At 42.6% G+C, this 71,831-nt stretch overlaps 1 protein-coding gene across 2 annotated transcripts; it reads left to right on the forward strand.

Annotated features, from left to right (window-relative positions):
• The first annotated feature begins 27,912 nt into the window (after positions 1-27,912).
• Positions 27,913-35,795, forward strand: LOC144674821 (fucolectin-1-like). 2 transcript variants are annotated; one of them, XM_078536023.1, is made up of 4 exons: positions 27,913-28,057; positions 32,308-32,375; positions 33,510-33,795; positions 34,550-34,798. In XM_078536023.1, the coding sequence occupies exons 2-4, from the start codon at positions 32,309-32,311 to the stop codon at positions 34,701-34,703; spliced, it is 507 nt and encodes a 168-aa protein (XP_078392149.1). In that variant the 5' UTR covers positions 27,913-28,057; position 32,308; the 3' UTR covers positions 34,704-34,798. The 2 variants fall into 2 exon arrangements, with proteins under 2 accessions (XP_078392149.1, XP_078392148.1); XM_078536022.1 differs by having other exon boundaries at positions 27,919-28,072; positions 34,550-35,795.
• The last annotated feature ends 36,036 nt before the right edge of the window (positions 35,796-71,831 follow it).

Below are 71,831 nucleotides of genomic sequence, written 5' to 3' on the forward strand. Positions count from 1 at the left end.
GATGAGGAGAGATTGGGCCGACTAGGCCGGTATTCACTGGAGTTTAGAAAAAGGAGTGGGGTCTCATTGAAATGTATAAAATTCTGACAGGGATAGACAGACTGGACGCAGGGAGGATGTTTCCTCTGGGTGGGGTGGGGCGGTCTAGAACAAGGGGTCACAGTCTCAGCATATGGGGTAGACCATTTAGGACTGAGATGAGGAGAAACTTCTTCACTCAGAGGGTGGTGAACCTGTGGAATTCTCTACCACAGAGGCTGTGGAGGCCAAGTCACTGAATATATTAAAGAAGGAAATGGATAGATTTCTAGACTATAAAGGCATCAAGGGGTATGGGGGGAGAGTGGGAGTGCGGCGTTGAGATAGAGGATCAGCCATGATCACACTGAACAGCAGAGCAGGCTCGAAGGGCCGAATGACCTGCTCCTGCTCCTATTTGCTATGTTTGGAAGATGGATGAGCAGATTGGCCATGGCACTGGGGTACAGGAAGCTGTTGAAGCAGGGGGAGCACACAGGAATGGAGTGATAGTGAGGTACAGTATAGTGAGGGGGATTGACACTGTTCTCCTCAACAAAGAGCGAGAGTCCAGACGGCTGTGTTGCCTGCCCGATGCCAGGGGTCAGGACATCTGCTCAGGGCTGGAGAGGAACTTGCAGTGGGAAGGGGAGGATTCAGTTGTCGTGGTCCATGTAGGTACCAACGACATAGGCAGGATGAGGAAGGAGGCTCTGCACTGTCAGTATGAGGAGCGAGGTACCAAATTAAGAAGCAGAACTTCATAGGTAATAATCTCTGGATTACCACCTGAGCCACATGCAAATTGGCATAGGGCAAATAAGATTAGAGAGACCAAAGCTTGGCTCAGACTGGTGTGGGAGAAGTGGGTTCCGGTTTGTGGGGCACTGACACCAGTACTGGGGAAAGTGTGGGCTGTACCGTTGGGATGGTTGACACCTGAACCGTGCTGGGATGAGTGTCCTCGCAAATCACATAACGAGGGAAGTAGAGAGGACTTTAAACCAAAGAGGGGTGAGGGATCAAACTTGGGGAGATGTAGCAATTCAAGGGGTAGATTCAAGGTAAACGACCATCATAGTAATATGAAAAATGATGGTCATAGGTTAGCAGGAAGGGACAGAGAGATAAAACCGAAGAATACACCAACAGTCAAGAGCAGATGTTACAAAGGTAACAAAAAGACAAAACTGAAGGCTCTATATCTGAATGTGCGTAGCATTCATAACAAAGTAAATGAATTGATGGCCCACACTGAAGTAAATAAATATGACCTGTTAGCAATTACGGAGACGTGGCTGCAGGATGACAAGGATTGGGTCCTGAATATTGAGGGGTACATGACATTCGAGAAGAATAGGAAGTTAGGTAAAGGTGGAGGGGTAGCACCGCTAATCAAGGATGGCATTGGTGCAATAGTTAGAGATGACCTTGGTTCAGGAGATCAGGATGTAGAATCGGTTTAGGTGGAGATCAGGAATAGTAGGGGAAAGAAGTCACAAGTGGGAGTGGTCTACAGGCCCCCTAACAGTAGCCACAATGTAGGACAAAGTATACAAGAGATATTGGGTGCTTGTGATAAAGGGATGGCAACAATCATGGGTGATTTTAATCTATATGGAAACTGGAAAAATCAGATTGGCAGTCATAGCCTGGATAAGGAGTTCATAGAATGTTTTCGAGAGAGTTTCTTAGAGCAGCACATTCTGGAACCAACCAGAGAGCAGGTTATATTAGACTTGGTATTGTGTAATGTGACAGGATTAATTAATGACCTCAGGGTAAAGGCACCCCTAGGTAGCAGTGACCACAATATGATTGAATTTTACATCCAGTTTGAAAGGGAGAAGAGTGGGTCTAAGACTAGCATTTTAAACTTAAATAAGGGCAACTATGTGGGGATGAAAGCTGAGCCAGCTAAAGTGAACTAGGGTATGAGGCTATGGGATAGATCAATAAAGAAGCAGTGGCAGACATTTAAGGGGATATTTCAGAATACTCAGAATAAGTATATTCCTCCTATAAAGAGAAATTCTAAGGGGTGACCCACCATCCATGGTTAACGAAAGAAATTAAGGAAAGTATCAAACTTAATGAAAAAGCATATAACTGCGCAAAGATGAGTGGCAGGGCAGATGATTGGTCAGAACATAAAGAAGAGAAGAGAATGACTAAGAGTAGCAAGAATTTCTACAGGTATTTAAAAAGGAAAAGAGTGGGTAAAGTGAGTGTTGGTCCTCTAGAGAGTGACAATGGGGAATTAATAGTAGATAATAGGGAAATGGCGAATGAAATGAACAAATATTTTGCTTCTGTCTTCACTATAGAGGATACAAAAAAACGTTCCAGTAATCGCTGCAAATTGGGAGGTGGAGGGGAGAGGGGAACTTGGTCACAGGGAAGCAAACTCTTGGAGCTGTGGGCTGACAAGTCTCTGGGTCCAGATGGACTTCATCCTAGGGTCTTAAAGAGATAGCTAAAGAGGTCTGAGGTGCGTTGGTGTTAATTTTCCAAAATTCCTTAGATTCTATCAGATTGGAAAGTAACAAATATAACCCCTCTATTCAAGAAGGGATGGAGGTAGAAAACAGGAAACTATAGGCCAGTTAGCTTGATGTCTGTCGTAGGGAAGATGTTAGGATCGATCATTCAAGAGGTTATAGCCGGACACTTAGAAAAACTCAAGGTAATCAAGAAGAGTTTAACCAATTTATTGGAGCTCTTTGAAGGAGTAACATGTGCTGTGGATAAAGGGGAGTCTGTAGACGTGCTGTATTTGGATTTCCAGAAGGCATTTGATAAGGTGCCACATCAAAGATTATTTTGGAAAATAAATGCTCATGGTGTAGGGGGTAACATATTAGCATGGATAGAAGATTGGCTGGCAGAAAACAGAGCGTATGTATAAATGGGTCTTTGTCTGATTGGCAGGATGTGACGAGTGGAGTCCCACAGGGGTCTGTACTGGGGCCTCAACTTTTTACAATTTACATCAATGACTTAGATGAGGGGAGTGAAGACATGGTAGGTAAATTTGCAGATGACACAAAGATAGGTAGGAAAGTATGTTGTGAAGAGGACATGGGGAGGTTGCAGATGGATATAGATAGGTTGAGTGAGTGGGCAAAATCCTGGCAGATGGAGTATAATGTGGGAAAATGTGAAGTTGTTCACTTTGGCAGGAAGAATAAAAAAGCAGAGTATTACTTAAATGGAGAACAACTGCATGATTCTGAGGTGCAGAGGGATCTAGGTGTTCTAGTGCATGAGCCACAAAAAGTTAGTATGCAGGTACAGCAAGTAATTAAGAAGGCTAATGGAATGCTATCCTTTATTACGAGAGGGATTGAACATCAAAGTAAGGATGTTACGTTTCAGTTATACAGGGCATTGGTGAGACCGCACCTCGAATACTGTGTGCAGTTTTGGTCTCCTTATTTAAGGAAGGATGTAAATGCATTGGAGGCTGTTCAGAGGAGGTTTACTAGATTGATACCTGGAACGAGTGGGTTGTCTTATGAGGAAAGGTTGGACAGACTGGGCTTGTTTCCACTGGAGTTTAGAAGAGCGAGGGGTGATTTGATTGAAGTTTACAAGATCCTGAACGGCCTTGACAAGGTGGACGTGGAAAGGATGTTTCCTCTTGTGGGTGAGTCCAGAACTAGGGGGCATTGTTTTAAAATTAGGGGTCGCCCTTTTAGGACAGAGATGAGGAGAATTTTTTCTCTCAGAGGGTTGTGCGACTTTGGAACTCTCTGCCTCAGAAGGTGGTGGAGGTGGGGTCATTGAATATTTTTAAGGCAGAGGTAGATAGATTCTTGTTAGGCAAGTGAATTAAAGGCTATCGGGGGTAGATGGGAATGTGGAATTTGAAACACAAACAGATCAGCCATGATCTTATTGAATGGCAGAGTAGGTTTAAGGGGCCGAATGCCCTACTCCTTTCCTAATTTGTATGTTCGTAGGATTCTTCTTCAGAGCCCCAGAGCAATTAGGGATAGGTATGTCTGAATCCTGTGAAAGAATGAAAGTAAATGCTCAGTGTGAGACGCAGTGACAAGACTTGGAAATATCCCAAGATGGAATTCCCATCCTGTGAGGATGGAGCTGATCAGCGTCCTCCCAGTATAGATACATTTAAAGGAGCTGGACAAGTGTATGAGGGAGAAGGGAATCTAGGGTTATGATGGCAGATGAGGAAAGATGGGAAGAGGCTCGAGTGGAGTATAAACACCAGCATGGAGTTGTTGGGCCGAATGTCCTGTGTCATTGTTGTATATCCTCTGTAATCCTATCTGGAAATTAACATGCAAGTACGATAAGCAGTTAGGAAGACCAATAGTCTATTAGCTATTGGTCACAAGGGATTGGAGTATAAGAGTGAAGAAGTCTTTGTGCAACTCATCGGGCATTGGTGAGACCACACCTGGAATATTGTGTACAGTTCTGGACCCCTTGCCCAAGGAAGGGTGCACTTGTCATAAAGGGAATGCCACGAGGGTTCACCAGACCAATTCTTTGGCTGATGGAATTGGCCTATGAGTAAAGATTGAAGAGACTGGACCTGTGTTCCCTAGACTTCAGAACCATGAGAGTTGATCTCATTGAAAAATATAAAATTCTTAAGGGGCTTGGCAGGGCAGTTTTCCCCCTGGCTTGGGGCCTAGAACATGGGGGGACACAGTCCCAGAATAAGGGGTCAGCCAGTTACCACTGAGATGAGGTGAAATGTCTTCACTCAGAGGGTTGTGAATCTTTGGAATTCCCTACCGCAGAGGGCTGGGGATGCTGTATGTGACTTTTTGAGAGGACAGGCAGGAAGTAAAGGGTGGTGGGGCAGCTTTGTTAGCACGTGATGGAATAAACACAATAGCAAGAAATGACCTTGGATTGGAAGATGTAGAATCCATATGGGTGGAGGTAAGGAATAACAAGGGGAAGAAGACACTAGTGGGAGTAGTTTATAGGCCCCATGACAGTAGCTGCACTGTAGGACAGAGAATAAATCAAGAGACAATGAGGGCAGGTAAAAAAGGCAGTGCACTAATGATGGGTGACTTTGGTCTTCGTGTAGACTGGGAAAATCAAATTGGCAGAGGTAGGCATGAGCAAGAATTCATAGAGTATATTCGGGACAGTTTCCTAGAACTATGTTCTGAATCCAAACAGGGATCAGGCTATTTTGGATCTGGTAATGTATAATGAGGCAGGTTTAATCAATGATCTCAGAGTAAAGGATCCCCTAGGAAACAGTGACCATAACATGGTAGAATTTAGCATTCAGTTTGAGAGTGAGAAACTTGGGTCGGAAACAACTGTGCTAAACTTAAATAAGGGTAATTACAAAGGAATGAGGGCAGAGTTGGTTGGAGTGGACTGGGAAAGGAGTTTAGCAGAAAAGACAGTTGATGAACAATGGCAGATGTTTAAGGAAATAGTTCATGACTCTTAACAAAGATATATCCCAGTGAGGAAGGAGGATTCTAGGAAGGGAATAAACCAACTATAGTTAACCAAGGAAGTTAAGGACAGTATCAAATTGAAAAGAAAAACATACAATGTGACCAAGATTAATGGTAAACCAGAGGATTGGGAAAGTTTTAAAAGCCAACAAAAGATTACCAAAAAAAAAGGAGAAAATAAACTTTAAGGGTAAACGAGCAAATAATATAAAAACAAACAGTAAGAGCTTCCTTAGATGTATGAAAAGGAAGAGAGAGGCCAAAGTGAACATAGGCCCTTTAGAGATTGAAGCTGGGGAAATAATAATGGGGAACCAGGAAATGGCAGAGGAGTTGAATAAATACTTTGCATCAGTCTTCACGGTAGAAGATACTAATAGCATTCCAAAAAGACTAAATAGTCAAGGGGCAAAAGGGGGCGGGCAGGAAATAAATACAAAAATGATCACCAGAGAAAAAGTACTATGGAAACTAATGGGGCTAAAGGCCGATAGGTCCCCTGGACCTGATGGGTTGCATCCTAGGATATTAAAGGAAGTAGCTACAGAGATAGTGGATGCACTGGTAGTAATCTTCCAAGAATCCTTAGATTCTGGAAAAGTCCTAGAGGATTGGGGAACGGCCAATGTAACACTCTTATTCAAAAAGGGAGGGAGACAAAAAACAGATAACTATAGACCAGTTAGCTTAACATCTGTCATTGGGAAAATGTTAGAGTCTGTTATAAAGGATGTAATAACAGAGCATTTAGAAATACATAATCTAATCAAGCAGAGTCAGCATGGCTTCATGAAGGGGAAATCGTGCCTGAAAAATTCATTAGAATTCTTTGAGGAGGTAACAGGCAGGATAGATAAAGGGGAACCAGTAGATGTAATATATTTGGATTTCCAAAAGGCGTTCGATAAGGTACTGCACATAAGGTTACGTAATAAGATAAGAGCCCATGGTTTTGGGGGTAGTATGTTAGCATGGATAGAGGATTGGTTCACTAATAGAAGACAGAGTTGGGATAAGGGGGGCATTTTCAGGATGGCAACCTATATCTGTGACGTGCTACAGTGATCAGTGCTGGGGCCTCAATTATTTACAATAAATATTAATGTCTTAGGTGAGGGAAGTGAATGTACTATCAACAAGTTTGTGGATGACACAAAAATAGGTGGGAAGGCAAGTGGTGAGGATGACACAAGGAGACTACAGAGGGATATAGACAGGTTAAGTGAGTGGGCAAAAACTTGGCAGGTGGAATATAATGTGGGAAAATGTGAGGTTATGCACTTTGGCAGGAAGAATAGAGGAGCTGGATATTATTTAAATGGAGAAAGACTGCAGAAAGCTGCAGCACAGAGGGATTTGGGTGTCCTTGTGCATGAATCACACAAAGCTAGCATACAAGTTCAACAGGTTATAGGGAAGGCAAATGGAATGTTGGCCTTTATTTCAAAGGGAATGGAGAATAAAAATAGGGAAGTCTTGCTAAAACTATACAAATCACTAGTTAGACCACACCTAGAATACTGTGAACAGTTTTGGCCCCCTTATACTGAAAGATATACTGGCATTGGAGGAAGTCCAGAGAAGGTTCACTAGGTTGATCCCAGGGATGGAGGGATTTTCTTCTGAGGAGAGGTTGAGTAGGTTGGGCCTGTACTCATTGGAGTTTAGAAGAATGAGAGGCGACCTTATTGAAATATATAAGATTCTTAGGGGGCTTGACAGGGTAGATACTGAGAGGTTGTTTTCCCTTGTGGGAGAGTCTAGGACCAGAGGGCATAATCTCAGGGTAAGGGGTCGCCCAGTTAAGACAGAGATGAGGAGGAACTTCTTCTCTCAGAGGCTAGTGAATTCTTTACCGCAGAGGCTGTAGAGGCTGGGTCATTAAGTATATTCAAGGTGAGATAGACAGATTTTTAAGGGAATCGAGGGTTATGGGGAAAAGGCAGGAAAGTGGAGTTGAGGACTATCAGATTTTTGGACACTAAAGAAGTAAAGGGACAGACGGATAGGGCAGGAAAACCGTGTTGAAGTGGAAGATCTGCCACGATATTATTGTTTGGCTGAATGACTTCGATGAGGCCAGTGGCCCTACTCCCACTCCTATTTCCCATGTTTCTATGTCAGCCTGGGAAAACAGAATCAGACTCATGTGCAGAACTTTTCACAGCCAAAAACTCACCCACGCTCGCCCTGCAGAATGTGGCTTTCGTTGATCGCTAACCCTATTGTGAAAGTCAACAGGAGGTCAACACCATCAGGAGGTGGGAATGGGATCTGGGAGGGAGTGAGATTCCATATCGCTTACTGTGTGATGCAGCTGGGAACAAGAGGAAGTGACTGAGGGTGAGGTGCAGGGGGACAGAGTCAGTCAGGTACCGCGGCCTCTGCATTTCAACATCCACATCTCTCTCTCTCTCTTTTCAGAAGTCTTCCTGACCCAGGATACAGGAAACAACTTCATAAAACGGCTAAAGCGCTCGTTGGAAATACCTGATCTACTGGAAAGGTCAGATACACGAGGAAACGTTCAATCTAAACCTAACTCCGAGGCAGTTACAGAGATATGGAGACAGGCAGATAGCTCCGTTAGTGAACCCATCTGGCTCACTAATGCCCTTTAAGGAAGTAAATCTGCTATCCTTACCCAGTCTGGCCTAGATGCGACTCCAGGCCCACAGCAATGTGGTTACCTCCTAACTGCCCTCTGAAATGGCCTAGCAAACCACTCAACTCCAGGGCAAATAGGAAGGGCAACAAATGCTGGCCTTGCTGATGACATTCACAGTCCATGTGGTGTAGGTACACCCACTGTGCTGTTTGGGAGGGAGTTCCAGGATTTTGACCCAGCGACAGTGAAGGAACGGCCGATATATTTCCATGTCAGGATGGTGAGTGACTTGGAGGGGAACTTCCAGGTGGTGGTGTTCCCATCTATCTGCTGCCCTTGTCCTTCTAGATGGATTGGGTTTGGAAGGTGCTGTCTAAGGAGCCTTGGTGAATTCCTGCAGTGCATCTTGTAGATGGTACACACACTGCTGCTACTGTGCGTCGGTGGTGGAGGGAGTGAATGTTTAAGTGGTGGATGGAGAGCCAATCAAGTGGGCTGCTTTGTCCTGCAAGATGTCCATCCACATCCATCCATCTACAAGGCACAAGCCAGGAGTGTGATGGAATACTCTCGCTTGGCCTGGATGAGTGCAGCTCCCACAACACTCAAGAGGTTTGACACTGTCCATGTACAGAGCAGTGGGTTTAATGTTAATTGTAAGGAAGTCAGGGAACTCTATCAACACAGACTGAGAGGCTGAACCCTCAGACAAGTCTGATCATATTGGAAGAGAATCGGTCTCAGCTTGTGGTGAATCAATGGCAATGAATTTGTGCTTCTTACCATTCCAGTATCACTGAAGGAGTCGGAGGGGCTTGGGAGAGAGTGAAGGAAGTCTTTGAGCAAATAACAGATTCAAAATTTCTCGATTAGGGAAAAGATGGATGATACAGCTCCCGACCAGATTCCTGTCCTCATCTGCTGTTGGTGTCAGCTTCAATCATTAACGAAACCCAGATAATAACCAATAGTTACATTATTTATTTACTGGGCCAGGTACACAATGAATTCAGAATCAGTATATCACATAATGCATACAATATACCTACTGTACCCACTGAATTCAGGATCTGTATATCTCACACTGCGTACAATATACTCACTGTACACACTGAATTCAGAATCTGTATATCACTGTGTCCAATATACCCACTGCACACACTGAATTCAGAATCTGTATATCACACCCTGCGTACAATGTACTGACTGTGCACACGGAATTCAGGAACTGTGTATTGCACATAGTGTCCAATATACTCACTGTGCACACTGGGCTGCAGCAGTTCAAGAAGGCAGCTCACCACCACCTTCTCAAGGGCAACTAGGGATGGGCAATAAATGCTGGGCCAGCCAGCGAAGCCCATATCCCATGTATGAATAAAGAAAAAAAAATCAGAATCTGTATCGCACACTGTGTCCAATAAATTCACTGTGCACACTGAATTCAGAATCTGTATATCAAACTCTGTGCGCAATGTACTCACTGTACACACTGAATTCAGAATCTGTATATCACACTCTGTGTACAATGTACTCACTGTACACACGGAATTCAGAATCTGTATATCACACTCTGTACACAATGTACTCACTGTATACACTGAATTCAGAATCTGTATATCACACTCTGTGTACAATGTACTCACTGTACACACTGAATTCAGAATCTGTATATCACACTCTGTGTACAATGTACTCACTGTATACACTGAATTCAGAATCTGTATATCACACTCTGTGTACAATGTACTCACTGTACACACTGAATTCAGAATCTGTATATCACACTCTGTGTACAATGTACTCACTGTATACACTGAATTCAGAATCTGTATATCACACTCTGTGCGCAATGTACTCACTGTACACACTGAATTCAGAATCTGTATATCACACTCTGTGTACAATGTACTCACTGTATACACTGAATTCAGAATCTGTATATCACACTCTGTACACAATGTACTCACTGTACACACTGAATTCAGAATCTGTATATCTCACTCTGTGTACAATGTACTCACTGTGCACACTGAATTCAGAATCTGTATATCACACTCTGTACACAATGTACTCACTGTATACACTGAATTCAGAATCTGTATATCACACTCTGTACACAATGTACTCACTGTATACACTGAATTCAGAATCTGTATATCACACTCTGTACACAATGTACTCACTGTACACACTGAATTCAGAATCTGTATATCACACTCTGTGTACAATGTACTCACTGTATACACTGAATTCAGAATCTGTATATCACAGTGTCCAATATACTCACTGCACACACTGAATTCAGAATCTGTATATCACACCCTGCGTACAATGTACTCACTGTATACACTGAATTCAGAATCTGTATATCACACTCTGTACACAATGTACTCACTGTACACACTGAATTAAGAATCTGTATATCTCATTCTATGTACAATAATAATTTTAATAAACATTCTGTTTTTCATATGGGGTCACTTTTAATAGCCTGACAAGTGTTAGGTTTACATGAGGCTCAAATCCAATCTTTGTTGGTCTCAATCACCATGCCCAAACACAATCTGACCATTACTGTTTGTAAAGTAAACTGAAGGACATTTATAGATGATCCCTTACTTTAGTACAGTTAATGGAAGTGAGCAATTGCAGACAATGCCTATAGGAAAAATGATTGTTTGTTTGACTATTTAGAGACAGCCCTTTACTGCAATATGATTATTTGTGTTTTGAAATTTAGAGACAGTCCCTTACTGAAGTGTTACGTTTGCAGAGAATCCCTGACTGCAGTCTCGCCATTTATGAATGATTATTTAGAGGCAGTCCCTGACTGCGGTGTCACTATTTGAGTTTTGAGATTTAGGGGCAGTCCCTTAGTGTACTGTCACTCTTTGTGAATGACTATTCATAGACTGTCCCTTGTTGGGTATCAATATTTGTGAGCGACTATTTATAAATTGTCCCTTATTATAGCGTCACTATTTGTGAATGACTACTTAGAGACAGTCCTTTATTGCAGTCACAACTTGTGAATGATTATTTAGAGACAGTCCCTTATTTCCATGCCACTGTTTATGAATGACTATTTAGAGACAGTTCCTTATTACAGTGTCAATATTTGTGAATGATCATTTAGAGACAGTCCTTGAGTGCAGCATCACTATTTAGAGATAGTCCCTTATTGCAGTGTCACTATTTGGGAATAACTGTTTAGAGACAGTCCCTTGTTGAAATGTCTCTGTTTGTGAATGACCATTTAGAGACAGTCCCTGAGTTTGTGCGCCATTGTTTCTGGCAATGCTCTGAAGGACCCCCCCCCCCCGCATGTGCTGCGTGGCTGCCCGGGGCTGTGTTATTGCGATGGTGTAGCGCCGGGTGAGCCTGGCGACGCTATCCTGACGTCAGTGACCCGAGCGAGCTTCTGCCACCCCCAAATCCCAAATGTGGTCAAGACTCTATGTCCTGGCAGCGTCCCTCCAGCCCCCTCGCCCCGAGAAAGGAGTGCCTCGGAGCGAGATGCCCCTTGCTGTGGGGCTGTGGGGATGGACGCTCGAGAAGGTTGAGCTGAGATTTTTTCCCACGCGTGCTTGTGTTGTGGAAGTGCAGTGTGGAGTCACTGGAACAATGTGGGGAGGTTTTTGTACAAAGTGAGGGTGGTGGTGGGGGTGGGGTGTAATATCAGACCCTATGGCCGCTGGGGTCGGGCGTGTTTGGTGGTGTGAGCAGACAATCTGGTGGGAAGGCCCGAGATCGGTTTCACGACGTCGTGAAGCTAGTTTGCGACCGTCTGGCTCCGCCCGCCAATGGCGGACTGCGTCCCTAACACGTCCGCATTTTAGACCAGCTCACCAGAATCGCCCCCTCCCACTGGATCGTCCACCCGCGTCAGCAGCGGTGAAAGCACACCGACCTGTTTCACAACAGCGTATATAAGGCCTGCCCCCGGTCAGCCGCACTCCGCTCGGGGCTTCGAGGTTTGTTTGCCCACCTTGCTTCGGGCAGCACCCACAGTCTCAGCGCCAGGCTTCACAGGCAGCACCACATCACTGTTAGGGGGTCTCACAGGCAGGTCTGTACCTCCCAGACCAACCGTAAGGCAGGGGAGGGCTTTTCACCAGCTGTAGGGTGAGGGTTTGCTTGGGGAAGGGGGTGAAGTGGCCTCAGGCAAGGGAAGAGGCTGCAGGGTGAGGGCTGTACTGGGGAAGGAGGGTATCCCAGGGTGTGTGTGGGGGACACATGTTGATCTTTGTCAAGACGGTGATTCCTGAGGAGGCCAGATGGAGATGTGAGGGTGTGTGTGAGAGAGTGAGTGGTGATGTCCCTTGAGCTGGCAGTGAGTGAGATGCCAGTGAATGTGTGATGGGTTTGTGAGTGTGTGTGTCAGTCTGTATGTGTCCCTCTGTGTGTCAGTCTGTGTGTGTGTGTCAGTCTGTGTGTGTGTGTGTCTGTGTGCCTATCTGTGTGTGTCAGTCTGTGTCTGTGTGTGTGTCTGGGTGTCTATCTGTGTCTGTGTGTCTATCCGTGTGTGTGTCAGTCTGTGTGTGTGTGTCTAACTGAGTGCGTCTGTGTGTCTATCTGTGTCTGTGTGTCTATCTGTGCATGTGTCTGTGTGTCTAACTGTGACTGTGTGTCTATCTGTGTGTGTGTGTGTCTATCTGTGTGTGTCTGTGTCTGTGTGTCTAGCTGTGTGTGCGTCAGTCTGTGTGTGTGTCTATCTGTGTCTGTGTGTCTATATGTGTGTGTGTCTGTCTGTGTGTCTATCTGTCTGTGTGTGTGTGTCTATCTGTCTGTGTGTGTGTGTGTCTATCTGTATCTGTGTGTCTATCTGTGTCTGTGTGTCTCTGTCTGTGTGTGTGTGTCTATCTGTGTGTGTGTGTGTCTATCTGTGTCTGTGTGTCTATCTGTGTGTCTATCTGTGTCTGTGTGTCTATCTGTACGCATGTCTGTGTGTCTATCTGTGACTGTGTGTCTATTGTGTGTGTGTGTGTGCCTATCTGTGTGTGTGTTAGTGTGTCTGTGTGTCTATCTGTGTCTGTGTGCCTATCTGTGTTTGTGTGGGTCTGCCTGTGCATGTGTGTCTATCTGTGTGTGTGTGTGTCTATCCGTGTCTGTGTCTGTGTGTGTGGGTCTGCCTGTGCGTGTGTGTCTATCTGTGTGTGTGTGTGTGTGTGTGTGTGTCTATCTGTCTGTGTGTCTATCTGGGTGTGTGTGTGTGTGTGTGTCTATCCGTGTCTGTGTGTCTATCTGTGTGTGTGTGGGTCTGCCTGTCTGTCTATTTGTGTCGGTGTGTCTATCTGTGTGTGTGTGTGTGTCTATCTGTCTGTGTGTCTATCTGTGTGTGTGTCTGTGCGTCTATCTGTGTGCGGGCGTCTATCTGTGTGTGTGTGTCTGTCTATCTGTGTGTGTGTGTGTCTATCTGTGTGTGTGTGTGTGTGTGTGGGTCTATCTGCCTGTGTGTGTGTGTCTATCTGTGTGTGTGTGTGTGTGTGTGTGTGTGGGTCTATCTGCCTGTGTGTGGGTGTCTATCTGTGTGTGTGTGTGTGTGTGGGTCTTCTGTGCAGCATTGGCACTGACCACCTCTGCCACCACCTCCCAAGCCGGGAGGTGAGATTGCTGGACCTCCTGCGGCCAGAGTCCTGTGAAGAGATGAAGAATGGAACGTGTGGTGGCTCTAGATTCAGTCTGCTGAGGGTTACAAAGAGGGAAGCGTTAGTGACGAGGCTCCCTGACAGGGGAAGGAGGATCCTTAGGGATGCAAACACGGCCAGAGCAAATGTCTACCAGGTGCCTTCTCATCGATCTTCGTTGTAGGTAGTTTATGAGATCACAGATGAAAGTTATGTAATGGTTGCAACTTCACATTTTTGGCAATAGGAGCAGTGGGGCCATTCAGCTCACTGAACCAGCTCCACCATTTAACTAGGTCATGGCTAATCTCCTATCTCAACACCACCTTCCCACACTATCCCTGTACCTGAACTCATGGGTATCTAGAAATCTATCGAACTCTGTCTTGAACAGACTCAATGACTGAGTTTCCACAGCCTCTGGGGTAGAGAATTCCAAAGGTTCACAACCCTCAGAGAGAAGAAATTCCTCCTCATCTCAATCCTAAATGACCTGCCCCTTATTCTGAGACTGTGTCCCCTGGTCCTAGACCCCCCCCCACCCAGGGGAACATCCTTCCTGCATCCACCCTGTCACTCCCATTCAGAATTTTGTGAGTTTCAGTGAGGTCGCCTCTCATTCGTCCAAACTCTAGAGAATACAGGCCCAGTCTCCTCAATCTCCCCCCATAAGACAGTCCCGCCATCCCAGGGATCGGTCTGGTGAACCTCCGCTGCGCTCCCTCTATGGCAAGCGTATCCTTCCTTAGATACGTGGACCAAAACTGCACACAGTGGTCCAGGTGCATTACTTAAATATCTAATCTCTCATCTCTAGAAGGACAAAGTCTGCTTGGACGAAGGGAGCATGAGATGTGCTTTGAAATTGCCAGGTGCACAATGTTCACTTGAAGCTACCGCACAGAATTGTACCAGCAGAGGGAGTGTGGTGGAGCTGTTTGAATTAAGGAGATAATGTTTGCTTCAGCTCTTCCTGAGGTATCCCTGGCTGTTAAAAGCACCAAGAATCTCGCACTGATGATGAGGACAGTGTAAAATAAGAAGGTGTGAGGTTTTTTCTGGTGTAGCGGTATTCTCACTGGATGAGTAATCCCGAGACCCAGGGTGATGCTCTGGGGGGGACCCGGGTTAAATCCCACCAGGGCAGATGGTGAAATTTGGATTCAGTAAAAATCTGGAATTAAAAGGCCGATGATGACCATGAAAACGTTGCCGATTGTCGTAAAACCTACTGCCCTTTAGGGAAGGAAACCTGCTGTCCTTACCCGGTCTGGCCTACACATGACTCCAGACCCACAGCAACGTGGTTGACTCTTAAATGCCCTCTGAAGAAGGGCAATTAAGGGGGGCAATAAATGCTGACCCAGCCTGTGACACCCACATCCCAGGAATGAATTAAAAAAACACAGCGTTTTAAACTATGGAATTTGAGAGACACTCAGGCTGTGTTCAGACCTCACGAGCAGGAAAGTTTTTACAGGGAGGTTCCATTCTGATGATGGATGAAAATGGCATTGTGTATGGTGAACTATTCCCTCTTTGAAGCATGTTTGGAACCATCCTCTGTATCCCCACGTTGGCAAAAATGGTCACAGCATTTTGAAGGGGACGTGGGGAAGTTTTGGCCATTGGAGAACAGAAGGAAAAATCTATTGCTTTTCCTATTTGATGCCAGAGAGGAATACAACTGATGGAACAGTCATCTTCAGACACGCAGGATGCTGGATCCTGGTCACTAGTTTAGAAACATAGAAACTAGGAGCAGGAGTAGGCCATTCGGCCCTTCGAGCCTGCTCCACCATTCACTATGATCATGGCTGATCATCCAACTCAATAACCTGCTCCCGCTTTCTCCCCATATCCTTTGATCCCTTTCGCCCCAAGAGATATATCTAACTCCTTCTTGAAAACATACAATGTTTTGGCCTCAACTACTTTCTGTGGTAGCGAATTCCACAGGCTCACCACTCTCTGGGTGAAGAAATTTCTCCTCATCTCAGTCCTAAATGGTCTACCCCATATCCTCAGACTGTGACCCCTGGTTCTGGACTCCCCCACCATCGGGAACATCCTTCCTGCATCTACCCTGTCTAGTCCTGTTAGAATTTTATAGGTTTCTATGAGATCCCCCGTCATTTTTCTGAACTCCAGCGAATATAACCCTAACCGACTCAATCTCTCCTCATATGTCAGTCCCGCCATCCCAGGAATCAGTCTGGTAAACCTTCGCTACACTCCCTCTATAGCAAGTACATCCTTCCTCAGCTAAGGAGACCAAAACTGCACACAATATTCCAGGTGTGGTCTCACCAAGACCCTGTACAATTGCAGCAAGACATCCCTGTTCCTGTACTCGAATCCTCTGGCTATGAAGGCCATTTGCCTTCTTTACCGCCTGCTGCACCTGCATGCTTACCTTCAGCGACTGGTGTACGAGGACACCCAGGTCTCGTTGCACATTCCCATCTCTCAACTTATAGCCATTCAGATAATAATCTGCCTTCCTGTTTTTGCTACCAAAGTGGATAACCCCACATTTATCCACATTATACTGCATCTGCCATGCATTTGCCCACTCACTCAGCTTGTCCAAATCACACTGAAGCATCTCTGCATCCTCCTCACAGCTCACCCTCCCACCCAGCTTTGTGTCATCTGCAAATTTGGAGATATTACATTTAGTTCCCTCATCTAAATCATTAATATGTATTGTGAATAACTGGGGTCGCAGCACCGATCCCTGCGGTACCCCACTAGTCACTGCCTGCCATTCGGAAAAAGACCCGTTTATTCCTACTCTTTGTTTCCTGTCTGCCAACCAGTTTTCTATCCATCTCAATACACTACCCCCAATCCCATGCGCTTTAATTTTACACACCAATCTCTTATGTGGGACTTTGTCGAAAGCCTTCTGAAAGTCCAAATAAACCACATCCACTGGCTCCCCCTCATCAACTCTACTAGTTACATCCTCAAAAAACTCCAGTAGATTTGTCAAGCATGATTTCCCTTTCGTAAATTCATGCTGACTCTGCCCGAATCTGCCACTGTTTTCCACGTGCTCAGCTATTAAATCTTTTATAATAGACTCTAGAATTTTCCCCACTACCGACGTCAGGCCGACTGGTCTATAATTCCCTGTTTTCTCTCTACCTCCCTTTTTAAATAATGGGGGTTACATTAGCTACCCTCCAATCTGTAGGAACTGTTCCAGAGTCTATAGAATCTCGGAAGATGACCACCAATGCATCCACTATTTCTAGGGCCACTTCCTTAAGTACTCTGGGATGTAGATTATCAGGCCCCGGGGATTTATCGGCCTTCAATCCCATCAATTTCCCCAACACCATTTCACTACTAATACTGATTTCTTTCAGTTCCTCCCTCTCACTAAACCCTGTGTTCCCCAACATTTCTGGTATGTTATTAGTGTCCTCCTTTGTGAAGACAGAACCAAAGTGTGTATTTACTTGGTCAGCCATTTCTTTGTTCCCCATTATAAATTCCCCTGTTTCTGACTGTAAGGGACCTACATTTGTCTTCACCAATCTTTTTCTCTTCACATACCTATAGAAACTTTTACAGTCAGTTTTTATGTTCCCTGCAAGCTTACTCTCGTACTCTATTTTCCCCTTCTTAATCAATCCCTTGGTCCTCCTTTGCTGAATTCTAAACTGCTCCCAATCCTCAGGTCTGTTGTTTTTTCTGGCCAATTTGTATGCCTCTTCCTTGGATCTAATACTATCTCTAATTTCCCTTGTAAGCCATGGATTGGCCACCTTTCCTGTTTTACTTTTGTGCCAGACAGGAATAAACAATTGTTGCAGTTCACCCATGTGCTCTTTGAATGTTTGCCATTGCCTATCCACCGTCATCCCTTTAAGTAACGTTTCCCAATCCATCATAGACAACTCGCGTCTCATAGCATCGTAGTTTCCTTTATTAAGATTCAGGACCCGAGTCTTAGAATCAACTACGTCACTCTGCATCTTGATGAAGAATTCTATCATATTATGGTCGTTCATCCCCAAGGGGCCTCGCACAACTAGATTGCCAATTATTCCTTTCTCATTACACAATACCCAGTCTGGGGTGGCCTGTTTTCTCGTTGGTTCCTCAACGTATTGGTCCAGAAAACCATCCCGTATACACTCCAGGAATTCCTCCTCTCCGGTATTGTTACTAATTTGATTTGCCCAATCTATATGCAGATTAAAGTCACCCATAATTACAGATGTCCCTTTATTGCACGCGTCTCTAATTTCCTGTTTAATGCCATTCCCAACCTCACTAAAGGGGGAGTTGGACTAGTTAGCTGGACTAATGGATCCGGGTTATACGCTTGTTTTGGGATGACCAAGTTGGTACCATAGACAAAGTAGATCAGCAGACAGTTCTTATTGAGAGCACACTATTTATTTACCAAGGAACTCAACAGCTACACTTGTGCGCTTACAACTCAAACCATGTTTCTACATTACAGACTCTAACTGTAGACTACTGACTACTGAGGTCGCCCGCACTACTCTGCTATTGGATAGTAAGATCATGTGATCTTCGATTATAACATTCTTGTTAAAGGTATATTACACATTAGATTACCACATCCCTCCCCCTTTACTCAAAAAATACATTTTACAGTTACAATTCTTCTCAAAATATCAAATTATTTACACAGGAATTAATTTACACCTTCAGTCTTTCTGGGGGTTTCCTGTTGCGTGTAGAAAATCTCACACCCACAGCTTCAGGTGTTTTGTCAGGAACCTGCTTTTTCTGGTGTTGTCCGAACATCAGGTTCTTCGGTGGACACCTGCCAACCTGTTTCCTCAACTCCCGCGGGTACAGCCGACCCTTCAGACACGTCTGTGCTCAGTTGCGTCCTTTCAACAGGAGACATTGACTCAGTCGTGAACACTGGAGGAATCATTTCCTGGTACTTTGTTTCTCTCCTCCTTGTCTGATCTATATGTCTCCGTATGATTTGGTTTTCTACTTTCACATGGTGAGAAAGAGATCCAGTCACTGCACTTATTTCACCCGATAACCACTTGGGTCTTTCACCGAAATTCTTCACATATACCGTCTCTCCTACGTTAAATTTCCTGTCATGACTATGCCAGCCATGTCCAGTTTTCTGTCTTCCCTGACTCCTTTCCACCTTCCCCACCACCCCCACTAAATTTGGCGTTACTAAGCTCAATCTTGCTCTGAGACAGCAATTCATCAACAATTCCACAGGCGAGACGCCTGTTGCTGTGTGAGGGGTGGTTCTATAATGGAAAAGGAAATGTGTTAGCTCGGTCACTATGGAGTCTCTGGTTAATTTCTTCATGCCTGACTTGAATGTTTGAACCTCTATCTCAGCCCCTTTCCTGCCTTTTCCCCATGACCCTTGATTCTCTTACTGATTAAAAATCTGTCTATCTCAGCCTTGAATATATTTAATGACCCAGCCTCTACAGCCCTCTGCGGTAAGTCCCAGTATATCTTTCCTTAGATAAGGGAACCAAAACAGTTCACAGTGTTCTAGGTGTGGTCTAACTAGTGCCTTGTATAGTTTTAGCAAGACTTCCCTATTTTTATACTGCATTCCTTTTGAAATAAAGGCCAACATTCCATTTGCCTTCCCTATTACCTGTTGAACTTGTATGTTAGCTTTTTGGGATTCATGCACCAGGACCCCCAAATCCCTCTGTGCTGCAGCCTCCTGCAGTCTTTCTCCATTTATTTTTTTTTAAGATTCATTCATGGGATGGGGGCGTCGCTGGCTATGCCAGCATTTATTGCCCATCCTTAATTGCCCTTGTTCAAAGGGCAGTTAGGAGTTAACAACATTGCTGTGGGTTTGCAGTCACATGTAGGCCAGACCAGGTAAGGATGGCCAATTTCCTTCCCTGAAGGACATTAGATTATATTCAGCTCCTCTATTCTTCCTGCCAAAGTGCATAACCTCACATTTTCCCACATTATATTCCATCTGCCACTTTTTTTCCCACTCACTTAACCTGTCTGTATCCCTCTGTAGACTCCTTGTGTCATCCTCACCACTTGCCTTCCCACCTATTTTTGTATCATCCGCAAACTTGGCGATAGTACATTCACTTCCCTCATCCACGTCATTAATATATATTGTAAATAATTGTGGCCCCAGCACTGATCCCAGTGGCATCCACTAGTTACAGGTTGCCATCCTGAAAATGCCCCCCATATCCCAACTCTCTGTCTTCTATTAGTGAACCAATCCTCTATCCATGCTAATATACTACCCCCAACACCATGGGCTTTTATCTTATTAAGAAGCCTTTTGTGCGGTACCTTATCAAACGCCTTTTGGAAATCCAAATATATTACATCTACTGGTTCCCCTTTATCTATCCTGCTTGTTACCTCCTCAAAGAATTCTAATAAATTTGTCAGGCATGATTTCCCCTTCATGAAGCCATGCTGACTCTGCTTGATTAGATTATGCATTTCTAAATGCTCTGCTATTACATCCTTTATAATAGACTCTAACATTTTCCCAATGACAGATGTTAAGCTAACTGGCCTATAGTTACCTGTTTTTTTGTCTCCCTCCCTTTTTGAATAAGGGTGTTACATCGGCAGTTTTCCAATCCTCTAGGACTTTTCCAGAATCTAAGGATTCTTGGAAGATTACTACCAGTGCATCCTCTATCTCTGTAACTACTTCCTTTAATATCCTAGGATGTAACCCATCAGGTCCAGGAGACTTATCGGCCTTTAGCCCCATTAGTTTCCATAGTATTTTTTCTCTAGTGAAAGTTATTGTATTTATTTCCTCCACTTCTTTTGCCCCTTGATTATTTAGTATTTTTGGAATGCTATTAGTGTCTTCTACTGTGAAGACTGAAGCAAAGTATTTATTCAACTCCTCTGCCATTTCCTGGTTCCCCATTATTATTTCCCCAGCCTCATTCTCTAATGGGTCTATGTTCACTTTGGTCTCTCTCTTCCTTTTTATATATTTTAAGAAGCTCTTACTGTCCGTTTTTATATTATTTGCTAGTTTACCTTCAAAGTTTATTTTCTCCCTCTTTATTTATTTTTGGTCATCTTTTGTTGGCTTTTAAAACTTTCCCAATCCTTTGGATTACCATTAATCTTTGCCACATTGTATGTTTTTTCTTTCAATTTGATTCTATACTTAACTTACTTGGTTAACCATAGTTGGTTTATCCCCTTTCTAGAATCCTTCTTCCTCACTGGGATGTATCTTTGTTGAGAGTCATGAATTATTTTCTTAAATGTCTTCCATTGTTCATTAACCATTTCTTCTACTAAAATCCTATCCTTTCCCAGTCCACTCCAGCCAACTCTGCCCTCATTCCTTTGTAATGACCCTTATTTATGTTTAGCCCAGTTGTTTCCAACCCAAGTTTCTCACTCTCAAACTGAATGCTAAATTAAACCATGTTATGGTCACTGTTTCCTCGGGGGTCTTTTACTCTGAGATCATTTATTAAACCTACCTCATTATATATTACCAGATCCAAAATAGCCTGACCCCTGGTTGGATTCACAACATATTGTTCTAAGAAACTGTCCCGAATATACTCTATGAATTCTTGTTCATGGCTACCTCTGCCAGGTTGACTTTCCCAGTCTACATGAGGATTAAAGTCACCCATGATTAATGTGCTGTCTTTTTTACATGCCCTCATTATCTCCTGATTTATTCTCTGTCCTACAGTATAGCTACTGTCATGGGGCCTATAGACTACTCCCACCAATGTCTCCTTCCCCTTGTTATTTCTTATCTCCACCCATGCGGATTCTACATGTTCCGATCCAAGATCATTTCTTGTTATCGTACTTATTCCATCTCGTACTTACAAAGCTACCCCACTACCCTTTTCTTCCTGCCTGTCCTCTCAAAAAGTCACATACCCCTGAATATTTAGTTCCCAGCTTTGATCTCCCTGTAACCATGTCTCCGTAATGGCTATAAGATCATACCCATTAACCTCTATTTGTGCCAATAATTTATTTATTTTGTACCGAATACTAAGTGCATTTAAGTAAAGAGCCATTAATTTTGCCTTTGTTCCATTTTTTCCCCTTTGACCCTACTTGCTGCTGTTTTTTTATGTTTGTACACTCTGTCCCTTCCTGTCACACTCTGGCTATCATTACCTAAATAGCTGCCCTGCAATGCTGCCTTATCATTCCGCTTTGTAAGCCTATGTATCCCCTTCTATTGAGTTCAAAGCCCACTCTACAGCCCTAGTTATCCCAACCATGTTTGTCATTCATCAATGAATTCAACTACAAAGACCAACACATACAGAAGAATGAGACTTGCAAAAGTGGAAAGGGAACGTAGCTGATGTCGATTCCGTCTGTGCTTTCTTTTCCACACAGAAAGAGGCCACGTATGACAGTGACAATTGGCTGAAGAGAGGTACATGTTCTCGGAGATATACAATCACCTGTCAATATCATAGAGACAAAACATTCAGAAAACTTCAGAACTGACCCGGTCTCCGCAATTCACAGAAGCTAAAAATTTACCCTCACAACAGGGAAAAGCCACTGAGGGTTGTTGGGACTTTTGAAAAGCCAAACTTATTCCAGAGCATTAGAACGAATGCTGCATTCTATTCCCTATCAGGAGAAGGTCACACACTTATCAGCTTCCGTAGAGGGAGCTTTACTCTGTATCTAACCCCGTGCTGTACCTGCCCTGGGAGTGTTTGATGGGGACGGTGTAGAGGGAGCTTTACTCTGTATCTAACCCCATGCTGTACCTGTCCTGGGAGTGTTTGATGAGGACAGTGTAGAAGGAGCTTTACTCTGTATCTAACCCCGTGCTGTACCTGTCCTGGGAGTGTTTGATGGGGAAGGTGTAGAGGGAGCTTTACTCTATATCTAACCCTATGCTGTATCTGTCCTGGGAGTGTTTGATGGGATGTGATGAAATGTGGTACTTTGCTGCTGCACTAACTCATGATAAGTTGTAAAGTTCATTGAGAGTTTGACACCTGATGTTATAAGAGAGAATATTCCAATCTATTCGGTCCTGGGTTCTGTGCATCGTTCTCTAGGCCAGCTATTGCTGCCCATCCCTAATTGCCCTTGAGAACTGAGTAGCTGCTGGGTCATTTTAGAGACAACCACGTTGCTGTGGGTCTGGAGTCACATGTAGGCCAGACCAGGTGAAGACAGCAGATTTCCTTCCCTAACGGACATTAGTGAACCAGATGGGTTTTTACAACAATCGACAATGGTTTTATTGTAATTACGCGAGGCATCTGCCTCCCCCATTATTGCCTAAAAGTTGGCATTCAGATGCAGCAAACATTTAGGAAAGCAAATGGTTTGTTAGCTTTTAATGCACGGGCATTTGGTTACAAGAGTGAGGAAGTCTTGCTGCAATTGTACAGGGCCTTGGTGAGACCACACCTGGAGCAAGGAAGGATATACTGGCCGTGGAGGGAGTGCAGCAAAGGCTCACCAGACTCTGAGATCACAGAATCACAGAATCACACAGTGCAGAAGAGGCCCTTCAGCTCATCTAATCTGCACCGACACATGAGAAATACAGAATTTCTTCAGTAACATTGTGCAAGGCCCAGTGGTTGTGGTATTCTGGAATATCCAGACGTTGATGATTTTCTGAATTTTATTTTGATGGTGTTGTTGGGCTCAGTCCCGGTTCATTGCTGTCCGAAATGTTCACTTCTGATCAAAACTAGACCTGAGGATCTGATTAAAGCAGCCGGCAATCACACATCACCCTTCTCTGTGATTTCTCAAGAATCATTCTTGATTTTATGCAATAGAACCATAGAAAAGTTACAGCACAGGAGGAGGCCATTCGGCCCATCTTGTCCATGCCAGCCTGAGGACACCCAGGTGCCCTTTCTAATCCCACCTTCCTGCACCCGGCCCATAGCCCTGCAGTTTACAGCACTTTAGGTGCAGATCCAGGTACTTTTTAAAAAGAGTTTAGAGTTTCTGCCTCTACCACCAACTTGGGCAGCGAATTCCAGACACCCACTACCCTCTGCATAAAAAAGTTCTTCCTCATGTCCCCCCTACACCTTCTGCCATTTATCTTGAATCTATGTCCCCTGGTTCTAGAATTCTCCACCAAGGGAAACAATTTGATACTGTTCACTCTCTCTATTCCCCTCATAATTTTGTACACCTCAATCAAGTCACCTCTCAGCCTTCTTTGTTCTAAGGAAAATAACCACAACCTATCCAATCTCTCCTCGTAGCTACACTTTTCTAACCCTGGCAACATTCTTGTAAATGTCCTCTGCACTCTCTCCAGAGCTATTACGTCCTTCCTGTAATGTGGTGACCAGAACTGCACACAATACTCCAGTTGTGGCCTCACCAGTGTTTTATACAATTCCAACATTATATCCTTACTTTTATATTCTATACCTCTGCCAATGAAGGAGAGCATTCCATATGCCTTCTTTACAACCTTGTCTACTTGAACTGCTGCCTTCAGGGACCTGTGTACTTGTACGCCAAGATCTCTCACTTCATCTACCCTCTTAGTATATTCCCATTTATTTTGTAATCCCTATAACTGTTTGACCTCCCTAAATATATGACCTCACACTTCTGTATGTTAAAATCCATCTGCCGCTTTACCGCCCACTCCACCAACCCATCTATATCGTTTTGGAGATTATGGCTATCCTCTACACTATCCACTACACTACACTACACTAAATTTCCCAATCTTGCCCCCCACGTACACGTCCAGATCGTTAATATATAACACAAACAGCAAGGGTCTCAACACCGAGCCCTGTGGAACACCACTTGAGACAACTTTCCATTCACAAGGGCATCCATTGACCATTACCCTTTGTTTCCTGTTACAAAGCCAACCATTTATCCAGTTTGCCACATTACCCTGAATCCCATGGGCTTTTACTTTCCTGACCAATCTGCCATGTGGGACCTTGTCAAATGCCTTGCTAAAATCCATGTACACAACATCCACTGCACTACCTTCATCAACTCTTCTTGTCACTTCCTCAAAGAATTCAATCAAATTTGTGAGGCAAGACGTTCCTTTAACAAATCCATGCTGACCATCCCTGACTAGTCCATGCCTTTCCACATGACAGTTAATCCTATCTCTCAGGATTGATTCTACTAATTTGCTCACCATCGATGTAAGACTAACTGGCCTATAATTGTTTGGCATTTCCTTTGATCCCTTTTTAAACAATGGAACTACGTTTGCATTTCTCCAGTCCTCCGGTACCTCCCCTGTATCTAGTGAAGATTGGAAAATCATCCTCAGAGCATCTGCTATCTCCTCCCTGACTTCCTTCAGCAGCTTCGGAAACAATCCATCTGGCCCTGGTGACTTATCAACTTTCAAGGATTTCAACCCTTCGAGTACTTCCTCTCTCTTTATGACTATCCTGTCCAATATCTCGCAGTGTTCCTCCTGGACTACTATATCTACATCCTCCCTTTCCTTTGTAAACACAGAGACAAAATATTCATTCAAAACCCTTCCCACAGCCTCTGCATCTACACACAAGTTTCCATCTTCATCTCTGATAGGTCCCACTTTTTCCTTAACTAACCTTTTAGCATTAATGTATTGGTAAAACATCTTTGGGTTATCTTTAACTTTACTTGATAATCTTTTTTCATGCCCTGTCTTTGATTTCCTTATTTCCTTTTTTACTTCGTCCCTGCACTTCCGATATTCGTCTAGGCTATCTGCAGTGCTTAGTTCTTTGTGCCTATCGTACGCTTTCTTTTTCTGTTTGATCTTCCCCTGTATTCCTCTAGACAACCAGGGAGGTCTAGATTTGGCAACAGTTAACCCTTCGAATACTTCTGGAAATTACTGAAGTGAACACACTGAAAGGGAGAATTGTGGGACAAGCCGGATACTGGGGAGGGTGTACTGTAACATGACCATCGGTACGCGTCACAGCTTTGGATTTTTCCTGTCAGTTTATCCCACATTCCGTTAGCCGGAAACTGCGATCCCTGTGATCCAGATAGAAGCAAGCTCATCCCACTCTCTCTCCCGAAAGCCAGTATCAATCCCAGACTAATCCCACTCTCTCTCCTGAAAATCAGTATCAATCACAAAATAATCCCACTCTCTCTCCCGAAAACCAGTATCAATCCCAAAATAATCCTACTCTCTCTCCCGAAAACCAGTATCAATCCCAAAATAATCCCACTCTCTCTCCCAAAAACCAGTATCAATCCCAAACTAATCCCACTACCCCGCTCTCTCCCCATAGCCCTGTATCAATCCCCAAACTAGTCCCAGTGCACCGCTCTCTCCCCATAGCCCAGTATCAATCCCCAACTAATCCCACTGCCCCGCTCTCTCTCCATAGCCCTGTATCAATCCCAAACTAATTCCACTGCCCCGCTCTCTCCCCATAGCCCTGTATCAATCCCAAACTAATCCCACTGCCCCACTCTCTCCCCATAGCCCTGTATCAATCCCAAACTAATCCCACTGCCCCACTCTCTCCCCATAGCCCTGTATCAATTCCAAACTAATCCCACCGCCCCACTCTCTCCCCAAAGCCCTGTATCAATGCCAAACTTATCCCACTGCCCCACTCTCTCCCCATAACCCTGTATCAATCCCAAACTAATGCCACTGCCCCACTCTCTCCCCATAGCCCTGTATCAATCCCAAACTAATCCCACTGCCCCGCTCTCTCCCCATAGCCCTGTATCAATCCCAAACTAATCCCACTGCCCCACTCTCTCCCCATAGCCCTGTATCAATCCCAAACTAATCCCACTGCCCCACTCTCTCCCCATAGCCCTGTATCAATCCCAAACTAATCCCACTGCCCCGCTCTCTCCCCATAGCCCTGTATCAATCCCCAAACTAATCCCACTGTCACCACTCTCTCCCCATAGCCCTGTATCAATCCCAAACTAATTCCACTGTCCCGCTCTCTCCCCATAGCCCTGTATCAATCCAAAACTAATCCCACTGTCACCACTCTCTCCCCATAGCCCTGTATCAATCCCAAACTAATCCCACTGCCCCACTCTCTCCCCACAGCCCTGTATCAATCCCAAACTAATCCCACTGCCCCACTCTCTCCCCATAACCCTGTATCAATCCCAAACTAATCTCACTGCCCCACTCTCTCCCCATAGCCCTGTATCAATCCCAAACTAATGCCACTGCCCCACTCTCTCCCCCTCGCCCTGTATCAATCCCAAACTAATCCCACTGCCCCACTCTATCCCCATAGCCCTGTATCAATCCCAAACTAATCCCACTGCCCCACTCTCTCCCCATAGCCCTGTACCAATCCCAAACTAATCCCACCGCCCCGTTCTCTCCCCATAGCCCTGTATCAATCCCCAAACTAATCCCACTGCCCCACTCTCTCCCCATAGCCCAGTATCAATCCCAAACTAATCCCACTGCCCCACTCTCTCTCCATAGCCCTGTATCAATCCCAAACTAATCTCACTGCCCCACTCTCTCTCCATAGCCCTGTATCAATCCCAAACTAATCCCACTGCCCCACTCTCTCCCCATAGCCCTGTATCAATCCCAAACTAATCCCACTGCCCCACTCTCTCTCCATAGCCCTGTATCAATCCCAAACTAATCTCACTGCCCCACTCTCTCCCCATAGCCCTGTATCTATCCCTAAACTAATCCCACTGCCCCGTTCTCTCCCCATAGCCCTGTATCTATCCCGAAACTAATCCCACTGCCCCACTCTCTCCCCATAGGGTTGTGAATATTTGGAATTCTCTCCCCCAGAGGATTGTGGGTGCTCCATCGTTGGATCTGTTTAAGGCTGGGAAAGACAGATTTTTGGTGTCTCGGGGAATGAACGGTTACGGGGAGTGAGCGGGAAAATGGGGTTGAAGCCCAAGATCGGCCATGATGGTCCTGAATGGCGGAACAGGCTGGATGGGCTGAGTGGCCTATTCCTGCTCCTATTCCTTGTGTTCTTGTGTTTTCTCTCTCTCCCTCTCTCTCTGTCTCTGTAGCTCTCCCTCTCTCTCTGTCTCTGTAGCTCTCCCTCTCTCTCTGTCTCTGTAGCTCTCTCTCTCTTCCCTCTTGGTCACTGTCTCTCACTCTCACTTTATTTTGATTTCCAGATAGTTTACTTTGTTTACTGGTTTCACAATCCCTCAACCTCATCTCCCCCTCTGTTGCAATGTCCCACGCTGAAGAACTGGCTGCTGACCAATACATTGTGTCACAGGTGGAATCTCAGAGATGAGGTGGGGATTATAAATGAGGAACGACAGCAACATTAACCAGCAGAGCATCTGCAGAGCCAGCTCATCCACACCCTTGGAAACAAACTCACCAGGTAAGAGCGACCGAAGTACGAGTCAAGCTGCACATCTTCACCAAAAAACCAACATAAAATGCCAAACATTGCACAAGACAGTGACAATTGTAGCCTGTGTTTAGTGTGAGCTGGTCTCTGTGAGTGTGTTAATATTTACAGGGGGTCCCCGGGAGTGTGTTAATATTTACAGGGGGTCTCCGGGAGTGTGTTAATATTTACAGGGGGTCTCTGTGAGTGTGTTAATATTAACAGGGGGTCCCCGGGAGTGTGTTAATATTTACAGGGGGTCTCCGGGAGTGTGTTAATATTTACAGGGGGTCCCCGGGAGTGTGTTAATATTTACAGGGGGTCTCCGGGAGTGTGTTAATATTTACAGGGGGTCTCCGGGAGTGTGTTAATATTTACAGGGGGTCCCCGGGAGTGTGTTAATATTTACAGGGGGTCTCCGGGAGTGTGTTAATATTTACAGGGGGTCCCCGGGAGTGTGTTAATATTTACAGGGGGTCCCCGGGAGTGTGTTAATATTTACAGGGGGTCCCCGGGAGTGTGTTAATATTTACAGGGGGTCCCCGGGAGTGTGTTAATATTTACAGGGGGTCCCCGGGAGTGTGTTAATATTTACAGGGGGTCTCCGGGAGTATGTTAATATTTACAGGGTGTCTCTGTGAGTGTGTTAATATTTACAAGGGGTCTCCGGGAGTGTGTTAATATTTACAGGGGGTCTCTGTGAGTGTGTTAATATTTACAGGGGGTCCCCGGGAGTGTGTTAATATTTACAGGGGGTCTCTGTGAGTGTGTTAATATTTACAGGGGGTCCCCGGGAGTGTGTTAATATTTACAGGGGGTCTCTGTGAGTGTGTTAATATTTACAGGGGGTCCCCGGGAGTGTGTTAATATTTACAGGGGGTCTCTGTGAGTGTGTTAATATTTACAGGGGGTCTCCGGGAGTGTGTTAATATTTACAGGGGGTCTCCGGGAGTTTGTTAATATTTACAGGGGGTCCCCGGGAGTGTGTTAATATTTACAGGGGGTCTCCGGGAGTGTGTTAATATTTACAGGGGGTCTCCGGGAGTATGTTAATATTTACAGGGTGTCTCTGTGAGTGTGTTAATATTTACAAGGGGTCTCCGGGAGTGTGTTAATATTTACAGGGGGTCTCTGTGAGTGTGTTAATATTTACAGGGGGTCCCCGGGAGTGTGTTAATATTTACAGGGGGTCTCTGTGAGTGTGTTAATATTTACAGGGGGTCCCCGGGAGTGTGTTAATATTTACAGGGGGTCTCTGTGAGTGTGTTAATACTTACAGGGGGTCCCCGGGAGCGTGTTAATATTTACAGGGGGGTCTCCGGGAGCGTGTTAATATTTACAGGGGGTCTCCGGGAGTGTGTTAATATTTACAGGGTGTCTCCGGGAGTGTGTTAATATTTACAGGGGGTCTCCGGGAGTGTGTTAATATTTACAGGGGGTCTCCGGGAGCATGTTAATATTTACAGGGGGTCTCCGGGAGCGTGTTAATATTTACAGGGGGTCTCCGGGAGTGTGTTAATATTTACAGGGGGTCTCCGGGAGTGTGTTAATATTTACAGGGGGTCTCCGGGAGTGTGTTAATATTTACAGGGGGTCTTTGTGAGTATGTTAATATTTACAGGGGGTCTCTGGGAGTGTGTTAATATTTACAGGGGGGTCTCCGGGAGTGTGTTAATATTTACAGGGGGCCCCAAGGAGTGTGTTAATATTTACAGGGGGTCTCCGGGAGTGTGTTAATATTTACAGGGGGTCTCCGGGAGTGTGTTAATAGCTACAGGGGGCCCCAAGGAGTGTGTTAATATTTACAGGGTGTCTCCGTGAGTGTGTTAATATTTACAGGGGGTCTCCGGGAGTGTGTTAATATTTACAGGGGGTCTCTGGGAGTGTGTTAATATTTACAGGGGGTCTCCGGGAGTGTGTTAATATTTACAGGGGGTCTCCGGGAGTGTGTTAATATTTACAGGGGGTCACCGGGAGAGTGTTAATATTTACAGGGGGTCTCCGGGAGTGTGTTAATATTAACAGGGGGGTCTCTGTGAGTGTGTTAATATTTACAGGGGGTCACCGGGAGTGTATTAATATTTACAGGGCGTCTCCGGGAGTGTGTTAATATTTACAGGGGGTCTCCGGGAGTGTGTTAATATTTACAGGGGGTCCCCGGGAGTGTGTTAATATTTACAGGGCGTCTCCGGGAGTGTGTTAATATTTACAGGGCATCTCCGGGAGTGTGTTAATATTTACAGGGCGTCTCCGGGAGTGTGTTAATATTTACAGGGGGTCCCCGGGAGTGTGTTAATATTCACAGGGGTTCTCTGTGAGTGTGTTAATATTTACAGGGTGTCTCCAGGAGTGTGTTAATATTTACAGGGGGTCTCCGGGAGTGTGTTAATATTTACAGAGGGTCTCTGTGAGTGTGTTAATATTTACAGAGGTCTCTGGGAGTGTGTTAATATTTACAGGGAGTCTCCGGGAGTATGTTAATATTTACAGGAGGTCTCCGGGAGTGTGTTAATATTTACAGGGGGTCTCTGGGAGTGTGTTAATATTTACAGGGGGTCTCCGGGAGTGTGTTAATATTTACAGGGGGTCTCCGGGAGTGTGTTAATATTTACAGGGGGTCACCGGGAGAGTGTTAATATTTACAGGAGGTCTCCAGGAGTGTGTTAATATTTACAGGGGGGTCTCTGTGAGTGTGTTAATATTTACAGGGGGTCACCGGGAGTGTGTTAATATTTACAGGGCGTCTCCGGGAGTGTGTTAATATTTACAGGGGGTCCCCGGGAGTGTGTTAATATTTACAGGGGGTCCCCGGGAGTGTGTTAATATTTACAGGGCGTCTCCGGGAGTGTGTTAATATTTACAGGGCGTCTCCGGGAGTGTGTTAATATTTACAGGGGGTCACCGGGAGTGTGTTAATATTTACAGGGCGTCTCCGGGAGTGTGTTAATATTTACAGGGGGTCCCCGGGAGTGTGTTAATATTTACAGGGGGTCTCTGTGAGTGTGTTAATATTTACAGGGGGTCTCCGGGAGTGTGTGAATATTTACAGGGTGTCTCCGGGAGTGTGTTAATATTTACAGAGGGTCTCTGTGAGTGTGTTAATATTTACAGGGGGTCTCTGGGAGCGTGTTAATATTTACAGGGGGTCTCCGGGAGTGTATTAATATTTACAGGGGGTCTCCGGGAGTGTGTTAATATTTACAGGCGGCCCCCGGGAGTGTGTTAAAATTTACAGGGGGTGTCCGGGAGTGTGTTAATATTTACAGGGGGTGTCCGGGAGTGTGTTAATATTTACAGGGGGAGTCCGGGAGTGTGTTAATATTTACAGAGGCTGTCCGGGAGTGTGTTAATATTTACAGGGGGCCCCCAGGAGTGTGTTAATATTTACAGGGGGCACCTGGGAGTGGAACTTAAATTTAAACAACGAACGTGGAACCTTAACTAGCCTCAGTAACGGTGACCATGAAACCATTATCAGTTGTTGTAAAAATCCATCTGGTTCACTAATGCCTGTTAGGGAAGGAAATCTGCCATCCTTACCTGGTCTGGCCTACATGTGACTCCAGACCCACAGCAATGTGGTTGATGCCCTCTGAAATGGCCGAGCAAGTCATTCAGTTCAAGGACAATCAGGCATGGGCAACAAATGCGGGGTATGTCTTATGGTACCATGAAAGGGTTAAATAAAATGGATGTAAGTACACCCACAGTGCTGTTAGGGAGGGAGTACCAGGATTTTGACCCAGCGACAGTGAAGGAACAGCGATATGTTTCCAAGTCAGGATGGTGAGTGACTTGGAGGGGAACTTCCAGGTGGTGGTGTTCCCATCTATCTGCTGCCCTTGTCCTTCTAGATGGTAGTGGTCGTGGGTTTGGAAGGTGCTGTCTGAGGAGCCTTGGTGAGTTCCTGCAGTGCATCTTGTAGATGGTACACACACTGCTGATACCGTGTGTCGGTGGTCACATTCCTGGTCTATCTTTAATCTTTTCCATAATGATGATGAATCTAAGTTGAGCAAATCTGAATTCTGATCACTATCACTCAAATCCCCTCCCACTGATACTCCTCCATCTGCCCAGATCCATCCCCTGGTACCAAGATAAGGGCAGCCATTAACTGGTCTTTCTCAGATTGTGTAAGGTCCCTGAGCTGATGATAACTGGGAAGAGCTGTAAATTTGAGGAATTATTTGTGAGGTGTAAGTAGACCAGGTGTTAAATCCCCGTCTGTCTCTCCGCAGGATGCTCCTCCAAGTTTTTGCTGTTCTTCTAGTGGTGTCTGGATTAGGAAAAGCCCACATTGATCCAGGTAAGGAGCAAGCCGGTTTTCCGGGATGGATATGAGTCTGAGGTGGGATGCAGAGCGGAGAATCGGAGGGAGAGAGAAAGAAAAGGACAGTGACACAGAGAGAAAGAGGGAGCGGGGTAAAGAGATAGAGAAGTGGAGAGGGATGAAGAGAGAGTGCTTATGGGAGAAAGACAGACACTGATCGATTTTAAAATCGAGGCATTGCCTGACTGGGAGCCAATGCAGGGTACTGAGACCAGGGGTGAGTCGGTGGTTAGGAAGGCAAATGCAATGTTGGCATTTATTTCGAGAGGACTAGAATATAAAAGCAGGGATGTGCTGCTGAGGCTTTATAAGGCTCTGGTCAGACCACATTTAGAATATTGTGAGCAATTTTGGGCCCCGTATCTCAGGAAGGATGTGCTGGCCCTGGAGAGGGTCCAGAGGAGGTTCACGTGAATGACCGCAGGAATGAAAGGCTTAACATATGAGGAACGTTTGAGGACGCTGGGTCTATACTCGATGGAGTTTAGAAGGATGAGGGGGGATCTGATTGAAACTTACAGAATACTGAAAGGCCTGGATAGAGTGGACGTGGGGAAGATGTTTCCATTAGTAGGGGAGACTAGGACCCGAGGGCACAGCCTCAGAGTAAAGGGAAGACCTTTTAGAACAGAGATGAGGAGAAACTTCTTTAGCCAGCGAGTGGTGAATCTATGGAACTCATTGCCACAGAAGGCTGTGGAGGCCAGGTCATTGAGTGTGTTTAAGACCGAGATAGATAGGTTCTTGATTAGTAAGGAGACCAAAGGTTAAGGGGAGAAGGCGGGAGAAGGGGGTTGAGAAACTTATCAGCCATGATTGAATGGCGGAGCAGACTCGATGGGCCGATTGGCCTAATTTCTGCCCCTATGTCTTATGGTCTTATGGGTGGTGGGCGAACAGGACTCAGTGTAATTTAGGATATGTGCAGCAGAGTTTTAACTGAGTTGAGGGTTAGGGAGAATGGAAGATTGGCCAGGAGAACATGTGGAGTCTGAAGGTAAGCCACACCCTAACAGTGCAGTTCCCCATGGAGGGAGAATGAACAAGGTGCTCATTGTAATGTTTCAAGAAGTTTATGGAACCCTCTAAATCTCTGTGTTTAACCTTTAGACATTAACTTGGCCCTGCAAGGCAGAGCCACTCAGTCCAGCTTGGAAAATTATCTCGGGAATGCCATCAATGCAATAGACGGGAACGTGAACTCGGACTGCAGCCTGGGTTCCTGCTCCATCACTACCTCCGAGATGGAGCCCTGGTGGAGGGTGGACCTTCTCCACCCCTTTATGGTGGGCACCGTGTCCATCACTAACAGGATAGACGGGGTTCCGGGAGACCTGAACGGAGCAGAGGTCCGTATTGGAGACTCGCTTGAAGACAATGGCAAATCCAATGCCAGGTAAACGGCAACTACAGGCAAACTTCAGCTATAGAAAAATTCCTGTGACAGGCAAACCCCTGCTACAGTCAAGCTCTAGGTGCAGGCAAAAACTCCCACTACAGGCAAAACCACCAGCTACAGCAAACTCCCGCTACAGGCAAACCCTCACTAAAGGCAAGCTCCTGCTACAGCCAAACTGCAGCTGCAAACACCTGTTCCAGACAAATTCCTGTTACGGGCAATCTCACACTACAGGTAAACTCCAGCTGCTGACAAATTCCCACTACAGGAAAACTAGCCAGAGGCAAACTCCTGCTGCAGGCAAACTCCCACTACAGACAAACTCCTGCTGCAAGCAAACTCCCACTACAGACAAACTCCTGTTACAGGCAATCTCACACTACAGGCAAACTTGCCAGAGGCAAACCCCCTGCTACAGACAAACTCCTGCTACAGGCAAATTCCCAACGACAGGCAAACTCCAGTTACAGGCAAACTAGCCAGAGGAAAGCTCCTGCGACAGGTAGATTACATTAAAAGTGAATTTCCACAACAGGCACACTACAAATCCCATAAAACCTCTTGGTGAGGGCTTTGGGAGTCAATTAGAGCTTTCAAAATAGAGCTCAATAGATTTTACTGGGCAAGGGTTTTGTGGGATATGGAGCAAAGCTGGGAAAATAGGGTTGGGGCTTAGAATTTGGCAGAAAAGTCTAGAGGGGCTGAATGGCCTCTTATTCTTCCTAATGTCCTTGTGTTTCTGTGTTGGCAGGTGTGGAGTGGTTGAGTCCATCAGTCCTGGAGAAACACAGCACTTTAGCTGCAATGGGATGATCGGCCGATACGTCACCGTGGTGATACCCGGTCGGCACACCTCTCTGGCAATCGCTGAGATCACCGTGTTTGGACCTGGCCATCACCATTGAGCAGCAGGATGGCCAATCACAGGGTGCGTGGCAGTGAAACCCAGGTTCAGTATCACCCTCCCCCATCCCCTCCCATACCAGCACCAGCCGGAGACAGAGAGTAACATAGAGAATGATCCCTGGGCAGAGAGTGACCGCTGGACAGAGAGTGACCCCCAGGACAGAGAGCGACCATTGGACTGAGAGTGATCCCTGAGTAGGGAGTCACTGCTGGACGGTGAGTGGCCTCAGGACAGAGAGTAATATTAGAGAGTAACATTGGACAGAAAGTGACCCCTGGACAGGGTAACATTGGAGAGTGACCCTTGGGTAGAGGGTGACCACTGGACAAAGAGTAACATCAGAGATTGACCCTTGGACAGAGAGTGACCACTGGACAAAGAGTGACCGCTGGGCAGAAGGTGACCACCAGACAGAGAGGGACACCAGGACAGAGAATAGCATCAGTATGAACCTTGAACAGACAGTGACTACTGGACAGAGAGTAACATTGGAGAGTGATCCCTGGACAGAGAGTGACCACTGGATACAGAGTAACATCAGAGAGTGACCCCTGGACAGAGAGTGACCCTTGGGCAGAGAGCAACATCAGAGAGTGACCCCTGGACAGGGAGTGACCCCTGGACAGGGAGTGAACTCTGGCCAGAGAGTAACATCAGTGGTGAGCCCTGAACAGACAGTTCAGATGACCGGACAGAGAGTAATATTGGAGAATTACACTTGGACATAGAGTGACCCCTGGACAGGGAGTGACCCTTGGACAGAGGGTGACCACTGGACCAAGAGAGAGCTGTGAAACTGTCAGTGTTGCCCCTCAGAGCTGCGTGTTGATGGAATGTTTGATTTGATGCAGGGATGTGAAGTGAATCCCTGCACTGCCCATGGTTTGAGTTCCCTACAATCTGCTTTGATTCGCTCGGTCTGGGGATCCTCGAACGCTTTCCCTGTGCCTCCTCCCTGAACCTCTGGATCTCCGCCATCGTGTGCACCGTTAACACTGGTCGTGCGCTCGCATCGCTGACTCAGTTTGACCTGTAATGAGATCTTGCTGTTCCGGAATGTTCCTCGATTAATAAAGTGATTTGACCTCTCGGACGGTTTGTTTATTCACCCGAAAGTTATGGCGGGACAGTAACCCGGGGGAAAGGAAATGGCCAGCCTGGGAATTGCACGGAAAGTAGGAATTCATTCAGTGGGGCGGCAGGATGGATTTGCTAGAATGTTCCTCCCCTCTGTTGCAGCGATTCCACGGGGAACAAATGAATCCGGGTCCTCGGCATTTCTCCTGCTTTTTAAAGTTGCCGCCTCTGTTTTGGAAGCATTCCTGGAGATTCCGACGCATGGCCTCCAACCGCCTCACCCAGTCGAGCAGCCTTCCCCTCCCCCAACCACACCCCTGACACTCTGGTAAGGAGGTGAAGACATATTGTTGAAGTATTATTGCCTGATTTTCCTGTTGGGTCCTTGCTACCCAGTGAGTGTCCCGGAGATTAGCCTAGAGACTCCAGGGGAGTTCCTGGAGAATTGGGAATTGCGTCAGGAGTATTGTGCACAGTTTTGGTTTTATGCAAAGAAGGATATACTGGCCATGGAGGGAGCACAATGGAGGTTCACCAGACCGATCCCTGGGATGGCGGGACTCTTTTATGAGGGGAGGTTGAGGAGACGGGGCCTGTATTCTCTAGAGTTTGGAAGAATGAGGGGCGATCTCACTGAAAGTTACATTTTTACAGGGCGTGACAGGGTGGGGTGCAGCAAAGACGTTTCCCTTGGCTGGTGGGGCGGGGTCTAGAACCAGGGGGCACAGTCTCAGAATAAGGGGCAGGTCCTTTAGGATTGAAATGAAGAGGAATTTCTTCCCTCAGGGGGGTGGTGAATTTTTGGAATTCTCTACCCCAGAGGCTGTGGAAGTTCAGTGACTGAGTTTGTCCAAGACAGAGATCGATAGATTTCTAGATATTAACGATAGCGCAGGGAAGATGTTGAGAAGGGAGAAGATCAGCCATGATCTACTTGAATGGCAGAACAGGTCAAGGGGCTGAATGGCCTCCTATTGCCCCTGTTTCCTATGTTCCTAACCCACTGGGCTCTTCATGCCACTTGGCTTTGTTGGGGGGAGTCACCTCTCCCTACCGCCCACTCAACAAACCCCTCCCTCCCCCAAACCCCCTCCTCCCCCAGACCCGGCCCCCTCTGGCTGGGGTCCGTCCAAGACTCCGGACCCCGATTCTCTGTCCGGTTGGAGCTTGGCGTGCCCTCCCTGACCTCCCCACTGTGGGAGGGCCAGCAGGAGAGGCGGGCAGATACCTCGGACAGTTGTGGGGCATGGTGGAGAGTCCAGGGATATGGGGGTGAGGCCACGGAGGGATTTGAAAACAGGGGTGAGAATTTTAACACTGAGACTTTGCTTGAGTGGGCACCAGTGTAGGTCGGTGGGCACGGAGGGCGAGAGAGGGGGAAACAGGGTGGTAAAAGATCAAAGGGGATTTTACGGAGCAGACAACATAATGACTGCCTTAGGGGAGCGTCACAGTGTTGACAGACTGAGGGGGATCAATAGACTGAGACGGCAGCTGAACATGGCGCACGCTTCAGCTTGAATTGTGTGCTCAGATTTTCAGAGAGTGGATCTGGAACCCATAACATTCTGGCGCCAAAGCGAAGGGGGGGGTTAATCCAGCGAGTCACAGCTTGTTCTGGAGCTGAATGAACCAGTATTAAGTTCAGCTGTTGTCTCAGTCTATCAGACTTTCGGCATTGGCAAAGCTCTGCCAAAACTGCGACAGTTCCTTAAAACAGTCATTATCATGTCTGCTTTATATAAAATCCTCTCCCAATTTTCCCTTCCTGTTAATGACCTGCCTGGGGTTTCTGCAATCGAATGCAGCCTTTTGCGAAAGGGGGAATGCTCTCCTCTCCCTCCCACCCTCTGGCTGGGAAAATCCCACTGGAATTCTAGCTGATTAATGTGCGTTTGTGTTTAATGAGGCTGGAGTTAATTTGACAGTTCGTAAAACTGCCACGTTTAATTAGGCTGTCTGGAGGTGAGGGTCACTTCTGGGTATCTGAAACCCCCTCAGAGTTTCCATTCCAGATGTCTGCTCCTTGAGATTAATCTTCGGGGACGTCAATCTTTACCCGTTTGACCAAGTGATCGCCGATGGTTCAAGTATTTGAGATGTCTATTTCCGTCATGTGGGTCAGATTTCCCGGAACCACACTATCCTCACGGAATAGGTTCTGTTCGGAATAACGAGGATGTTAACTGAAATGGCGGAATGTTAAAGTAGGTGCTGGAACAGAGAGATCTGGGCAATGTGTACATCTCAACTGATAAAAACAAAAAGCTAAAAGCTACTGCGGATGCTGGAAATCCAAAACAAAAACAGAATTACCTGGAAAAACTCAGCAGGTCTGGCAGCATCGGTGGAGAAGAAATCAGTTGACGTTTCGAGTCCTCACGACCACCCACCCCCATTAGAGCTGTACCTTGAGTGTCCTGCTATCCATTCTTAATTAGCACTTTTCTTAGATAATATCACCACCTTCAACACCTCTTTGATCCTTTTGTCTGTGGCATCTTTTGATTATCTGCTCCTATCACTGCTTGCTTATCTCCACAACCACCACACCCTCAACTTCTCTCCCCCCGCCCCCCACCTTAAACCAGCTTATATTTCACCCCTCTCCTAACTATACTCAGTTCTGCCGAAGGGTCGTGAGGACTCGAAACGTCAACTGTTTTCTTCTCCACCGATGCTGCCACACCTGCTGAGTTTTTCCAGGTAATTCTGTTTTTGTTTTATACATCTCAACTGGCAGGCCAAGTTAAAAAGAGGAATACGCGATCTTTGACTTTCTAACTTTAGGCTACGTTTGCAGGGCTGTGGGGGAACTACAGAGGAGTGGGGCTAATTGATAGGCTCTTTCAAGGAGGTGACACTGGGAGAGATGGGTCCAATGGTCTTCTCCTGGGGTGAATGATCAATGGGGTCACAGGATATAAAAGAGAGGAAATTATATTCAACCTTTATAAAACTGGTTAGGCTGCAGCTGGAGAATTGGGTTTGATTCTGGGCAGCGCAGGTTAGGAAGGATGGGAAGAGCATAGGGAGCGTTCAGAGGGGATTGACCAGGACTATTCCAGGGATGAGAGAGTTCAGTTCGTGTAGAGAGACTGGAGAAGCCGGGATTGTTCCTCCTCAGAGCAGAGAAGGTTAAGGGGAGATTTAATCGAGGTGTTTAAAATCAGGAAAGGAACAGCAATAATTTTATGACGTGTCACTGCTCTTGATTCCAAATAAAGTTTCAAACTTATTGCCAAAGTAAACACACTGACAGCAGCAAATCTGAGGTCAAGGCAGAGAGATCATCTCTGAGGTCAGGGAGCCCTCCCTGTGACTGTCAGAGTGAAAGAATAATAACTGGAGCTTATCCCTGCTAACAGAGAGCTCGGTGTTTTCAACAATGATTAACTCTGTGTGAATACGCCCTGTAGGCACAGAGCTGGTTACTGGAAGTCCTGCCCAGAGTTCATTCTAACTGTTGGCTGACCTCCCATCATCCACTATCGACTCACATTAGCTCATCCAACACTCAGTGCTTCCTGTACCAAGTCCCATTACCCTGTCACACTCTCTGCAGCACTCCCTCCGTACAGGCCCTCTGACAGTGCAGCACTCCCTCAGTACTGACCCTCTGACAGTGCAGCACTCCCTCAGTCCTGACCCTCTGACAGTGCAGCACTCCCTCAGTACTGACCCTCCGACAGTGCAGCACTCCCTCAATACGACCCTCTGACAGTGCAGCACTCCCTCCGTACAGGCCCTCTGACAGTGCAGCACTCCCTCAGTACTGACCCTCCGACAGTGCAGCACTCCCTCAGTCCTGACCATCCGACAGTGCAGCACTCCCTCAGTACTGACGCTCCGACAGTGCAGCACTCCCTCAGTACTGACCCTCTGACAGTGCAGCACACCCTCAGTACTGACCCTCTGACAGTGCGGCTCTCCCTCAGTACCGACCCTCCGACAGTGCAGCACTCCCTCAGTACTGACCCTCCGACAGTGCAGTGCTCCCTATGTACTGACCTTCTGACAGTGCAGCACTCCCTCAGCACTGACGCTCCGACAGTGCAGCACTCCCTCAGTACTAACCCTCTGACAGTGCAGCACACCCTCAGCACTGATCCTCCGACAGTGCAGCACTCCCTCAATACTGACCCTTCCGACAGTGCAGCGCTCCCTCAATACGACCTTCTGACAGTGCAGCACTCCCTATGTACTGACCCTCCAAAAGTGCAGTGCTCCCTATGTACTGACCCTCCAACAGTGCAGCACTCCCTCAGTACTGAGCCCCTGACAGTGCAACACTCCCTCAGTCCTGACCCTCTTACAGTGCAGCACTCCCTCAGTCCTGACCCTCCAAGAGTGCAGCACTCCCTCAGTAGTGACCCTCTGACAGTGCAGCACTCCCTCACTACTGACTCAGCATTTGCAACAATCTTCGGCCAGAAGTGCTGAGTGGATGATCCATCTTGGCCTCCTCCAGAGGTCCCCAGTATCACAGATGCCAGTCTTCAGACAATTCGATTCACTCCACATGATATCAAGAAACAGCTGAAGGCACTGGATACTGCAAAGGCTATGGGCCCTGACAATATTCCGGCAATAGTACTGAAGACTTGTGCTCCAGAACTTGCCGTGCCCCTAGCCAAGCTGTTCCTGTACAGCTACAACACTGGCATCTACCCGGCTATGTGGAAAATTGCCCAGGTATGTCCTGTACACAAAAAGCAGGACAAATCCAACCCGGCCAATTACCACCCCATCAGTCTATTCTCCATCATCAGTAAAGTAATGGAAGGGGTCATCAACAGTGCTATCAAGCGGCACTTGCTTAGCAATAACCTGCTCATTGATACCCAGTTTGGGTTCCGCCAGGGCCACTCAGCTCCTGACCTCATTACAGCCTTGATTCAAACATGGACAAAAGAGCTGAACTCCCAAGGTGAGGTGAGAGTGACTGCCCTTGACAACAAGGCAGCATTTGACCGAGTGTGGCATCAAGGAGCCCTAGCAAAACTGGAGTCAATGGGAATCAGGGGGAAAAACTCTCCGCTGGGTGGAGTCATACCTAGCACAAAGGAAGATGGTTGTGGTTGTTGGAGGTCAGTCATCTCAGCTCCAGGACATCACTGCAGGAGTTCCTCAGGGTAGTGTCCTCGGCCCAACCATCTTCAGCTGCTTCATCAATGACCTTCCTTCCATCATAAGGTCAGAAGTGGGGATGTTCGCTGATGATTGCACAATGTTCAGCACCATTCACGACTCCTCAGATATTGAAGCAGTCCATGTCCAAATGCAGCAAGACCTGGGTGATATCCAGGCTTGGGCTGACAAGTGGCAAGTAACATTCACACCACACAAGTGCCAGGCAATGACCATCTCCAACAAGAGAGAATCTAACTGTCGCCCCTTGACATTCAATGGCATTACCATCACTGATTCCCCCACCATCAACATCCTGGGGGTTACCATTGACCAGAAACTGAACTGGACTAGCCATATAAATACTGTGGCTACAAGAGCAGGCCAGAGGTTAGGAATCCTGTGGCAAGTAACTAACCTCCTGACTCCTCAAAGCCTGTCCACCATCTACAAGGCACAAATTAGGAGTGTGATGGAATACTCCCCACTTGCCTGGATGAGTGTAGCTCCCACAACACTCAAGAAGCTGGACACCATCCAGGACAAAGCAGTCCACTTGATTGGCACCCCATCCACAAACATTCACTCCCTCCACCACCGACGCACAGTAGCAGCAGCGTTTACCATCTACAAGCTCCGTGCCTCAGGGAGATTGCTACACTCTTTCACGCGCATGTGCAAAAGAGCGCAGGCCCCGACTCTCCCTCCTCCACCCGCCCGCCCGCACAGGTTTGACGGGCCTTAATTGGCCTGCCCGCGTAAAATGGCGGCACGCAGCCAATCGCGGGTGGCGATCGACTCTGCCCCGCCCAGCCCGACCTACACAGGTAAATTTCCACCCCTTGATTTCAGGTGTGTCTGAACCTCCCAAGAAAGCCATAAAAATTCACCCAGCAATTGGGAACAAAGGTCTACACAGGCTAAACACATCAGGATTAACAGCAGAAGAGCTAAAGGATCCCCAAAAGACATGGATTACACTGGAGACCGGTTCAGGATCAGGTTAAACTTCCGTATTCATCGACTGGAGTTCATGTCATTTTGACAATAGCCCACAGAACCCATAGAGCACTTCATCAGTAGATGCAGAGAAAAGGGTGGGTACTGTGATTCTTCAAACGCAGAGCTAGCAGACAGAATTGTCCAGAATGATCTGCTAGACAAGCCCAAAATGTATCTTATCGAAGAGCTACTCAAGGATGGAGTTGAGTATGGAGCGATCCTCACAGCTTGATGAAGATCACAGGTCCTCAGTACAACCCCAATTGTTGACTCATTCACCAGAATAGCCAAACCCAAGGAGACATGTGGAAAGTGTGGACCTCTACAGGCACCAAGGAAAGGCCCGGTTTTCCATCACTCCTGCAAGGCCTGGGGCAGAAAGGGCCATTGGCAGCGGCAGTGACTAGAGCGAAGGCTGATGCAGCTACAACCAGACGTGCACTGATCCAGACAGACCGTACACAACGGGTACCTTCGAGCAGTAAGATTGACTATCGGGTATCCTGTCAGATACGTGTACACGAGGTGACTGACAAACCAGGAAATGACGGCGATGAGTACGATGAGATGAAGAGCAATGTTTCACTCTGTCAAACTTAAATGAACCCACAGTGTGTTTACCCAGGTCCCTTATGAGTGATTTCTACCTTTACATCAACACCACAACCACCTGGAAATTCCCCTCCAAGTCACTCACCATCCTCTCTTGGAAATATATCACCATCCCTTCACTGTCGCTGGGTCAAAATCCTGGAACTCCCTCCCTAACAGCACTGTGGGTGTACCTACACCACATGGACTGCAGCGGCTCAAGAAGGCAGCTCACCACCACCTTCTCAAGGGCAACCAGGGATGGGTAATAAATGCTGGCCCAGCCAGCAAAGCCCACATCCCGTGAATGAATAAAAAAAGACAGACACATTCACACACACACACACAGGGACACACACACAGAGACACAGATACAGAGATACAGACACAGACACACACACACACACACACACAGACACAGAGACACACACACACAGACACAGACACAGAGACACACACACACAGACATAGACACAGAGACACACACACACACACAGACACACACAAAGACACAGAGACACAGAGACACAGACAGGGACACACACTGAGACACACACACACAGACATAGACACAGAGACACACACACACACACAGACACACACAAAGACACAGAGACACAGAGACACAGACAGGGACACACACAGAGACACACACAGAGACACACACAGACACTTACAGACAGACACACACAGACAGAGACACACAGACAGACACACACAGACAGACACAGACACAGAGACACACACACACACAGACATAGACACAGAGACACACACACACACACACACAGACACACACAAAGACACAGAGACACAGAGACACAGACAGGGACACACACAGAGACACACACAGAGACACACACAGACACTTACAGACAGACACACACAGACAGAGACACTCACAGACAGAGACACTCACAGACAGAGACACACACAGACAGAGACACAGACAGAGTCACACAGACAGACAGACAGACAGAGATGTGCACACACACTCTCTCTCGCTCTGTTACCTGGACCACCGTGACGGTTTTGTTGCCCTTTCCCAGTGAATCCTGGAGCAGGTAGGTGAGCTTGGAATTCCGGAATGGGATGTGGTTCTGTTTGGCTCTCAGAGCCTGGATGACATCCCCGAGCGCCAGCAGGGATTTGTTGATATTCTGAGCCTCCTTCAACCTCTCACCTTCCGCTCCCGATTTCCAGACTCGCTCCGAGCCGGCCAAATCCACCAGGTTCAGCTTCCCTGTCAGGGCAGAACCAGGTCAGGACGGCCTTCACTCAGTGACATCAACCCCTGAGGGGGTGGGAACGTGGGGAGAGGGGTGTGTGCAGGGAGAGAGGAGCGGGGGTCACGGGGAGGAGGGGGGCGTGGGGGGTGGTGCGGGGAGAGGAGGTTGTGCAGGGAGGAGGGAGGGGCATGGGGAGAGAGGGGGGCACGGGGAGAGTGGGGGGCACGGGGAGAGAGGGGGGTGTGGGGGCGGCACAGGGAGAGGGGGCGTCGGGAGAGTGGGGGGCACGGGGAGAGTGGGGGGGCACGGTGAGAGAGGGGGGGCACGGGGAGAGGGGGGGGCACGGGGAGAGTGGGGGGCACGGGGAGAGAGGGGGCACGGGGAGAGAGGGGGGCACGGGGAGAGAGGGGGGGCACGGGGAGAGGGGGTCACGGGGAGAGAGGGGGGGCACGGGGAGAGTGGGGGGGCACGGGGAGAGAGGGGGGGCACGGGGAGAGAGGGGGGCACGGGGAGAGAGGGGGCACGGGGAGAGAGGGGGGCACGGGGAGAGAGGGGGCACGGGGAGAGGGGGGGCACGGGGAGAGAGGGGTGCGTGGGGAGAGTGGGGGGGCACGGGCAGGGGGGGGGCACGGGGAGAGAGGGGGGTGCGCGGGGAGAGAGGGGGGTGTGGGGAGAGTGGGGGGCACGGCGAGAGAGGGGGGGCACGGGGAGAGTGCGGGGCACGGGGAGAGAGGGGGGTGTGGGGAGAGTGGGGGGCACGGGGAGAGAGGGGGGTGTGGGGAGAGTGGGGGGCACGGGGAGAGAGGGGGGCACAGAGAGAGAGGGGGGCACGGGGAGAGAGGGGGGCACGGGGAGGGGGGGCACGGGGGAGAGAGCGGGGCACGGGGAGAGAGGGGGGCACGGGGAGAGAGGGGGGCACGGGGAGAGAGGGGGGCACGGGGAGGGGGGGCACGGGGAGTGAGGGGGACACGGGGAGAGAGGGGGGCATGGGGAGAGAGGGGGGCACGGGGAGGCGGGTATAGAGCGGGATGGGGGTGCAGTAGAACAGCATGTGGGGAGACCGGTGGTGAGGGATGGTTGGGGTGGGGAGATGTGGGGACACTGAGGTGGTGTGGCGGGGGACTGGGGGAGTGGGGAGACTTGATGGGGGGAGGCTGATTGGGGGGAGGCTGATTGGTGGGGGGGGGTGTGTGGGGAAGGTGGTGCTCCACAGGCGGGCTGCTGTGCATGGAGGAGGGGCATAGGGAACTGGCTGGTTGCTGAGGTGGATCGAGGCCCAGTGGTACAGGCCCTACCTGCCGTCTTGGTGTTGGTCCTGGTGTCCGTTCCTGTGACAGTGATGGTCAGCAGAGCGTGTGAGCGAGAGCTGTGCTGGTTCATGTTGGTGCTCTGGGTGATTTGGTGGTGTGTGTGTTTAGTGGTTTTACGGTTATAGATTTGATGGTGTGTGTGTTTAGTGGTTTTAAGGTTATAGATTTGGTGGTGTGTGTGTTTAGTGGTTTTATGGTTATCGATTTGATGGTGTGTGTGTTTAGTGGTTTTACGGTTATAGATTTGATGCTGTGTGTGTTTAGTGGTTTTAAGGTTATAGATTTGGTGCTGTGTATGTTTAGTGGTTTTAAGGTTATAGATTTGATGGTGTGTGTGTTTAGTGGTTTTAAGGTTATAGATTTGGTGGTGTGTGTGTTTAGTGGTTTTATGGTTATAGATTTGATGGTGTGTGTGTTTATTGGTTTTACGGTTATAGATTTGATGCTGTGTGTGTTTAGCAGTTTTAAGGTTATAGATTTGGTGGTGTGTTTGTTTAATGACATTGTGGTTATAGATTTGATGGTGTGTGTGTTTAGTGATATTGTGGTTATCGATTTGATGGTGTGTGTGTTTAGTGGTTTTAAGGTTATAGATTTGATGGTGTGTGTTTTCAGTGGTTTTAATGTTATAGATTTGATGGTGTTTGTGTTTAGTGATATTGTGGTTATAGATTTGATGGTGTGTGTGTTTAGTGATATTGTGGTTATCGATTTGATGGTGTGTGTGTTTAGTGGTTTTAAGGTTATAGATTTGATGGTGTGTGTTTTTAGTGGTTTTAATGTTATAGATTTGATGCTGTGTGTGTTTAGTGGTTTTAAGGTTATAGATTTGGTGGTGTGTATGTTTAGTGGTTTGAAGGTTATAGATTTGATGGTGTGTGTGTTTAGTAGTTTTAAGGTTATAGAATTGGTGGTGTGTATGTTTAGTGGTTTTAAGGTTATAGATTTGATGGTGTGTGTGTTTAGTGGATTTAAGGTTGTAGATTTGGTGGTTTGTGTGTTTAGTGGTTTTAAGGTTATAGATTTGATGGTGTGTGCGTTTAGTGGTTTGACGGTTATAGATTTGACGGTGTGTGTGTTTAGTGGTTTTATGGTTATCGATTTGACGGTGTGTGTGTTTAGTGGTTTTACGGTTATAGATTTGATGCTGTGTGTGTTTAGTGGTTTTAAGGTTATAGATTTGGTGGTGTGTATGTTTAGTGGTTTTAAGATTATAGATTTGATGCTGTGTGTGTTTAGTGATATTGTGGTTATAGATGTGATGGTGTGTGTGTTTAGTGGTTTTTATGTTATCGATTTGATGGTGTGTGTGTTTAGTGGTTTTAAGATTATCGATTTGATGGTGTGTATGTTTAGTGGTTTTACGGTTATCAATTTGATGGTGCGTGTGTTTAGTGGTTTTAAGATTATAGATTTGATGGTGTGTGTGTTTAGTGGTTTTAAGGTTATAGATTTGGTGGTGTGTGTGTTTAGTGGTTTTATGGTTATCGATTTGATGGTGTGTGTGTTTAGTGCTATTGTGGTTATAGATTTTATGGTGTGTGTGTTTAGTGGTTTTACGGTTATAGATTTGATGGTGTGTGTGTTTAGTGGTTTTACGGTTATCGATTTGATGGTGTGTGTTTAGTGGTTTTACGGTTATAGATTTGATGCTGTGTGTGTTTAGTGGTTTTAAGGTTATAGATTTGGTTGTGAGTATGTTTAGTGGTTTTAAGGTTATAGATTTGATGGTGTGTGTGTTTAGTGGTTTTGTGTTTATGGATTTGATGGTGTGTGTGTTTAGTGATATTGTGGTTATAGAGTTGATGGTGTGTGTGTTTAGTGCTATTGTGGTTATAGAATTGATGGTGTGTGAGTTTAGTGGTTTTACGTTTATCGATTTGATGGTGTGTGTGTTTAGTGGGTTTACGGTTATAGATTTGATGGTGTGTGTGTTTAGTGGTTTTACGGTTATAGATTTGATGCTGTGTGTGTTCAGTGGTTTTAAGGTTATAGATTTGGTGGTGTGTATGTATAGTGGCTTTAAGTTTATAGATTTGATGGTGTGTGTGTTTAGTGCTTTTGTGGTTATAGATTTGATGGTGTGTATGTTTAGTGTTATTGTGGTTATAGATTTGATGGTGTGTGTGTTTAGTGCTATTGTGGTTATAGATTTGATGGTGTGTGTGTTTAGTGGTTTTGTGGTTATAGATTTGATGGTGTGTGTGTTTAGTGATATTGTGGTTATAGATTTGATGGTGTGTGTGTTTAGTGCTATTGTGGTTATCGATTTGATGGTGTGTGTGTTTAGTGGTTTTAAGGTTATAGATTTGGTGGTGTGTATGTTTAGTGGTTTGAAGGTTATAGATTTGATGGTGTGTGTGTTTAGTGGTTTAAAGGTTATAGATTTGGTGGTGTGTGTGTATAGTGGTTTTATGGTTATCGATTTGATGGTGTGTGTGATTAGTGGTTTTACGGTTATAGATTTGATGCTGTGTGTGTTTAGTGGTTTTAAGGTAATAGATTTGATGGTGTGTGTGTTTAGTGGTTTTAAGGTTATAGATTTGGTGGTGTGTATGTTTAGTGGTTTTAAGCTTATAGATTTGATGGTGTGTGTGTTTAGTGGTTTTAAGGTTATAGATTTGGTGGTGTGTGTGTTTAGTGGTTTTATGGTTATCGATTTGATGCTGTGTGTGTTTAGTCGTTTTACGGTTATAGATTTGATGCTGTGTGTGTTTAGTGGTTTTAAGGTTATAGATTTGGTGGTGTGTATGTTTAGTGGTTTTATTGTTATAGATTTGATGGTGTGTGTGTTTAGTAGTTTTAAGGTTATAGAATTGGTGGTGTGTATGTTTAGTGGTTTTAAGGTTATAGATTTGATGGTGTGTGTGTTTAGTGGTTTTAAGGTTGTAGATTTGGTGGTGTGTGTGTTTAGTGGTTTTAAGGTTATAGATTTGGTGGTGTGTGTGTTTAGTGATATTGTGGTTATAGATTTGATGGTGTGTGTGTTTAGTGATATTGTGGTTATCGATTTGATGGTGTGTGTGTTTAGTGGTTTTAAGGTTATAGATTTGATGGTGTGTGTTTTTAGTGGTTTTAATGTTATAGATTTGATGCTGTGTGTGTTTAGTGGTTTTAAGGTTATATATTTGGTGGTTTGTATGTTTAGTGGTTTGAAGGTTATTGATTTGATGGTGTGTGTGTTTAGTGGTTTTAAGGTTATAGAATTGGTGGTGTGTATGTTTAGTGGTTTTAAGGTTATAGATTTGATGCTGTGTGTGTTTTGTGGTTTCAAGGTTCTAGATTTGGTGGTGTGTGTGTTTAGTGGTTTTAAGGTTATAGATTTGATGGTGTGTGTGTTTAGTGGTTGAACGGTTATAGATTTGACGGTGTGTCTGTTTAGTGGTTGTATGGTTATCGATTTGACGGTGTGTGTGTTTATTGGTTTTACGGTTATAGATTTGATGCTGTGTGTGTTTAGTGGTTTTAAGGTTATAGATTTGGTGGTGTGTATGTTTAGTGGTTTTAAGATTATAGATTTGATGGTGTGTGTGTTTAGTGATATTGTGGTTATAGATTTGATGGTGTGTGTGTTTAGTGGTTTTACGGTTATAGATTTGATGTTGTGTGTGTTTAGTGGTTTTACGGTTATCAATTTGATGGTGTGTGTGTTTAGTGGTTTTACGGTTATAGATTTGATGCTGTGTGTGTTTAGTGGTTTTAAGGTTATAGATTTGGTTGTGTGTATGTTTAGTGGTTTTAAGGTTATAGATTTGATGGTGTGTGTGTTTAGTGGTTTTGTGGTTATGGATTTGATGGTGTGTGTGTTTAGTGATATTGTGGTTATAGATTTGATGGTGTGTGTGTTTAGTGCTATTGTGGTTATAGAATTGATGGTGTGTGTGTTTAGTGGTTTTACGTTTATCGATTTGATGGTGTGTGTGTTTAGTGGGTTTACGGTTATAGATTTGATGGTGTGTGTGTTTAGTGGTTTTAAGGTTATAGATTTGATGCTGTGTGTGTTTAGTGGTTTTAAGGTTATAGATTTGGTGGTGTGTATGTATAGTGGTTTTAAGGTTATAGATTTGATGGTGTGTGTGTTTAGTGGTTTTGTGGTTATAGATTTGATGGTGTGTGTGTTTAGTGTTATTGTGGTTATAGATTTGATGGTGTGTGTGTTTAGTGCTATTGTGGTTATAGATTTGATGGTGTGTGTGTTTAGTGGTTTTGTGGTTATAGATTTGATGGTGTGTGTGTTTAGTGATATTGTGGTTATAGATTTGATGGTGTGTGTGTTTAGTGCTATTGTGGTTATCGATTTGATGGTGTGTGTGTTTAGTGGTTTTAAGGTTATAGATTTGGTGCTGTGTATGTTTAGTGGTTTTAAGGTTATAGATTTGATGGTGTGTGTATTTAGTGGTTTTAAGGTTATAGATTTGGTGGTGTGTGTGTTTAGTGGTTTTATGGTTTTAGATTTGATGGTGTGTGTGTTTAGTGGTTTTACGGTTATAGATTTGAAGCTGTGTGTGTTTAGTGGTTTTAAGGTTATAGATTTGGTGGTGTGTTTGTTTAGTGATATTGTGGTTATAGATATGATGGTGTGTGTGTTTAGTGATATTGTGGTTATCGATTTGATGGTGTGTGTGTTTAGTGGTTTTAAGGTTATAGATTTGATGGTGTGTGTTTTTAGTGGTTTTAATGTTATAGATTTGGTGGTGTGTGTGGTTAGTGATATTGTGGTTATAGATTTGATGGTGTGTGTGTTTAGTGGTATAAGGTTATAGATTTGATGGTTTGTGTTTATAGTGGTTTTAAGGTTATAGATTTGATGCTGTGTGTGTTTAGTGGCTTTAAGGTTATAGATTTGGTGGTGTGTATGTTTAGTGGTTTTAAGGTTATAGATTTGATGGTGTGTGCGTTTAGTGGTTTGACGGTTATAGATTTGACGGTGTGTGTGTTTAGTGGTTTTATGGTTATCGATTTGACGGTGTGTGTGTTTAGTGGTTTTACGGTTATAGATTTGATGCTGTGTGTGTTTAGTGGTTTTAAGGTTATAGATTTGGTGGTGTGTATGTTTAGTGGTTTTAAGATTATAGATTTGATGCTGTGTGTGTTTAGTGATATTGTGGTTATAGATGTGATGGTGTGTGTGTTTAGTTGTTTTTATGTTATCGATTTGATGGTGTGTGTGTTTAGTGGTTTTAAGTTTATCGATTGCATGGTGTGTGTGTTTAGTGGTTTTACGGTTATCGATTTGATGGTGCGTGTGTTTAGTGGTTTTAAGGTTATAGATTTGATGGTGTGTGTGTTTAGTGGTTTTAAGGTTATAGATTTGGTGGTGTGTGTGTTTAGTGGTTTTATGGATATCGATTTGATGGTGTGTGTGTTTAGTGCTATTGTGGTTATAGATTTGATGGTGTGTGTGTTTAGTGGTTTTACAGTTATAGATTTGATGGTGTGTGTGTTTAGTGGTTTTACGGTTATCGATTTGATGGTGTGTGTGTTTAGTGGTTTTCCGATTATAGATTTGATGCTGTGTGTGTTTAGTGGTTTTAAGGTTATAGATTTGGTTGTGTGTATGTTTAGTGGTTTTAAGGTTATTGATTTGATGGTGTGTGTGTTTAGTGGTTTTGTGGTTATGGATTTGATGGTGTGTGTGTTTAGTGATATTGTGGTTATAGATTTGATGGTGTGTGTGTTTAGTGCTATTGTGGTTATAGAATTGATGGTGTGTGAGTTTAGTGGTTTTACGTTTATCGATTTGATGGTGTGTGTGTTTAGTGGGTTTACGGTTATAGATTTGATGGTGTGTGTGTTTAGTGGTTTTACGGTTATAGATTTGATGCTGTGTGTGTTCAGTGGTTTTAAGGTTATAGATTTGGTGGTGTGTATGTATAGTGGCTTTAAGTTTATAGATTTGATGGTGTGTGTGTTTAGTGCTTTTGTGGTTATAGATTTGATGGTGTGTATGTTTAGTGTTATTGTGGTTATAGATTTGATGGTGTGTGTGTTTAGTGCTATTGTGGTTATAGATTTGATGGTGTGTGTGTTTAGTGGTTTTGTGGTTATAGATTTGATGGTGTGTGTGTTTAGTGATATTGTGGTTATAGATTTGATGGTGTGTGTGTTTAGTGCTATTGTGGTTATCGATTTGATGGTGTGTGTGTTTAGTGGTTTTAAGGTTATAGATTTGGTGGTGTGTATGTTTAGTGGTTTGAAGGTTATAGATTTGATGGTGTGTGTGTTTAGTGGTTTAAAGGTTATAGATTTGGTGGTGTGTGTGTATAGTGGTTTTATGGTTATCGATTTGATGGTGTGTGTGATTAGTGGTTTTACGGTTATAGATTTGATGCTGTGTGTGTTTAGTGGTTTTAAGGTAATAGATTTGATGGTGTGTGTGTTTAGTGGTTTTAAGGTTATAGATTTGGTGGTGTGTATGTTTAGTGGTTTTAAGCTTATAGATTTGATGGTGTGTGTGTTTAGTGGTTTTAAGGTTATAGATTTGGTGGTGTGTGTGTTTAGTGGTTTTATGGTTATCGATTTGATGCTGTGTGTGTTTAGTCGTTTTACGGTTATAGATTTGATGCTGTGTGTGTTTAGTGGTTTTAAGGTTATAGATTTGGTGGTGTGTATGTTTAGTGGTTTTATTGTTATAGATTTGATGGTGTGTGTGTTTAGTAGTTTTAAGGTTATAGAATTGGTGGTGTGTATGTTTAGTGGTTTTAAGGTTATAGATTTGATGGTGTGTGTGTTTAGTGGTTTTAAGGTTGTAGATTTGGTGGTGTGTGTGTTTAGTGGTTTTAAGGTTATAGATTTGGTGGTGTGTGTGTTTAGTGATATTGTGGTTATAGATTTGATGGTGTGTGTGTTTAGTGATATTGTGGTTATCGATTTGATGGTGTGTGTGTTTAGTGGTTTTAAGGTTATAGATTTGATGGTGTGTGTTTTTAGTGGTTTTAATGTTATAGATTTGATGCTGTGTGTGTTTAGTGGTTTTAAGGTTATATATTTGGTGGTTTGTATGTTTAGTGGTTTGAAGGTTATTGATTTGATGGTGTGTGTGTTTAGTGGTTTTAAGGTTATAGAATTGGTGGTGTGTATGTTTAGTGGTTTTAAGGTTATAGATTTGATGCTGTGTGTGTTTTGTGGTTTCAAGGTTCTAGATTTGGTGGTGTGTGTGTTTAGTGGTTTTAAGGTTATAGATTTGATGGTGTGTGTGTTTAGTGGTTGAACGGTTATAGATTTGACGGTGTGTCTGTTTAGTGGTTGTATGGTTATCGATTTGACGGTGTGTGTGTTTATTGGTTTTACGGTTATAGATTTGATGCTGTGTGTGTTTAGTGGTTTTAAGGTTATAGATTTGGTGGTGTGTATGTTTAGTGGTTTTAAGATTATAGATTTGATGGTGTGTGTGTTTAGTGATATTGTGGTTATAGATTTGATGGTGTGTGTGTTTAGTGGTTTTACGGTTATAGATTTGATGTTGTGTGTGTTTAGTGGTTTTACGGTAATCAATTTGATGGTGTGTGTGTTTAGTGGTTTTACGGTTATAGATTTGATGCTGTGTGTGTTTTGTGGTTTTAAGGTTATAGATTTGGTTGTGTGTATGTTTAGTGGTTTTAAGGTTATAGATTTGATGGTGTGTGTGTTTAGTGGTTTTGTGGTTATGGATTTGATGGTGTGTGTGTTTAGTGATATTGTGGTTATAGATTTGATGGTGTGTGTGTTTAGTGCTATTGTGGTTATAGAATTGATGGTGTGTGTGTTTAGTGGTTTTACGTTTATCGATTTGATGGTGTGTGTGTTTAGTGGGTTTACGGTTATAGATTTGATGGTGTGTGTGTTTAGTGGTTTTAAGGTTATAGATTTGATGCTGTGTGTGTTTAGTGGTTTTAAGGTTATAGATTTGGTGGTGTGTATGTATAGTGGTTTTAAGGTTATAGATTTGATGGTGTGTGTGTTTAGTGGTTTTGTGGTTATAGATTTGATGGTGTGTGTGTTTAGTGTTATTGTGGTTATAGATTTGATGGTGTGTGTGTTTAGTGCTATTGTGGTTATAGATTTGATGGTGTGTGTGTTTAGTGGTTTTGTGGTTATAGATTTGATGGTGTGTGTGTTTAGTGATATTGTGGTTATAGATTTGATGGTGTGTGTGTTTAGTGCTATTGTGGTTATCGATTTGATGGTGTGTGTGTTTAGTGGTTTTAAGGTTATAGATTTGGTGCTGTGTATGTTTAGTGGTTTTAAGGTTATAGATTTGATGGTGTGTGTATTTAGTGGTTTTAAGGTTATAGATTTGGTGGTGTGTGTGTTTAGTGGTTTTATGGTTATAGATTTGATGGTGTGTGTGTTTAGTGGTTTTACGGTTATAGATTTGAAGCTGTGTGTGTTTAGTGGTTTTAAGGTTATAGATTTGGTGGTGTGTTTGTTTAGTGATATTGTGGTTATAGATATGATGGTGTGTGTGTTTAGTGATATTGTGGTTATCGATTTGATGGTGTGTGTGTTTAGTGGTTTTAAGGTTATAGATTTGATGGTGTGTGTTTTTAGTGGTTTTAATGTTATAGATTTGGTGGTGTGTGTGGTTAGTGATATTGTGGTTATAGATTTGATGGTGTGTGTGTTTAGTGGTATAAGGTTATAGATTTGATGGTTTGTGTTTATAGTGGTTTTAAGGTTATAGATTTGATGCTGTGTGTGTTTAGTGGCTTTAAGGTTATAGATTTGGTGGTGTGTATGTTTAGTGGTTTTAAGGTTATAGATTTGATGGTGTGTGCGTTTAGTGGTTTGACGGTTATAGATTTGACGGTGTGTGTGTTTAGTGGTTTTATGGTTATCGATTTGACGGTGTGTGTGTTTAGTGGTTTTACGGTTATAGATTTGATGCTGTGTGTGTTTAGTGGTTTTAAGGTTATAGATTTGGTGGTGTGTATGTTTAGTGGTTTTAAGATTATAGATTTGATGCTGTGTGTGTTTAGTGATATTGTGGTTATAGATGTGATGGTGTGTGTGTTTAGTGGTTTTTATGTTATCGATTTGATGGTGTGTGTGTTTAGTGGTTTTAAGTTTATCGATTGCATGGTGTGTGTGTTTAGTGGTTTTACGGTTATCGATTTGATGGTGCGTGTGTTTAGTGGTTTTAAGGTTATAGATTTGATGGTGTGTGTGTTTAGTGGTTTTAAGGTTATAGATTTGGTGGTGTGTGTGTTTAGTGGTTTTATGGATATCGATTTGATGGTGTGTGTGTTTAGTGCTATTGTGGTTATAGATTTGATGGTGTGTGTGTTTAGTGGTTTTACAGTTATAGATTTGATGGTGTGTGTGTTTAGTGGTTTTACGGTTATCGATTTGATGGTGTGTGTGTTTAGTGGTTTTCCGATTATAGATTTGATGCTGTGTGTGTTTAGTGGTTTTAAGGTTATAGATTTGGTTGTGTGTATGTTTAGTGGTTTTAAGGTTATTGATTTGATGGTGTGTGTGTTTAGTGGTTTTGTGGTTATGGATTTGATGGTGTGTGTGTTTAGTGATATTGTGGTTATAGATTTGATGGTGTGTGTGTTTAGTGCTATTGTGGTTATAGAATTGATGGTGTGTGTGTTTAGTGGTTTTACGTTTATCGATTTAATGGTCTGTGTGTTTAGTGGGTTTACCGTTATAGATTTGATGGTGTGTGTGTTTAGTGGTTTTACGGTTATAGATTTGATGCTGTGTGTGTTTAGTGGTTTTAAGGTTATAGATTTGGTGGTGTGTATGTATAGTGGTTTTAAGGTTATAGATTTGATGGTGTGTGTGTTTAGTTGTTTTGTTGTTATAGATTTGATGGTGTGTATGTTTAGTGTTATTGTGGTTATAGATTTGATGGTGTGTGTGTTTAGTGCTATTGTGGTTATAGATTTGATGGTGTGTGTGTTTAGTGGTTTTGTGGTTATAGATTTGATGGTGTGTGTGTTTAGTGATAATGTGGTTATAGATTTGATGGTGTGTGTGTTTAGTGCTATTGTGGTTATCGATTTGATGGTGATTGTGTTTAGTGGTTTTATGGTTATAGATTTGGTGGTGTGAATGTTTAGTGGTTTTAAGGTTATAGATTTCATGGTGTGTGTGTTTAGTGGTTTTAAGGTTATGGATTTGATGGTGTGTGTATTTAGTGGTTTTATGGTTATCGATTTGATGCTGTGTGTGTTTAGTGGTTTTACGGTTATAATTTTGATGCTGTGTGTGTTTAGTGGTTTTTAGGTTATAGATTTGGTGCTGTGTAGGTTTAGTGGTATTAAGGTTATAGATTTGATGGTGTGTGTGTTTAGTGGTTTTAAGGTTATAGATTTGGTGGTGTGTGTGTTTAGTGGTTTTATGGTTATAGATTTGATGGTGTGTGTGTTTAGTGGTTTTATGGTTATAGATTTGATGCTGTGTGTGTTTAGTCGTTTTAAGGTTATAGATTTGGTGCTGTGTTTGTTTAGTGATATTGTGGTTATAGATTTGATGGTGTGTGTGTTTAGTGATATTGTGGTTATCAATTTGATGGTGTGTGTGTTTAGTGGTTTTAAGGTTATAGATTTGATGGTGTGTGTGTTTAGTGGTTTTAAGTTTATTGTTTGGATGGTGTGTGTGTTTAGTGGTTTTACGGTTATCGATTTGATGGTGCGTGTGTTTAGTGGTTTTAAGGTTATAGATTTGATGGTGTGTGTGTTTCGTGGTTTTAAGGTTATAGATTTGGTAATGTGTGTGTTTAGTGGTTTTATGGATATCGATTTGATGGTGTGTGTGTTTAGTGCTATTGTGGTTATAGATTTGATGGTGTGTGTGTTTAGTGGTTTTACGGTTATAGATTTGATGGTGTGTGTGTTTAGTGGTTTTACGGTTATCGATTTGATGGTGTGTGTGTTTAGTGGTTTTCCGATTATAGATTTGATGCTGTGTGTATTTAGTGGTTTTAAGGTTATAGATTTGGTTGTGTGTATGTTTAGTGGTTTTAAGGTTATTGATTTGATGGTGTGTGTGTTTAGTGGTTTTGTGGTTATAGATTTGATGGTGTGTGTGTTTAGTGATATTGTGGTTATAGATTTGATGGTGTGTGTGTTTAGTGCTATTGTGGTTATAGAATTGATGGTGTGTGTGTTTAGTGGTTTTACGTTTATCGATTTAATGGTGTGTGTGTTTAGTGGGTTTACGGTTATAGATTTGATGGTGTGTGTGTTTAGTGGTTTTACAGTTATTGATTTGATGCTGTGTGTGTTTAGTGGTTTTAAGGTTATAGATTTGGTGGTGTGTATGTATAGTAGTTTTAAGGTTATAGATTTGATGGTGTGTGTGTTTAGTGGGTTTGTGGTTATAGATTTGATGGTGTGTATGTTTAGTGTTATTGTGGTTATAGATTTGATGGTGTGTGTGTTTAGTGCTATTGTGGTTATAGATTTGATGGTGTGTGTGTTTAGTGGTTTTGTGGTTATAGATTTGATGGTGTGTGTGTTTAGTGATAATGTGGTTATAGATTTGATGGTGTGTGTGTTTAGTGCTATTGTGGTTATCGATTTGATGGTGTGTGTGTTTAGTGGTTTTATGGTTATAGATTTGGTGGTGTGTATGTTTAGCGGTTTTAAGGTTATAGATTTCATGGTGTGTGTGTTTAGTGGTTTTAAGGTTATGGATTTGGTGGAGTGTGTGTTTAGTGGTTTTATGGTTATCGATTTGATGGTGTGTGTGTTTAGTGGTTTTACGGTTATAATTTTGATGCTGTGAGTGTTTAGTGGTTTTAAGGTTATAGATTTGATGGTGTGTGTGTTTAGTGGTTTTACGGTTATAATTTTGATGCTGTGAGTGTTTAGTGGTTTTACGGTTATCGATTTGATGGTGTATGTGTTTAGTGGTTTTAAGGTTATAGATTTGATGGTGTGTGTGTTTAGTGGTTTTAAGGTTATAGATATGGTGGTGTGTGTGTTTAGTGGTTTTATGGTTATCGATATGATGATGTGTGTGTTTAGTGCTATTGTGGTTATAGATTTGATGGTGTGTTTGTTTAGTGCTATTGTGGTTATAGAATTGATGGTGTGTGTGTTTAGTGGTTTTACGTTTATCGATTTGATGGTGTGTGTGTTTAGTGGGTTTACGGTTATAGATTTGATGGTGTGTGTGTTTAGTGGTTTTACGGTTATAGATTTGATGCTGTGTGTGTTTAGTGGTTTTAAGGTTATAGATTTGGTGGTGTGTATGTATAGTGGGTTTAAGGTTATAGATTTGATGGTGTGTGTGTTTAGTGGTTTTGTGGTTATAGATTTGATGGTGTGTGTGTTTAGTGTTATTGTGGTTATAGATTTGATGGTGTGTGTGTTTAGTGCTATTGTGGTTATAGATTTGATGGTGTGTGTGTTTAGTGGTTTTGTGGTTATAGATTTGATGGTGTGTGTGTTTAGTGATATTGTGGTTATAGATTTGATGGTGTGTGTGTTTAGTGCTATTGTGGTTATCGATTTGATGGTGTGTGTGTTTAGTGGTTTTAAGGTTATAGATTTGGTGCTGTGTATGTTTAGTGGTTTTAAGGTTATAGATTTGATGGTGTGTGTGTTTAGTGGTTTTACGGTTATACATTTGATGGTGTGTGTGTTTAGTGGTTTTAAGGTTATAGATTTGGTGGTGTGTGTGTTTAGTGGTTTTATGGTTATCGATTTGATGCTGTGTGTGTTTAGTCGTTTTACGGTTATAGATTTGATGCTGTGTGTGTTTAGTGGTTTTAAGGTTATAGATTTGGTGGTGTGTATGTTTAGTGGTTTTATTGTTATAGATTTGATGCTGTGTGTGTTTAGTGGTTTTAAGGTTATAGATTTGGTGGTGTGTATGTTTAGTGGTTTGAAGGTTATAGATTTGATGGTGTGTGTGTTTAGTAGTTTTAAGGTTATAGAATTGGTGGTGTGTATGTTTAGTGGTTTTAAGGTTATAGATTTGATGGTGTGTGTGTTTAGTGGTTTTAAGGTTGTAGATTTGGTGGTGTGTGTGTTTAGTGGTTTTAAGGTTATAGATTTGGTGGTGTGTGTGTTTAGTGATATTGTGGTTATAGATTTGATGGTGTGTGTGTTTAGTGATATTGTGGTTATCGATTTGATGGTGTGTGTGTTTAGTGGTTTTAAGGTTATAGATTTGATGGTGTTTTTTTTTTAGTGGTTTTAATGTTATAGATTTGATGCTGTGTGTGTTTAGTGGTTTTAAGGTTATATATTTGGTGGTGTGTATGTTTAGTGGTTTGAAGGTTATTGATTTGATGGTGTGTGTGTTTAGTAGTTTTAAGGTTATAGAATTGGTGGTGTGTATGTTTAGTGGTTTTAAGGTTATAGATTTGATGCTGTGTGTGTTTTGTGGTTTCAAGGTTCTAGATTTGGTGGTGTGTGTGTTTAGTGGTTTTAAGGTTATAGATTTGATGGTGTGTGTGTTTAGTGGTTTAACGGTTATAGATTTGACGGTGTGTCTGTTTAGTGGTTGTATGGTTATCGATTTGACGGTGTGTGTGTTTATTGGTTTTACGGTTATAGATTTGATGCTGTGTGTGTTTAGTGGTTTTAAGGTTATAGATTTGGTGGTGTGTACGTTTAGTGGTTTTAAGATTATAGATTTGATGGTGTGTGTGTTTAGTGATATTGTGGTTATAGATTTGATGGTGTGTGTGTTTACTGGTTTTTATGTTATCGATTTGATGGTGTGTGTGTTTACTGGTTTTAAGTTTATCGATTTGATGGTGTGTGTGTTTAGTGGTTTTAAGGTTATAGATTTGATGGTGTGTGTGTTTAGTGGTTTTAAGGTTATAGATTTGGTGGTGTGTGTGTTTAGTGGTTTTATGGATATCGATTTGATGGTGTGTGTGTTTAGTTTTATTGTGGTTATAGATTTGATGGTGTGTGTGTTTAGTGGTTTTAAGGTTATAGATTTGATGGTGTGTGTGTTTAGTGGTTTTAAGTTTATTGTTTGGATGGTGTGTGTGTTTAGTGGTTTTACGGTTATCGATTTGATGGTGCGTGTGTTTAGTGGTTTTAAGGTTATAGATTTGATGGTGTGTGTGTTTCGTGGTTTTAAGGTTATAGATTTGGTAATGTGTGTGTTTAGTGGTTTTATGGATATCGATTTGATGGTGTGTGTGTTTAGTGCTATTGTGGTTATAGATTTGATGGTGTGTGTGTTTAGTGGTTTTACGGTTATAGATTTGATGGTGTGTGTGTTTAGTGGTTTTACGGTTATCGATTTGATGGTGTGTGTGTTTAGTGGTTTTCCGATTATAGATTTGATGCTGTGTGTGTTTAGTGGTTTTAAGGTTATAGATTTGGTTGTGTGTATGTTTAGTGGTTTTAAGGTTATTGATTTGATGGTGTGTGTGTTTAGTGGTTTTGTGGTTATGGATTTGATGGTGTGTGTGTTTAGTGATATTGTGGTTATAGATTTGATGGTGTGTGTGTTTAGTGCTATTTTGGTTATAGAATTGATGGTGTGTGTGTTTAGTGGTTTTACGTTTATCGATTTGATGGTGTGTGTGTTTAGTGGGTTTACGGTTATAGATTTGATGGTGTGTGTGTTTAGTGGTTTTACGGTTATAGATTTGATGCTGTGTGTGTTTAGTGGTTTTAAGGTTATAGATTTGGTGGTGTGTATGTATAGTGGTTTTAAGGTTATAGATTTGATGGTGTGTGTGTTTAGTGGTTTTGTGGTTATAGATTTGATGGTGTGTGTGTTTAGTGTTATTGTGGTTATAGATTTGATGGTGTGTGTGTTTAGTGCTATTGTGGTTATAGATTTGATGGTGTGTGTGTTTAGTGGTTTTGTGGTTATAGATTTGATGGTGTGTGTGTTTAGTGATATTGTGGTTATAGATTTGATGGTGTGTGTGTTTAGTGCTATTGTGGTTATCGATTTGATGGTGTGTGTGTTTAGTGGTTTTAAGGTTATAGATTTGGTGCTGTGTATGTTTAGTGGTTTTAAGGTTATAGATTTGATGGTGTGTGTATTTAGTGGTTTTAAGGTTATAGATTTGGTGGTGTGTGTGTTTAGTGGTTTTATGGTTATAGATTTGATGGTGTGTGTGTTTAGTGGTTTTACGGTTATAGATTTGAAGCTGTGTGTGTTTAGTGGTTTTAAGGTTATAGATTTGGTGGTGTGTTTGTTTAGTGATATTGTGGTTATCGATTTGATGGTGTGTGTGTTTAGTGGTTTTAAGGTTATAGATTTGATGGTGTGTGTGTTTTTAGTGGTTTTAATGTTATAGATTTGGTGGTGTGTGTGGTTAGTGATATTGTGGTTATAGATTTGATGGTGTGTATGTTTAGTGGTATAAGGTTATAGATTTGATGGTGTGTGTTTATAGTGGTTTTAAGGTTATAGATTTGATGCTGTGTGTGTTTAGTGGCTTTAAAGTTATAGATTTGGTGGTGTGTATGTTTAGTGGTTTTAAGGTTATAGATTTGATGGTGTGTGCGTTTAGTGGTTTGACGGTTATAGATTTGACGGTGTGTGTGTTTAGTGGTTTTATGGTTATCGATTTGACGGTGTGTGTGTTCAGTGGTTTTACGGTTATAGATTTGATGCTGTGTGTGTTTAGTGGTTTTAAGGTTATAGATTTGGTGGTGTGTATGTTTAGTGGTTTTAAGATTATAGATTTGATGCTGTGTGTGTTTAGTGATATTGTGGTTATAGATGTGATGGTGTGTGTGTTTAGTGGTTTTTATGTTATCGATTGTATGGTGTGTGTGTTTAGTGATTTTAAGATTATCGATTTGATGGTGTGTATGTTTAGTGGTTTTACGGATATCGATTTGATGGTGCGTGTGTTTAGTGGTTTTAAGATTATAGATTTGATGGTGTGTGTGTTTAGTGGTTTTAAGGTTATAGATTTGGTGGTGTGTGTGTTTAGTGGTTTTATGGTTATCGATTTGATGGTGTGTGTGTTTAGTGCTATTGTGGTTATAGATTTGATGGTGTGTGTGTTTAGTGGTTTTACGGTTATAGATTTGATGGTGTGTGTGTTTACTGGTTTTACGGTTATCGATTTGATGGTGTGTGTTTAGTGGTTTTACGGTTATAGATTTGATGCTGTGTGTGTTTAGTGGTTTTAAGGTTATAGATTTGGTTGTGTGTATGTTTAGTGGTTTTAAGGTTATAGATTTGATGGTGTGTGTGTTTAGTGGTTTTGTGTTTATGGATTTGATGGTGTGTGTGTTTAGTGATATTGTGGTTATAGAGTTGATGGTGTGTGTGTTTAGTGCTATTGTGGTTATAGAATTGATGGTGTGTGAGTTTAGTGGTTTTACGTTTATCGATTTGATGGTGTGTGTGTTTAGTGGGTTTACGGTTATAGATTTGATGGTGTGTGTGTTTAGTGGTTTTACGGTTATAGATTTGATGCTGTGTGTGTTCAGTGGTTTTAAGGTTATAGATTTGGTGGTGTGTATGTATAGTGGCTTTAAGTTTATAGATTTGATGGTGTGTGTGTTTAGTGCTTTTGTGGTTATAGATTTGATGGTGTGTATGTTTAGTGTTATTGTGGTTATAGATTTGATGGTGTGTGTGTTTAGTGCTATTGTGGTTATAGATTTGATGGTGTGTCTGTTTAGTGGTTTTGTGGTTATAGATTTGATGGTGTGTGTCTTTAGTGATATTGTGGTTATAGATTTGATGGTGTGTGTGTTTAGTGCTATTTTGGTTATCGATTTGATGGTGTGTGTGTTTAGTGGTTTTAAGGTTATAGATTTGGTGGTGTGTATGTTTAGTGGTTTTAAGGTTATAGATTTGATGGTGTGTGTGTTTAGTGGTTTAAAGGTTATAGATTTGGTGGTGTGTGTGTATAGTGGTTTTATGGTTATCGATTTGATGGTGTGTGTGTTTAGTGGTTTTACGGTTATAGATATGATGCTGTGTGTGTTTAGTGGTTTTAAGGTTATAGATTTGATCGTGTGTGTGTTTAGTGGTTTTAAGGTTATAGATTTGGTGGTGTGTGTGTTTAGTGGTTTTATGGTTATAGATTTGATGGTGTGTGTGTTTAGTGGTTTTAAGGTTATATATTTGCTGGTGTGTATGTTTAGTGGTTTTAAGCTTATAGATTTGATGGTCTGTGTGTTTAGTGGTTTTAAGGTTATAGATTTGGTGGTGTGTGTGTTTAGTGGTTTTAAGGTTATAGATTTGGTGGTGTGTATGTTTAGTGGTTTTATTGTTATAGATTTGATGCTGTGTGTGTTTAGTGGTTTTAAGGTTATAGATTTGGTGGTGTGTATGTTTAGTGGTTTGAAGGTTATAGATTTGATGGTGTGTGTGTTTAGTAGTTTTAAGGTTATAGAATTGGTGGTGTGTATGTTTAGTGGTTTTAAGGTTATAGATTTGATGGTGTGTGTGTTTAGTGGTTTTAAGGTTGTAGATTTGGTGGTGTGTGTGTTTAGTGGTTTTAAGGTTATAGATTTGGTGGTGTGTGTGTTTAGTGATATTGTGGTTATAGATTTGATGGTGTGTGTGTTTAGTGATATTGTGGTTATCGATTTGATGGTGTGTGTGTTTAGTGGTTTTAAGGTTATAGATTTGATGGTGTGTGTTTTTAGTGGTTTTAATGTTATAGATTTGATGCTGTGTGTGTTTAGTGTTTTTAAGGTTATATATTTGGTGGTGTGTATGTTTAGTGGTTTGAAGGTTATTGATTTGATGGTGTGTGTGTTTAGTAGTTTTAAGGTTATAGAATTGGTGGTGTGTATGTTTAGTGGTTTTAAGGTTATAGATTTGATGCTGTGTGTGTTTTGTGGTTTCAAGGTTCTAGATTTGGTGGTGTGTGTGTTTAGTGGTTTTAAGGTTATAGATTTGATGGTGTGTGTGTTTAGTGGTTTAACGGTTATAGATTTGACGGTGTGTCTGTTTAGTGGTTGTATGGTTATCGATTTGACGGTGTGTGTGTTTATTGGTTTTACGGTTATAGATTTGATGCTGTGTGTGTTTAGTGGTTTTAAGGTTATAGATTTGGTGGTGTGTATGTTTAGTGGTTTTAAGATTATAGATTTGATGGTGTGTGTGTTTAGTGATATTGTGGTTATAGATTTGATGGTGTGTGTGTTTAGTGGTTTTTATGTTATCGATTTGATGGTGTGTGTGTTTAGTGGTTTTAAGTTTATCGATTTGATGGTGTGTGTGTTTAGTGGTTTTACGGTTATCGATTTGATGGTGTATGTGTTTAGTGGTTTTAAGGTTATAGATTTGGTGGTGTGTGTGTTTAGTGGTTTTAAGGTTATAGATATGGTGGTGTGTGTGTTTAGTGGTTTTATGGTTATCGATATGATGATGTGTGTGTTTAGTGCTATTGTGGTTATAGATTTGATGGTGTGTGTGTTTAGTGGTTTTACGGTTATAGATTTGATGTTGTGTGTGTTTAGTGGTTTTACGGTTATCAATTTGATGGTGTGTGTGTTTAGTGGTTTTACGGTTATAGATTTGATGCTGTGTGTGTTTAGTGGTTTTAAGGTTATAGATTTGGTTGTGTGTATGTTTAGTGGTTTTAAGGTTATAGATTTGATGGTGTGTGTGTTTAGTGGTTTTGTGGTTACGGATTTGATGGTGTGTGTGTTTAGTGATATTGTGGTTATAGATTTGATGGTGTGTGTGTTTAGTGCTATTGTGGTTATAGAATTGATGGTGTGTGTGTTTAGTGGTTTTACGTTTATCGATTTGATGGTGTGTGTGTTTAGTGGGTTTACGGTTATAGATTTGATGGTGTGTGTGTTTAGTGGTTTTACGGTTATAGATTTGATGCTGTGTGTGTTTAGTGGTTTTAAGGTTATAGATTTGGTGGTGTGTATGTATAGTGGTTTTAAGGTTATAGATTTGATGGTGCGTGTGTTTAGTGATTTTGTGGCTATAGATTTGATGGTGTGTGTGTTTAGTGTTATTGTGGTTATAGATTTGATGGTGTGTGTGTTTAGTGCTATTGTGGTTATAGATTTGATGGTGTGTGTGTTTAGTGGTTTTGTGGTTATAGATTTGATGGTGTGTGTGTTTAGTGATATTGTGGTTATAGATTTGATGGTGTGTGTGTTTAGTGCTATTGTGGTTATCGATTTGATGGTGTGTGTGTTTAGTGGTTTTAAGGTTATAGATTTGGTGCTGTGTATGTTTAGTGGTTTTAAGGTTATAGATTTGATGGTGTGTGTATTTAGTGGTTTTAAGGTTATAGATTTGGTGGTGTGTGTGTTTAGTGGTTTTATGGTTATAGATTTGATGGTGTGTGTGTTTAGTGGTTTTACGGTTATAGATTTGAAGCTGTGTGTGTTTAGTGGTTTTAAGGTTATAGATTTGGTGGTGTGTTTGTTTAGTGATATTGTGGTTATAGATATGATGGTGTGTGTGTTTAGTGATATTGTGGTTATCGATTTGATGGTGTGTGTGTTTAGTGGTTTTAAGGTTATAGATTTGATGGTGTGTGTTTTTAGTGGTTTTAATGTTATAGATTTGGTGGTGTGTGTGGTTAGTGATATTGTGGTTATAGATTTGATGGTGTGTGTGTTTAGTGGTATAAGGTTATAGATTTGATGGTATGTGTTTATAGTGGTTTTAAGGTTATAGATTTGATGCTGTGTGTGTTTAGTGGCTTTAAGGTTATAGATTTGGTGGTATGTATGTTTAGTGGTTTTAAGATTATAGATTTGATGGTGTGTGTGTTTAGTGGTTTTACGGTTATAGATTTGATGCTGTGTGTGTTTAGTGGTTTTAAGGTTATAGATTTGGTGGTGTGTATGTTTAGTGGTTTTAAGATTATAGATTTGATGGTGTGTGTGTTTAGTGATATTGTGGTTATAGATTTGATGGTGTGTGTGTTTAGTGGTTTTTATGTTATCGATTTGATGGTGTGTGTGTTTAGTGGTTTTAAGTTTATCGATTGTATGGTGTGTGTGTTTAGTGGTTTTACGGTTATCGATTTGATGGTGCGTGTGTTTAATGGTTTTAAGGTTATAGATTTGATGGTGTGTGTGTTTAGTGGTTTTAAGGTTATAGATTTGGTGGTGTGTGTGTTTAGTGGTTTTATGGATATCGATTTGATGGTGTGTGTGTTTAGTGCTATTGTGGTTATAGATTTGATGGTGTGTGTGTTTAGTGGTTTTACAGTTATAGATTTGATGGTGTGTGTGTTTAGTGGTTTTACGGTTATCGATTTGATGGTGTGTGTGTTTAGTGGTTTTCCGATTATAGATTTGATGCTGTGTGTGTTTAGTGGTTTTAAGGTTATAGATTTGGTTGTGTGTATGTTTAGTGGTTTTAAGGTTATTGATTTGATGGTGTGTGTGTTTAGTGGTTTTGTGGTTCTGGATTTGATGGTGTGTGTGTTTAGTGATATTGTGGTTATAGATTTGATGGTGTGTGTGTTTAGTGCTATTGTGGTTATAGAATTGATGGTGTGTGTGTTTAGTGGTTTTACGTTTATCGATTTAATGGTCTGTGTGTTTAGTGGGTTTACCGTTATAGATTTGATGGTGTGTGTGTTTAGTGGTTTTACGGTTATAGATTTGATGCTGTGTGTGTTTAGTGGTTTTAAGGTTATAGATTTGGTGGTGTGTATGTATAGTGGTTTTAAGGTTATAGATTTGATGGTGTGTGTGTTTAGTGGTTTTGTTGTTATAGATTTGATGGTGTGTATGTTTAGTGTTATTGTGGTTATAGATTTGATGGTGTGTGTGTTTAGTGCTATTGTGGTTATAGATTTGATGGTGTGTGTGTTTAGTGGTTTTGTGGTTATAGATTTGATGGTGTGTGTGTTTAGTGATAATGTGGTTATAGATTTGATGGTGTGTGTGTTTAGTGCTATTGTGGTTATCGATTTGATGGTGATTGTGTTTAGTGGTTTTATGGTTATAGATTTGGTGGTGTGAATGTTTAGTGGTTTTAAGGTTATAGATTTCATGGTGTGTGTGTTTAGTGGTTTTAAGGTTATGGATTTGGTGGTGTGTGTGTTTAGTGGTTTTATGGTTATCGATTTGATGCTGTGTGTGTTTAGTGGTTTTAAGGTTATAGATTTGGTGGTGTGTGTGTTTAGTGGTTTTATGGTTATAGATTTGATGGTGTGTGTGTTTAGTGGTTTTATGGTTATAGATTTGATGCTGTGTGTGTTTAGTCGTTTTAAGGTTATAGATTTGGTGCTGTGTTTGTTTACTGATATTGTGGTTATAGATTTGATGGTGTGTGTGTTTATTGATCTTGTGGTTATCAATTTGATGGTGTGTGTGTTTAGTGGTTTTAAGGTTATAGATTTGATGGTGTGTGTGTTTAGTGGTTTTAAGTTTATTGTTTGGATGGTGTGTGTGTTTAGTGGTTTTACGGTTATCGATTTGATGGTGCGTGTGTTTAGTGGTTTTAAGGTTATAGATTTGATGGTGTGTGTGTTTCGTGGTTTTAAGGTTATAGATTTGGTAATGTGTGTGTTTAGTGGTTTTATGGATATCGATTTGATGGTGTGTGTGTTTAGTGCTATTGTGGTTATAGATTTGATGGTGTGTGTGTTTAGTGGTTTTACGGTTATAGATTTGATGGTGTGTGTGTTTAGTGGTTTTACGGTTATCGATTTGATGGTGTGTGTGTTTAGTGGTTTTCCGATTATAGATTTGATGCTGTGTGTGTTTAGTGGTTTTAAGGTTATAGATTTGGTTGTGTCTATGTTTAGTGGTTTTAAGGTTATTGATTTGATGGTGTGTGTGTTTAGTGGTTTTGTGGTTATAGATTTGATGGTGTGTGTGTTTAGTGATATTGTGGTTATAGATTTGATGGTGTGTGTGTTTAGTGCTATTGTGGTTATAGAATTGATGGTGTGTGTGTTTAGTGGTTTTACGTTTATCGATTTAATGGTGTGTGTGTTTAGTGGGTTTACGGTTATAGATTTGATGGTGTGTGTGTTTAGTGGTTTTACAGTTATTGATTTGATGCTGTGTGTGTTTAGTGGTTTTAAGGTTATAGATTTGGTGGTGTGTATGTATAGTAGTTTTAAGGTTATAGATTTGATGGTGTGTGTGTTTAGTGGGTTTGTGGTTATAGATTTGATGGTGTGTATGTTTAGTGTTATTGTGGTTATAGATTTGATGGTGTGTGTGTTTAGTGCTATTGTGGTTATAGATTTGATGGTGTGTGTGTTTAGTGGTTTTGTGGTTATAGATTTGATGGTGTGTGTGTTTAGTGCTATTGTGGTTATCGATTTGATGGTGTGTGTGTTTAGTGGTTTTATGGTTATAGATTTGGTGGTGTGTATGTTTAGCGGTTTTAAGGTTATAGATTTCATGGTGTGTGTGTTTAGTGGATTTAAGGTTATGGATTTGGTGGAGTGTGTGTTTAGTGGTTTTATGGTTATCGATTTGATGGTGTGTGTGTTTAGTGGTTTTACGGTTATAATTTTGATGCTGTGAGTGTTTAGTGGTTTTAAGGTTATAGATTTGATGGTGTGTGTGTTTAGTGGTTTTACGGTTATAATTTTGATGCTGTGAGTGTTTAGTGGTTTTACGGTTATCGATTTGATGGTGTATGTGTTTAGTGGTTTTAAGGTTATAGATTTGATGGTGTGTGTGTTTAGTGGTTTTAAGGTTATAGATATGGTGGTGTGTGTGTTTAGTGGTTTTATGGTTATCGATATGATGATGTGTGTGTTTAGTGCTATTGTGGTTATAGATTTGATGGTGTGTTTGTTTAGTGGTTTTACGGTTATAGATTTGATGTTGTGTGTGTTTAGTGGTTTTACGGTTATCAATTTGATGGTGTGTGTGTTTAGTGGTTTTACTGTTATAGATTTGATGCTGTGTGTGTTTAGTGGTTTTAAGGTTATAGATTTGGTTGTGTGTATGTTTAGTGGTTTTAAGGTTATAGATTTGATGGTGTGTGTGTTTAGTGGTTTTGTGGTTATGGATTTGATGGTGTGTTTGTTTAGTGATATTGTGGTTATAGATTTGATGGTGTGTGTGTTTAGTGCTATTGTGGTTATAGAATTGATGGTGTGTGTGTTTAGTGGTTTTACGTTTATCGATTTGATGGTGTGTGTGTTTAGTGGGTTTACGGTTATAGATTTGATGGTGTGTGTGTTTAGTGGTTTTACGGTTATAGATTTGCTGCTGTGTGTGTTTAGTGGTTTTAAGGTTATAGATTTGGTGGTGTGTATGTATAGTGGTTTTAAGGTTATAGATTTGATGGTGTGTGTGTTTAGTGGTTTTGTGGTTATAGATTTGATGGTGTGTGTGTTTAGTGTTATTGTGGTTATAGATTTGATGGTGTGTGTGTTTAGTGCTATTGTGGTTATAGATTTGATGGTGTGTGTGTTTAGTGGTTTTAAGGTTATAGATTTGGTGCTGTGTATGTTTAGTGGTTTTAAGGTTATAGATTTGATGGTGTGTGTATTTAGTGGTTTTAAGGTTATAGATTTGGTGGTGTGTGTGTTTAGTGGTTTTATGGTTATAGATTTGATGGTGTGTGTGTTTAGTGGTTTTACGGTTATAGATTTGAAGCTGTGTGTGTTTAGTGGTTTTAAGGTTATAGATTTGGTGGTGTGTTTGTTTAGTGATATTGTGGTTATAGATTTGATGGTGTGTGTGTTTAATGATATTGTGGTTATCGATTTGATGGTGTGTGTGTTTAGTAGTTTTAAGGTTATAGATTTGATGGTGTGTGTTTTTAGTGGTTTTAATGTTATAGATTTGGTGGTGTGTGTGGTTAGTGATATTGTGGTTATAGATTTGATGGTGTGTGTGTTTAGTGGTATAAGGTTATAGATTTGATGGTGTGTGTGTTTAGTGGTTTTGTTGTTATAGATTTGATGGTGTGTATGTTTAGTGTTATTGTGGTTATAGATTTGATGGTGTGTGTGTTTAGTGCTATTGTGGTTATAGATATGATGGTGTGTGTGTTTAGTGGTTTTGTGGTTATAGATTTGATGGTGTGTGTGTTTAGTGATAATGTGGTTATAGATTTGATGGTGTGTGTGTTTAGTGCTATTGTGGTTATCGATTTGATGGTGATTGTGTTTAGTGGTTTTATGGTTATAGATTTGGTGGTGTGAATGTTTAGTGGTTTTAAGGTTATAGATTTCATGGTGTGTGTGTTTAGTGGTTTTAAGGTTATGGATTTGGTGGTGTGTGTGTTTAGTGGTTTTATGGTTATCGATTTGATGCTGTGTGTGTTTAGTGGTTTTACGGTTATAATTTTGATGCTGTGTGTGTTTAGTGGTTTTTAGGTTATAGATTTGGTGCTGTGTAGGTTTAGTGGTATTAAGGTTATAGATTTGATGGTGTGTGTGTTTAGTGGTTTTAAGGTTATAGATTTGGTGGTGTGTGTGTTTAGTGGTTTTATGGTTATAGATTTGATGGTGTGTGTGTTTAGTGGTTTTATGGTTATAGATTTGATGCTGTGTGTGTTTAGTCGTTTTAAGGTTATAGATTTGGTGTTGTGTTTGTTTAGTGATATTGTGGTTATAGATTTGATGGTGTGTGTGTTTAGTGATATTGTGGTTATCAATTTGATGGTGTGTGTGTTTAGTGGTTTTAAGGTTATAGATTTGATGGTGTGTGTGTTTAGTGGTTTTAAGTTTATTGTTTGGATGGTGTGTGTGTTTAGTGGTTTTACGGTTATCGATTTGATGGTGCGTGTGTTTAGTGGTTTTAAGGTTATAGATTTGATGGTGTGTGTGTTTCGTGGTTTTAAGGTTATAGATTTGGTAATGTGTGTGTTTAGTGGTTTTATGGATATCGATTTGATGGTGTGTGTGTTTAGTGCTATTGTGGTTATAGATTTGATGGTGTGTGTGTTTAGTGGTTTTACGGTTATAGATTTGATGGTGTGTGTGTTTAGTGGTTTTACGGTTATCGATTTGATGGTGTGTGTGTTTAGTGGTTTTCCGATTATAGATTTGATGCTGTGTGTGTTTAGTGGTTTTAAGGTTATAGATTTGGTTGTGTGTATGTTTAGTGGTTTTAAGGTTATTGATTTGATGGTGTGTGTGTTTAGTGGTTTTGTGGTTATAGATTTGATGGTGTGTGTGTTTAGTGATATTGTGGTTATAGATTTGATGGTGTGTGTGTTTAGTGCTATTGTGGTTATAGAATTGATGGTGTGTGTGTTTAGTGGTTTTACGTTTATCGATTTAATGGTGTGTGTGTTTAGTGGGTTTACGGTTATAGATTTGATGGTGTGTGTGTTTAGTGGTTTTACAGTTATAGATTTGATGCTGTGTGTGTTTAGTGGTTTTAAGGTTATAGATTTGGTGGTGTGTATGTATAGTAGTTTTAAGGTTATAGATTTGATGGTGTGTGTGTTTAGTGGGTTTGTGGTTATAGATTTGATGGTGTGTATGTTTAGTGTTATTGTGGTTATAGATTTGATGGTGTGTGTGTTTAGTGCTATTGTGGTTATAGATTTGATGGTGTGTGTGTTTAGTGGTTTTGTGGTTATAGATTTGATGGTGTGTGTGTTTAGTGATAATGTGGTTATAGATTTGATGGTGTGTGTTTAGTGCTATTGTGGTTATCGATTTGACTGGTGTGTGTGTTTAGTGGTTTTATGGTTATAGATTTGGTGGTGTGTATGTTTAGCGGTTTTAAGGTTATAGATTTCATGGTGTGTGTGTTTAGTGGTTTTAAGGTTATGGATTTGGTGGAGTGTGTGTTTAGTGGTTTTATGGTTATCGATTTGATGGTGTGTGTGTTTAGTGGTTTTACGGTTATAATTTTGATGCTGTGAGTGTTTAGTGGTTTTAAGGTTATAGATTTGGTGCTGTGTATGTTTAGTGGTTTTAAGGTTATAGATTTGATGCTGTGTGTGTTTAATGGTTTTAAGGTTATAGATTTGGTGGTGTGTGTGTTTAGTGGTTTTATGGTTATAGATTTGATGGTGTGTGTGTTTAGTGGTTTTATGGTTATAGATTTGATGCTGTGTGTGTTTAGTCGTTTTAAAGTTATAGATTTGGTGCTTTGTTTGTTTAGTGATATTGTGGTTATAGATTTGATGGTGCGTGTGTTTAGTGATATTGTGGTTATCAATTTGATGGTGTGTGTATTTAGTGGTTTTAAGGTTATAGATTTGATGGTGTGTGTTTTTAGTGGTTTTAATGTTATAGATTTGATGGTGTGTGTGTTTAGTGGTTTTAAGGTTATAGATTTGGGGGTGTGTATGTTTAGTGGTTTCAAGGTTATAGATTTGATGGTGTGTGTGTTTAGTAGTTTTAAGGTTATTGATTTGGTGGTGTGTATGTTTAGTGGTTTTAAGGTTATAGATTTGATGGTGTGTGTGTTTAGTGGTTTTAAGGTTGTAGATTTGGTGGTATGTGTGTTTAGTGGATCTAAGGTTATAGATTTGATGGTGTGTGTGTTTTGTGGTTTAACGGTTATAGTTTTGACAGTGTGTGTGTTTAGTGGTTTTATGGTTATCGATTTGACGGTGTGTTTGTTTAGTGGATTTAAGGTTATAGATTTGGTGGTGTTTATGTTTAGAGGTTTTAAGATTATAGATTTGATGGTGTGTGTGTTTAGTGATAGTGTGGTTATAGATTTGATGGTGTGTGTGTTTAGTGGTTTTTATGTTATCGATTTGATGGTGTGTGTGTTTAGTGGTTTTCCGATTATAGATTTGATGCTGTGTGTGTTTAGTGGTTTTAAGGTTATAGATTTGGTTGTGTGTATGTTTAGTGGTTTTAAGGTTATTGATTTGATGGTGTGTGTGTTTAGTGGTTTTGTGGTTCTGGATTTGATGGTGTGTGTGTTTAGTGATATTGTGGTTATAGATTTGATGGTGTGTGTGTTTAGTGCTATTGTGGTTATAGAATTGATGGTGTGTGTGTTTAGTGGTTTTACG

The sequence above is a fragment of the Cetorhinus maximus genome, chromosome 3, assembly GCF_964194155.1.
Source record: "Cetorhinus maximus chromosome 3, sCetMax3.hap1.1, whole genome shotgun sequence".
In the NCBI taxonomy this organism is placed as follows: Eukaryota; Metazoa; Chordata; class Chondrichthyes; order Lamniformes; family Cetorhinidae; genus Cetorhinus; species Cetorhinus maximus.

Coding starts and splice junctions, on each gene's coding strand:
- LOC144674821 (XM_078536023.1), top strand. CDS start 32,309: ATGCTCCTCCAAGTTTTTGCTGTTCTTCTAGTGGTGTCTGGATTAGGA. Junction 32,376..33,509: donor AAAAGCCCACATTGATCCAG/GTAAGGAGCAAG, acceptor TTTAACCTTTAG/ACATTAACTTGGCCCTGCAA. Junction 33,796..34,549: donor AATGGCAAATCCAATGCCAG/GTAAACGGCAAC, acceptor CTGTGTTGGCAG/GTGTGGAGTGGTTGAGTCCA.